General features: G+C 39.1%; 2 protein-coding genes and 2 long non-coding RNA genes across 20 annotated transcripts; 2 read left to right on the top strand and 2 right to left on the bottom strand.

The window, feature by feature from the left end:
* The first annotated feature begins 11,355 nt into the window (after positions 1-11,355).
* Positions 11,356-15,871, top strand: LOC130717585 (uncharacterized). Of its 17 annotated transcripts, none has more exons than XR_009012364.1 (9): positions 11,357-11,639; positions 11,767-11,801; positions 11,895-11,921; positions 12,289-12,369; positions 12,506-13,821; positions 13,908-13,994; positions 14,490-14,687; positions 14,959-15,105; positions 15,204-15,871. It is a non-coding gene; the product is annotated as an uncharacterized LOC130717585 (long non-coding RNA). The 17 variants fall into 17 exon arrangements; XR_009012367.1 differs by having other exon boundaries at positions 12,506-13,537; XR_009012357.1 differs by having other exon boundaries at positions 11,358-11,639; positions 12,506-13,994; positions 15,204-15,461; positions 15,554-15,871.
* Positions 15,872-20,269: 4,398 nt separating this feature from the next.
* Positions 20,270-21,813, bottom strand: LOC130721526 (uncharacterized). The gene is made up of 2 exons (XR_009013492.1): positions 21,704-21,813; positions 20,270-20,470 (listed from the first exon to the last, which is right to left on the bottom strand). It is a non-coding gene; the product is annotated as an uncharacterized LOC130721526 (long non-coding RNA).
* Positions 21,814-32,454: 10,641 nt separating this feature from the next.
* On the top strand, positions 32,455-33,608 carry LOC130718987 (RNA-binding protein 1-like). The gene is made up of 2 exons (XM_057569640.1): positions 32,455-32,508; positions 33,129-33,608. The coding sequence occupies exons 1-2, from the start codon at positions 32,455-32,457 to the stop codon at positions 33,606-33,608; spliced, it is 534 nt and encodes a 177-aa protein (XP_057425623.1).
* Positions 33,609-38,083: 4,475 nt separating this feature from the next.
* Positions 38,084-44,058, bottom strand: LOC130720659 (homeobox protein knotted-1-like 2). Its single transcript, XM_057571338.1, has 5 exons — positions 43,223-44,058; positions 42,750-42,872; positions 42,515-42,647; positions 39,221-39,474; positions 38,084-38,826 (listed from the first exon to the last, which is right to left on the bottom strand). Exons 1-5 carry the CDS (start codon positions 43,616-43,618, stop codon positions 38,620-38,622), a joined length of 1,113 nt encoding a protein of 370 aa, XP_057427321.1. The 5' UTR covers positions 43,619-44,058; the 3' UTR covers positions 38,084-38,619.
* Positions 44,059-72,089: the final 28,031 nt, after the last annotated feature.

Raw genomic sequence — 72,089 nt, forward strand, 5'->3', positions numbered from 1 at the left:
GCCCGGGCCTTCAAGGAAATCCATCCTTTGTTTTTGATGGACTTGGGGTCGACGTCGTAGAGGTAGAAGAAGCTGGTGGGGGATGGGGCGATGCCAACAGCGGCGCTTAAGATTTCAAAGCACCGAATGAAGGCCCAGGCGTTGGGGTAGAGTTGGCAGGGAGCCGCGTTGATGTCGCGGAGGACGGTTTGAACAAAGGGCGAGAAAGGAAGCCTGATTCCAAGCTCGCTAAACATGTATTCATACGCAAAGAAAAAGTGGGATCTCTTTACGTCGCCGTCTGGCTTATGAAGCCAGGGGCGATCCCCAGGACTGCAGATCCAGATCCTGAGTTTGGCGTTAAACTCATCGTCATTGGACAGACCACCTAGGGAGTTCACGAATTGCACAATAAGATCACTATCCTGGAAAATGGAGGGTTGGTCTATAGCCTCGTGAGTGGGGGCTTTTTGGACTGGAAGGGGCAGGGTGGCGTAGGTTTTTAGTCGGTAAGGAGAGATCTCCGGGACCTCTAAACGGAGGCCGCCGCCGGCGGTAGCGTCAGGGTCGCTTCCGGAGGAGGAAGAGGAATGATTAGGGGAGGTAGGGTTTGAAGCCATTTTTAGAAGACAGCGAAGTGAAAGAAAGGAAAAGATGAGTATGTGTATGATGCAAAGATAAGGACAGTAGGACTCACCGGAGTAGGATGTGAAGAGTGGGTAGCGGAAAGGGTGGTAAGCAACGGCTCCGGAGCGGAAGTGGGCAGAGGGGGTTTGGTAAGCGATTAGGGAAGTAAAGAGAGGTCTCGGAAAGGGGTGATTGTGGGGAAGAAGGGTTTTTATAGGAAAAGGGGGGAAGCTGGAAGGGTGACGCGTGTTGGACGCGTGTGGAAGGTCGGAAGTCATGATGGTTTTGGGAAAGTGGGTCGCGTGTAATGGGGAGTTACTGCGCACGATGGGACGGTTATGAAAAGTGAAGTGACGGTTCCGGAGAAAGAGGGAAATTGATGTAACTGACACATCACGTGGGGCAGTCACGTGGGGCAGTTAGGGATTTGAAAGGGTTTTGAAATAAGGGAAAGCGCGAAAGGCCTCGCCACTGAAGAAACCAAACGCCATCGCCTGACAGGTGATACCAGCAACAAAGTTTAGTTGCTCGACCGGGAATACTGTCGGTCCATGGTTGGATGATCAGCACGTGACCAATGCCTGTCACCCTTCTCGCCGGCGAACGATCATGTACCTGCTCCAGTTAATCGCCAGAACAGAGCGATCGCTCTCGCCGCTCGTGGACTCGTGGACTTGTGGACTTGTGGACTTGCCGGCTCGGGTTGCTCGCCAAGTCAGTGGGTTAGGTGGCTAAAGATGCTAGTTCCCTTTTGCTCACGCCATGTTGGCGACGTAGTTTGCTTTTCTTTTCTTAAGCCATGTTGGCAGCTCAAATCCCAGTGTATTATAGCACATGTAAAGGCATTTAAAAGACACACTTAGCTCTCATACTTCGAGCTCGGTGTCTTGTGGACTAGTAGACTGGGCGAGCCCCTAGAGGGGCAACGCCCAGCATGTAGCCCGCCCCGAGGCGGGGCCCTGGCCTTAAATTGGGCCTTGATCTCGGAGGCCCAATTGGCCCAATAGGTAGTACCCAAGCTCTATAAATAGGAGGTAGTTATCAGTTGTAAGGGACTTTTGGCTCATTTGATGAAATAACACTGGAAATTCAGCACTCTCTCTTTCATTCTTATTCTCTCTTAGCACAATCCTTTTACCTCTAGGTACTATACCTCTCTTCAATGTTCATTCCTAGAACATTAACTCTTTTTATTTGGGATTTATCTTGTCTATTGTTTAGGTGGTTTGCCCTTTTGTTGTGGGTCTTTTGCTGTATTTTATTTCCACCTTTCTTTGGTGTAGTTTTTCCCTTTTTGTTTGAGTTTTATTTCCACCTTTTTTTGGTGAACTTTTTTATGTCATGAGACATTATTTTCTAACCATTATTTTTGTATAGTGGATTACTTTCTGGCTCGTGTCCGTGGTTTTTATTCTCTCAATTTAAGGGAAATTTTCCACGTTAAAATTTTCTGTTTCTTTATTTTATTTATTGTCATTTATTTGTCATCACCGTTGGAGTTGAATTTGCTCATAAGTTATTTTGTTCAGGTTTTCACAAATGAATGGAAGCTTTTGTGCTTCTAATTTTTCTGTTGTGCCACTCAATTCCCAACACGTGGCTACTAGAACAATTTACTGTTGTTATTGCTAGAAGGAAAATGTTCTTTAACTCGATCATGAGTCATAAATGAGCTCAAAATGAAAGGGCTAGCTTTCTTCTTATGAACACGCGAGCACATGCAAATTTACTATAGCCATCAGTAACTAAACAAACTCTTAATTATTTATGCTCGTTAAATATGATAGCTGCACGTATTGAAGCCCGGCCGCCACAGAGCTATAAACAAAAATCCTCCAAGCTTAAACCATATAATATATATAATATATAATAAGAAGAATAAAGTTTGTTAAATTATAAAATTTTATGTACTTCTGAGTTAGGAATAGATTCACTCTGTAAAGTAACAGGGAATATCCAAAGCCAGAACAAACGGAAGAGAACAATCCTACAACATAGCACCAAGGCTTTAATACTAGACTAGTCTTGCACTGTCCAAATATAATGATACAACAAAGTTTATAGAATTTTGGAGTGAATTTCTTTGTTCTTGTCTGATGCTATGTCACTAACTAGCATGTAAATTCTTCAAACTTTAGTCGGCCTTTAGAACCGACAAATGTGATTCATTGGCTAATTGCATTTTTTAATTGAACAATTCTACAGAACCACCATGCTGAAAATCGTTACTATGCTTTCCTTACTAATAATTAATACATATTATTTACAAATTTTAAGTGCTAAAATTAATTTGAAGAAAAACGTTTTTAATTTATGAACAAATTCATAAAGGTTTCTTAGGGTTTATTTGGTTTGAAAAAATATTTTCTTTTTTTCATTTTTCATTTTTTTTTGAGCAATAATGGGATGGGTAACCTCTTGAAAGTTTTCTCAGGGAGTGCGAGAGTGAAATACTCATGTTGTTACCAGTGGCGGATCCAGGACCCCGAGGTCAGGGGGTTCAAAATTTTCAAAAGAACACATCAATTAAAATACTGAACTGCTGAAGAACTGGACAGAGAAATACACGAAATGCACAAATCCTATGTTGGGAAAGCTTAAAAAATGAAAAGAATTCAGTTGAATGAAAATGATTTACAAATCCATTAAAAGTAACAAATTATGAGATATTACAATTTACAAACACGATGATTGGTAAATGAATTAAAGTCTTAAACCATGACAATTTAAAACCAGATTCATACGAGAATTCATTCCAATTCCATGATGATTTTAAGGATTCCAAACACAGCGAAAGGGAAAAGACTTTCATATACCTTTGTAACCTGAACTAAACAGATAACCGAAATAAACTGTACCCCAAGGTTTCAATATGCGTTAAACACCAAAGCTTCTGATAACTCTCTCCAAAAAGCCCTACCTTGGCAATGGAAGTTCCCACATTAATCACCTACAATTTTGTAAACAAGAAATTTATTGATTTTGCATGCCAAAAAAACAGCAGTTCAAAATACAAAAGACACAAAGAAACCTTCTATTTTTTAAAATGTGAAGCTTGAGCTCTGCATAAATAAGCATCCTAGCAACAGATAGGATCAGTAATATCAATTTCACCATTAATTTGCATAGCTACGGAAGTAAAATAAAAAGTAAATAAAAGAAACAAAAAAGAGAAGAAACTCAAAGAGACCATTTTGAAACTTTCTTCATGAAAACAATACATACATAAATACAAAGAACATTTTTATTTAAACAAAGAAGGAAAAAATACCGCTAAAGAAGATATGAAATCCATTCAAAATGAAGAGCATGATACATCAAGTGAAATTGAATTAAAAATGTAGCAACTAGCAAGACTGCTGAATCCCTAAATACCCAATAGCATATAACCAGAGAGACCAAGAACACAATTTTTCATATGATTGCTTAGCTCTTTGATATCTTTGGTCATTTAAGAAGGTTGCAAGGTGCAAGAATTACACACAGATTGCAATTCAATTTGAAGTCCTGGACTTACTGACTCTAGATGATCATCATCATTGATATCTCCCGTGGTATCAAATGTGCAGATCAAACCATCTTCTGAAGCAGAAATAAGCTAGCCTCGTTCATCAGGGACAAAATGAACCTAGCACCAATCACACACTTTCAACATATCAGACATGAATACACACCTCCCATTAAATAAATAAATAATTAAAGCCATTTTATTCATCAATTCTCATATACCCACATCAAATTTTACCCAATAAAGCAACTTTCAAGCAAATCAATTTTATACTACATAGCTGCAAATTGAATCAAGAAACAATGTCAAATACAAATTGAAGATTACCTTTGCATACTGTTGCGCAGGACCATTCTCTTGCTGATTCTGGGCTTGCCTTCTAAGAAGGAACATGTTGACTCCAAAACCTATGCAAGAAATCTTCAAATAAAATTAGTGTTCCTCTTCAAACCTAATTTACAATATCACAGAAATCCCAGAAGGCGAAACAAAAGTAGAAAATAATCAAAAAATCAGAAATATCTAATATTCCAGCCAACAATTGACAAATTGATTTCAGCAAATTCAACAATTAACAACATACGCTACTTTCAAACTCAGAAAAGGGAAAGCAAATCAAAATAATAGCAGTTAGGGTTTTCAATTTGGGGTTTAGGTTTTCAATTTGGGGTTTTTCAATTTGGGGGTTTTCAATTCCAACCAACCTTCAAGCTTCAACAGAGAGAGAGAGAGTGGGTGGTGGCGTTGTGCAGTGTGCGCCGGCCGCCGGTGGTGGTGGACTGGTGGCGTGGCCGCGTGGTGTCACTGGTGTGTGTTGTGCTTGAGAGTCGAGAAGTAGAAGTGTAGAACCAGAGTCGTGAGAGAGAGAGAAGGTAGTGAGCAGAGAAGGATTGTGGTGGGCTGGTGGCCGGTGGCGGTGGTGCGTCGGCTGGTGGTGGTGGACTGGATCGGTGGTGGTCAAGAGAAGGAGAAGAGGTGTGACCGTGTGAATGACAGAATCGTGATTCGTGAGTGTGGTGAGAGAGAGACTGAGAGTGAGAATGAGTGCGTGAGAGAGAGTGAGGCTGTCTGGGACCTGGGTGCAATTTTTTAATTTCAGGGGGTTCAAAAAAAATTTACTATAGGGGGGTATGTAGGAATTTTTTTTTTCCAGGGGGTTCAACTGAACCCCCTGAACTGAACGTGGGTCCGCCCCTGGTTGTTACTGTGAGACCAGTCGTCAGATCGAAATGTTATATTCACAACGTACTCAATTGGAGCCAAATCTTCAAGTCAAGAGCCAATACTCTGCCCCCAACGAAACAATTAGAACTCGCTTAAGAATTAAAATTGGAATTTGATATATTCTTTCAATGAAATTCTCTATTGATTCAAAAATAAATAATTGTGTCGTTAGATAAGTAGGATTCAACCGGACATTTTTTGAAGAACTTATAATATTATCATTTAATCTCAATATAGTTGCTTAATGATCTCAATCACATTGATAGCTTGATCTCAGAAGTGGGTTGTGTTGGGGTCTCTCACATTTTTAGAGAAGGGAACTCTATAGCAGATCATCTTGCTAAATCGGGGTGCAAGAGAGAAACCATTTTGTAAGAGTGGCGTACATGCTTAATCCTGTCTCATATCTCGCCTTGTTAATTCTGGTATGTGATAGTTTCTGTTGCCTATGCCTTATATATTATTACCACCACGAAATTTTGTCTGATTTGGCCTGTGCTGGGTTGCAACGCTGCGGGGGTCTTGATGGTGGGAAATGGGCCCTGCTTCTCTTGATGTTGGTTCCTTTCTGGCCTTTCTCATACGGTGCTTGTTATTCTACCGCTTGCTGTTATGTTTCTGTTCTGCTTTTCTTTTCCTTTTGCCTTTGTTTCTGCTCTTTGTTGCTGTTTTAGTTGTTGTTTCCTGTTTTGCTGTGTTGCTTTTGTCGTTGTTTCCTTTCGATATTTTTATCTAATAACTACATATGATCTTTCTTTTTCAAAAAAAAAGTATTGGATATTTACTCATCTAAAGTTCCTAGAAATCTAGAAAAAGATGTTATAAATGTCCATGTTACTTTGCTGACAAATGAGTGTAGCGATGACAGTCTAGATCTATCAGTCATCGCCAACTTCATCGGCGAAGGGGTTAGCCAATGTTGTAGAAAGAGGAAATATTAATTGTAGTGGACTTTTTTGTTTGTGTCTCAAAACCTTTTGAATTCTTAGATAAGTGAGTTGAAAATAAATTAATAAATAAAATATAGAAATTTTAACTCACTTATCTTCAATGTGATTGGATGATGGGTTATTAAACCCAAACTTTCTCATGGGTCATTTGGACAACCCCTTATAATTTTGGTTAGGATAACTCTAGAGGAAGATATAATGTTTCTTAATATTGGTTCCGCAGACTCTATGCAATCGAAGTTAATGATTATGTTTTAATGATAACAAAATTTGAAATTATTAATTTTTTTTATAAGATTTGATAAAATTATTAAATTTAGTCAATGGTATAATGGTTATTGTGAATAATAATTTTAAAAAAATTATTTTGCAAATTGAGAAATGATATTTCAAATCAAATATTATATAATATTTGAGTTCAAAAAAATTATTGTATAATATTTATATTTAATTATAATTTCTAATATCATTTTCTAGTCAAATTAGTTATAAACTTAACTTGCATTTATGACATTAATAATTATTTATTGACTCTTAAATATAGTAAGATTCTAACTAGTAATTAACAATAAACTAGTTTTAGAAATTTATAGTCAAAGATTTTTAATTTATTAAATAATATATTTTATTAATAAATATGATTGTCAAATACAATATTTTTTTGAAAAGGTCAAATACAATATTGATGTTTATGTTAAAAGTATAAAGTTTTAAAATAGGTAGGTAAGATTATTCTATTATAATATATACCATATAAAAATAATATAATACAATCAAAATACTTAAATAACATGTCAATTTAGTTTCTATGAATACTCCCTTTTATATTATTGGATATTATTATGCTACAATAATTTAATATGATATACTAATATTTTATTTATTTAAAATTCCAAATTTGACCCTCTCAAAAAGAAGTCATCATATATATGATCCACTATATATAATCAGCAAGACGTATTAGTCTCCACATCTTGACACAAAAGAAATAGTAGTTTAATTCCTTCAAAATGGTTATGTACACTTTTTCATCACATCACTTGGTTTTATGTCTTGCTTTGATTTTGGTTTCAGGTAAAAGACTTATTTGATTTCATCTTTCATTGTATTGAAAATTTTACCAACAAAACCCTAACCCAAAAACCCCAAACCCAAATTTCTGGTTCATCTTCAATCTGAGAGAGGAAAAGGAATGGCTTCGGAGGTCCCTGATGTTGGTGTGAGGCCGAAGAAACCATGGAAGAAGAAACTCAGATCCAAACCCTCTTCTCCTTCTCCAAACTCAGATCCAAACCATGGAAGAAGAAACACAGATCCAAACCCTCTTCTCCCTCGCGAATCTCGTTCTCTATTCCTCTCTCACCCTCTTGTCATTCTCTCTTCTCCTTGGGTTGTTTCTTTATTTCTTCTCCCATTTCTGGTCTTGGATTGAGGTTGGGGTTGAGGTTGGTGGTGGGGTTGAGGTTAAGGGTGAGGAGTGGGAGATTTGGGTTTCGGTTGGGGTGAGGATTGGAGGTTCGGTTGAGGGTGGGTTTGTATGGTGGGAGAGGGAGGAAGATGAGAAGATGGAGAGAGTATCTTTTCTGAAAAGAATTGATGAAGATGGTAAAAGATGATGAATTGATGATGAAGATCCTAGAGAAAGTTTATTTTTCTGAAAGGGTTTTTAGTGATTTTTATTTTTTTAATTAATAAGTTTAATTTTAATTAATTAATTTGGGGTAATTTGTGTTTTTAATTTAATTTTCTGACATGTAATTTTTATTTTTATTTTTTAAATCCACATAAGCCCCATTAATACAATCAGCAAGCCACATCATCACTCGTCGGAGCTTCGGACTCCGGCGAGGACTTGCTCTAGACGTTTTATAAAATAGAGGACTTATTCGACAAATTTTTCCGGTCAGGGACCTAGTTCAGACGGCGAGACAAAGACAGGGACTAATTTGAAGATTAGGCCTATATCTTATTAAGTACTAAAAGTTAGAAACGTATGATATTACTTTGGAAAAATATATCTAGTAATCTTGTTGTAAGCTTTAAACTCCCTAAACTCTTTACAGGATTTTGGAAAAATATAGGGTTAACTAAGTTTTTGGTCCTTGAATTATGAGCGAGTTCTGGGATTGGTCCATCGTCAGAGTAAAGTTCGGGAATAGTCCATTTGGTTAGGCTAAGAGCCGGGAGTGGTTCTCGCCTAGGAGGCGGCTCCGGTGAGGTTTCTTATTTGTCATCGTTCTATTTTTTCTTTAAATTTGAATCCTTCCACATCATAATTAATAATTACAAACACTAATAAAAAATAAAAATTACATTAATATGATTATAAAATCAACTAAACCTAATTAATTAACAGAAACTTTACTCATCTTTTTGTTTTTTTAGATCATTTTGTAAATCCATCATCTTCCTCCACCTAGGGATGGCAAAACGGGCTAGCTCACCCCGTCCCGCCCCGCCAATAACCCGCCACAAACGGGACGGGTTAGGCTAGCCCGCCAAAAAAAGTGGGCTCAAAATCCTAGCCCACCCCGCCAAAGGGCGGGCTAGCGGGCTAGCCCATGGGCCAATATATCAAGGAAACAAAAAACAATCATTTTAGTAGAAAAACTTAGAATAATTCTTGTATTATATTTTTTTCTAAATAATAAGAGATAATGCAAATAATAAAAGTGTAACAAAGAATAAAAACAATATTTTTAACAATTGACATAGATACATCTATAAATATATAACAAAGAATGCAAATAATAAAAAATTAAGAATTATGAAGCTGCATATCTTATTTTATGGACACAATATATGGGTGTACTATACAATACATAGTTACATACCAAAAAGAAAAAAACGTGAAGTAGGAAGAGAGGATAAAGTTTTGAATTTGAGAGTGAAAGAAACAACTCATATCAAATTGATAAATTATCAAACTCAAGAAATAAAAATTTAAAACTTTTTTTTTAGAATCAAACCATATATATATAAGAAAAGTAGCAGGTTGAAAAACTCATACAATAGAAATATTATATAAAAAAAAAAGAAATAATGAAAGAAGAAAGAAACGGGGGAAGCAAACAGTACAGGGACATAAAAGAAGGAAGAAAAGAAAAATGCAAAACAGTACAAGAGCCAAGAACACTTAGCAAGAGACACGCTGCAGCATAGGAATTATTGCAGATAAAAGGAAAATACAACTGAAAAGATGAAACAAAGTGCAAATAACACTTTGTTGTGGGCTATGGGCATAGAAGAATTTTTATAAGAAAGAGGAAAAAAAATTTAGCCCAACAACGGCAGTCATACCCTTCACCACACCAGCAAAAAAAAAAACAAAGGAAGCCCGCGGGACAGCCCGCCCCAGCCCGCCTTCAACCCGTTAAATTACGGGCCAAAACGGGGCAGCTAACATTTTTTTGGGCTACATTTTTCAGCCCAACCCGCCCCATAACAGTGGCGGGGCGGGTTGAGCCCATATTGCCATCCCTAAACATCCATCTACAACCCACAGTCCCAGATTTCAAGAAGATGAATCTTTAATCCAAAAAATCCCAAACCCCTCTCCTTTTCCTTCTTCCTTTTCTTCCTCTTTACTCTCCTTCTCGTGTGTCCAAAACCTCCATCCCCCAACATCTCTGAGAGAAAGCGCAAAGAAAAATTCCAACTTGAATGCTTTCTTCTTCCACGTCCTCTCTGATCTTAAAACAATAAAACTCAAAGATGAACAAAACCCATCTGCATTGTACTTTCATCTTGGCTCTTCTCTTCTTCAACATCAAAGCTCTGACCTCTCTGCTTTTTCTGGGTTTTTTTTCTCAATGATAGGGATGCATGGCAAGATCTGGGTGGTGCTAGGGTTAGGGGCGGCTCGATCTGGATGGGGTGGGGCTGGGGATGGTGGCTTGGGATCATACCAAACTAAGGACTAAAAGTATTCTTCAATCTTGAACAGCCCCCAAAAACAATGATTATGAAAGAAACCTCAACATAAAATGATTTCCAAAAAACACTAACATAAGATCTGGATGTGATTGAGGTCACGGGACATGGGTTCAAGCTCTTGAAACAAATAATAAATGAAGATGTTTTTTTTTTCAATATGAATGAAAATGTTATAGATGACGATGAAGGGGTTTAATGGTGCTTGATGTGGTACCTTAATCCAGATCAAGGCGTGGTACCTAAAATGATATAGAGAAATAGAAAACATATAATTCAAATTTCGAGGAAGAGATCGATGGAGGAAGATTTGGAGGTTTAATATGGGTGAAGCATGAAGGAAGAAGAACCTGACATGAAAGAAATTTAGATGATCTCTCATAATTGCAAGTTAAACTAAATCTGTAATTTTCATATTGTGCATTATATAACATAAACAAACTTAAAAAGTCTATGTTATTAATTCATTAAGTCGATTATTAAACTTTTTAAAATTGCAATAATAAATCATTTTGCCTTTTTTCAACAAAATTATAACTTAAAATATCTCGTGGAGTACCACACCCAAAAGAAATTATGGGTACCACATAATTCACCAAGGAGCTTGCTGTGGTACCTTAAGCCAGATTAAGGCGTGGTACCTGAAATGAGTTGATTCGATAATAAAGACTCATGTACCAGTTAAAATTTTAATTTTGTTCTATCATAGTAATGTAGCGTTCCATTCTTAGGGACGTGAGATTTGTGAGTTTTGTTTTCTGAGCTTTATTCATCCGTCAACCATAGTCATTTTACGCACATCTTCATCATCATCATTCGTTTCCACCACTCTTTCATTTTTCATTAAAAAATAAATTTCATGAGATGAAGTTAATTGATAAGTAAAGTAAAATCTAAATATGTAGTATTTACTTTGAATAATCTATCTATCTATCTATCTATCTATCTATCTATCTATCTATAAACTATATAAAGGGAGAGTTTGTGCAACCTTGGGGGCAATTTAGTCATTCAACAATTCATTACACATCAAATTGATTTTTAACATGGGTATTTTTGTAAAGATGTACATTATTATCTAGGGATTAAATCTTGGCCGTTCATTATTTTGTTGCAATGCCTCAGATTTTCTTCCACCGTTTTGTCTCCTGGCTTTCTCATTTTGCAACGCTTCAACCTTGAATGCTTGATGCTTTTCTTTCTTCCACCGTTTGGCTCTTTTCCGTTTCTTATTTTCCAAAGTATAGCAAAGCTTAAAAATCAAATGGATCCCCGTGCAAGAGAAATTTCATTGCCTCTTCCTTCCCCCTTAACCTAGCAGCGCCGCTGCTCACATGAGAGAGATAATTGAACTCGATGGTGTCTCTGCGGTTCCGGGCGGTGAACACGGAGGCTGTGGAGCTCTGATCTTCAATCCGGTAAGAACAACCTTCTCCTTACTTTTTTCCCACCTTCTCCTTTCAACCCCTTTTCATCTGCTCTTCCCCTTCACAAACCCCTCATTTCGATCACTGATGTGATTATTTTTTGTTTAATCTGAAACAGTTTAACCACTATATCTCTCCATCTGCGACTACAAGGTAAGTTCTTTAACCCTCTTCCACTCTCCATTCACTGATTCTTCAACTTAAATCCTTACTGATTTTTATAGATTTCTTTTCGATATGAATCAGTTCCAGAGCAAAGTTGCTCATCAGAAGGTAAAAGCTTTCACCTCCTTCGACTTTCATTTCCTTTTTCAAGATGAGGATCAATCTGTTGGGTTGTTGGTGCTACAATGTGGTTTTGCACAGTGAGGACAATAATCAATTTAGATGCGTTCTTTTTTGTTTTTCTTTGACCAATTATGTTATCTGGATTTTTAGAAATGTGAATTTGAGATTATTAAATGGGTTTAGGTTTTCTTCATATGTGTGTGTATGTTTGTGGAATTTGGACAATCCTATCAAATATATGAACGGTTACTTCGTTTATTTTTGTCTTTCACAATTTTGCTTGAACTCTTTAAATGATACTGTTTCTGCAGCAATACTTTTATCTCACTTTTTTTTTTTTGTTTTCACCCAGGGAATTTGCTTTAGCAAAGCTAAGAGGCTTGGCTTGGAGGGTGTATCTGTTGTCATCTCTTACTCAGCTTCTCGCAAACAGGTTCAGTCTTCAATTTCAATGTGATTTCTGTATGTTTCTTTTATTCAATCTTTTGATTCTAGGTTTCTTTTATTGAACTTACTTCACTTCTTATTATGGTTTCCACTTTTGCATTTCTCTTTTGATTTTGGACTAGAAGGTGGAAGATTGAAAGAGAAGGAAAGGGAATAGAATGTTTGTTGAGAGGTTTCCATCGCAGTCTCAATCTTCAACAGTGGTATAAACTCCTTTTACTTTGCTTCTTAATGACTTTTCCTGATCATTTTCTGTTTGTGTGCAAACTTCAGTGAGAGAATAGCTAATTAGAGTTGATATTAGTGTGTGAATTCTCTTAATTCGGTTAGGCTATTAGATTTATATGAGTACTCTTATTGTTATGATTGATTCAATAAGTTTTTTACTAATTCTGCATACGAAAATGAATATTACCACTATCTCCCATTTATATATGCATGTGAAGTGATGCAGTGAATGGCTGATTCTGGGTGTTTCTTTATGCAAACTGTGCTGGAATTTTCTGATTCATGTTTGTTTTAATGTTGGGTATCTATGGAGTGTTTGGAGAAAGAGAGAAATGCCATATTAAGTGCTTGGTGGAAGAGGGAAATGCCAAAACCTTTTTGGGCCCTTCAGTGAGAGCTGCCGAGAGGGCATCCTGCATTATATTTTGCTTTTCAATAATGCGTATTCTTACATTAAAATGGCTTAAGATTTAAACCCAAAAAAAGTTCATAGCTTAAGGAGTTACAGCTTTTAAATAAGAAAAAGTATCTGCAGTTGTGCATGTTTCACCTTGCAACAATGAACTGGCGCATAAGTTTAAGTATAGTTGTTGTAAGTAAATATTGTCCACTTCAATCACTCGGTTGTTGGTTACTTTCTACTTTCTGATACATCTATATCATATGCCAAAAGGAAAAAAATGATTGCTTTTGATGAACATAATTGCACATTTGTACAAGCTTAGTAAATTACTAATACTATTAGCTGCCTCATATTTTTACCTTTTGTGTATTGAATTTGGGGAAACCAAGCTCCATGCTTTGCATTTTTACATGGCACTGTATTCTTCAAGTTTGAACTGCCTCTGTGAAAGCCTATGAATTGTAGTGAATTTACTTAGATGATCCTTTGAATGCTATCTTTGCGCGCCCAGGTTCCTACTGAGGTCAGTTACTCATTTTAAATTTATCTTTTGGGAAATTTTGCAATTTAGTTTTTGAAATTGTGAATTTGTGCACATGCATTGGTAGTTTGGTTTATAGGTGGAGTTGAAAATTTTCTACTTTAAATGCATGAATGACATGGCAGGTTGCATGATAGTGGACACAAGCTAATACAAATGTCCAATTGCTAGAGAGACTGAAATTTTATCTGTTTCAGAATCTTAAACTACCAAATAAATGTGAGGCAGCAACCAGAAAGTTGCAGGGAGAGTTCAGCACATATAAAGTGCAATATCTATAGCCTTTGTATAATTTTGTTTGAATTGATAACAAGGAGAGTTCCTTATGCAGTGGGAAATGGCTTTCTTGCAGCTTGGGCAGCAGAATATATTAGGTGGTTGATATAAGCTTGAAGGAATTGGTTATAAAGTTTCCAGTTTTGGGGCTTTGGTTTGTATTGTGAGTATTTTTAACTCAACTTGGGTACAAGGGATTGAAATGATACAATTTTGGAAAGAATGTTTTACCAACACTTCACTTTTGGATAGAGTTTTGAGGTTAAATAAACTAAAAATTGAAGTGATAAAAATTAGTTTTCGTTTGAATTTTCAAAACATTGACAGGTTATTTGAATTTAAACTGGCTTGCGGTACCATGAAGAAGCAGTTCTCATCTCAATAAGTTTGGCTTAGATACAAAGCACTTCTCACTTTTCACACTCCTAATTGTGCATAAGAGCTGCATAAGAGAGAGTGAGAGATAGACACTTTGAGAAGGGCAGTAGATGCAGTGATAAAGTGGTTTCTATTTAGTCCATAATTTGAACTAGGATAAACATTGGTTTTCTACCATTGTCGTGGCTACTGCTTTTGACAAGTTGCTAACTATAAACCCTTTTTTTCATAATTTCATCTTCTCTTCTTTGATATCTTAATTAGTTCTATTTTTGTACAGGTCCTCTGTAATGCGGCTGAAGGGGGAGAGGGCTAGAAGGAACAATGATGATGGCGGGTTTCTTGGTATGCAGTTGTGTGTTTGTGTTTTTAACATTACTAATCCAATCTTCCATTTTCATGGAGAAAAATTCAGATTTCACATTGAGATAGTAATCCTTTCATCGAACTATGGAGGCCTCGAATACCATAGGTTTGGGTAAGTTATCTACTAGACTTGATTTGGTTTATTAATGAAGCAATTCCTTATTATTCACTCTTCCAAAGGAAAAGTTTTCTTCAGAATTATAAGGAATTCATCACTTGCATATTGTGATTGTCATTTTATTCGATTAAATTCTTCCCCTTTCCCAATTCATTATTCTTCCAGCTTCTTCTTTAAGAATTTCAGTGATTGGGTTTCCTAATGGTGTTCATGATGAATTTAATTATTTGAAATTCTAATGGCTGCCATTTGATTAATCTTATAGGTATGTCAACTTTACGTACAAGGTGAGGAAATTCTTCCATTATAAGTAAGGACATTCAGTTGGTTGTAGCACAGATTCTGGAGGTTTAATTTATATTCTTTACAATTGTCCTCCATACCAATGCTAAATCTTGGGAAAATGAGGAAGGTAGATATAGTTTTGATTTCATTTTATTTCAAAATTTGAATGAGTTTTATTGGGTTTTTCTCTTTTTGAGTCTAATGTTAGAATTATGTGTTATATAGGTTTGTGTTTGAGAATGAGAAACACAATGGGATTGCCAAGTTGGAGATTTTGGGAGTGAAAGTGTAAAAAATGCTATCTTTATACATTTTATACACGGGGACAGACGGGAATGGTACTGTGCGGTGCTGCTTCGTCCATCTTTAAAAAATGCTACCACATACATTTGTAGGGGATATACATAGACAGGAAATTGCACGTCCATGTCCATAAATCAGGGTTTAACTGTCACTTGATTGCACATAGTGCTATTTTTCAATGTACACTAATTTCGGACAAATTGCACATGCCTTATATATGTTTACAATGATATGTATAAATGATATAATTTTTTGGGGTTCCATGATTACAGGGTTTTCTCAACTATATTCAGAGATATGCCAAGGCATGGTGTTTGTCAGCCAAATGAGTTTATATTTGGCAGTGTTTTCAGCAGACTCAGTGCATGCTGCAGCCTTCTCGAACCAGAATATGAAGGCATATACATGGAATATGTGCTCAATTTCATTTAGGGAGGAACGCTTTCGCCGAATACTCTCTGTTACATGTATATGAAATTTGGATTCCTACCTTCAGCAAAGATGACATTTCTTCTTGTGTCATGTTGCATATTATTTGAATTGTCATGTTTTCTTTTGTTACATAAATGAAATCAATGCTCTATTGCTAAGTCTTGGATGGTGATATAGATTTTCCTTTATTTTCATATTTGAGCATGGCCTAAATTCCTCTCTTTCATTGCATGATTTTATATACTGATTTTCCATTCTTTTCTAGACAATGTCCTGATTTTGTTTTTCCGTGCACTGAAACTATTTGTGGAAAATCCTCATGAACTTTGTGTGTGTGGCATCACTTTCTTTTCTTTTCTTCATTTTTAACTCATTTATGTTAACATGCTCAAGGTTTACTCGCGAAAGTTTTAAAACTAAATTTTGATCATTCAAATATTACTCTGTGATTTCTAGCCCTATACTATAGTTGCAATGGGTGCCATGCTCCAAAATAACAGGGCTTTGTTGTTAGGGATGTCAATAGGGGTGCCCACAACTTTAAAATTGATCCACCGGTGCACCCAGGGTTAGTTTTGGTAATTCGCATTAAAAATTTATAAAAAAATATGTCAAGGGTCGAGATTTGAAGACGATGGCGTTCTATCCAACCCAAACCCTCCTTCTTCTTCCTCACAGAACCATTCTATCCAACCCAAACCCTCCTTCCAATTCTTCAGAAGAGTTGCTAAAATCATCTCTTGAAATTATAGACAAGGGTCGAGATTTCAAACCCTCCATCGAAAGAAACATGCAGACCTTAGATGCTTTAACTCCTCTGGTGGAAGAAATCAAGTGATTCAATAACGAATTGGATTGCCCCAACTAGAAATGAGATCGGTTCAAAAGACAAAATCAAAATGGATCGATTTATATATTTTAAAATTTATGCAATATTTTAAAACCACCCATTATATTTATATATTTTTCCCTGAAATATAACTTCAAGGTGAAAAATAATTTTTTTAAAAAGGTTGCTAATAAGATATAGTGAGGTCAAATTGAAAGGATGTGTTTAGAAACTCCAACTTCAAACAAATTCTCTCATTGGATAACATTAGAGAAGTCCATTCGTTTACTTAATAAATATATCCTAGATCTTAAATGGAAGGTGGAATAGAATTTGTTTTAGATGATCAGATAACATGGTGCTTTATTTTGTTTGTAAATTATAAATCATAAAATTCAAAAATAATTTAATTTAAAAATAACAATCTAATTTTTTTTAGAGAAATGAATGATTTTATTCGATAAAGGGGAAAGAACATTTAATATAAAAACAAACACTTTTATCACAAAAAAAAATTTCAAAACTTTCAAATTAATGTTCATATATCTAAATTAATTTTGATCTTTTAATTCATAAATTATCTTTTAATAAACATAACAAAAATAATACAGATTTTAAAATATTTCACACGATAAAAAAATATGAATATCCCCGTGCATCGCACGGGTCAAAGGACTAGTGTGATAATAAAATATTAAATTACTTAATACGGGTACCACACCCAAAAAAATTCAGGGTACCACAGAATTTACCTAATGTTTTTTTCTAGTACAATTTTGGATTAAGGTTTGGATTTATTTTAATTTTAAATTTTATCCACATGTAATTTAAATATTAATTTAAAATTACACGTAAGCGTGCCATGTCAGCGCCGCCGCACACCTTGGCAAGTTGGTCGGAGCCGCCTCTCAGGCGAAGACCTCTTCCGGCTATTATCCTAACCAGAGGGACTATTTCCAGACTTTACTACGGTGAGGGACCAATCCCAGAACTTGCTCATAGTTCAGGGACTAAAAGCTTGGTTAACCCAAAAATATATCACGGATCTGATTGATAAATATAAAATGACCTCAAAAATATTTTTGGATGATTATATACATACAGGATTGAATTATTACTCTCATGATTATTTATTAGCAAAGTTCCTGGAAATCTAGAACATGATGATATAGATGTCTCAGTCAATGTTATTGAACTTGGCTCAGACCGACAGGCCGAACCGATCTGACTGTGTCGAGAATGAGATCGATCATGCATTTGAACTATATTGAACCAGAGTGACTCGGCTGGTTTAGATGAAAAATCGAAGACTCGGCCGGTTTTGGATTGAACCGGTGAGTCACTAATTTTTCTTACTCATATTTTTTGTTAAGTGATAAATTTAATTTTACAAGAAAACTATTCTATATGGGATTCGAACTCTGCTCCTTGACAATATAGGAAAGCTACATGACCACTGAACCGATTTTACTTGGATGGGGCTAACATGGTGGGGGTGAGAGGCGGTGGAAGTGAGGTATGGGTTATCAGGCGAAAGGCGGGGATCTCGTCTTTGTTATTGTTCCGCTATAACAATTTAATGCGATATAATAATATAATATATTATTTTAAACATATTTAAATTATTTAAAAATTTAATTTTTACCTTCTCAATAAAAAACCATCTTATATATAATCCCCTATATTTAGTGAGCAAAACATATTAGCCTCCCTAACTTGCAACAAAAATCATAGAAATTGAAATCCTTCAAAATGGCTAAGCGCATCTATTCACATCATCTCTTGATTTTATGTCTTGCTTTGATTTTGGTTTCAGGTAAAAGATTTATTTGATTTCATGTTTCATTCTAATTAAAAATTTACGAAATAAAAGTTGAATATGATATATTCTTTTATTAAATTGTCTATTGATTAAATAATAAAAATTGTGTTGTTAGATAAGTAGGATACAATAAAAAATTGGAAGAAATTTTAATGTTTATAAATTTTAGTTGTGGAAGTCACCTTACAATTCATAGGATAAATGAAAACTTATAATTTAATGAACTCATACTCGAGAGAGTGTCAAATTTTTTAATTAAATTTATTCTTGGTTCAAGACTAGCGATGAGTTATAAGATTGATGGAGATCCTCAAAAACTTTGCACAGGGTTTTGGTCTGGACAATGTAGCGAGTACTGCTTCATCAAAGGCTTCCCAAAAGGGGGATTTCCATACTCCTCTGCTAGTGTTGTTGTTGTTGTTGTTGTATTAAGTCATGAGATCTTACTTGTGTACTTTAGGAGGGTGTCCTGTTTCGTGAATTTCAATAAAATTTCTCTCTTTGAAAAAATAATGAAATCTTAAGTATCTATTGAGTTAAATATATAAAAGGCTTAAATACTCTTTTGGTCCCTAAAATTGTAAAGGGAATCAAATCTGGTCCTTGTAAAATTTTCACTAATTTTTTTTTTTAGTCTAATTGAGTTCAAACTTCAAAGTGTGTTTGAGTCTGATGTGACTTGTTTTTAATCTAGACAGCTTTTCAACGTGGCTTTTTTAATATAATTATTTTTTTTATTTTAATTCCAACTCATATCATAAAAAAAACCAAATCTAATCTAAAAAAACCTAACCTAATCTGGAAAAAATACTTAATCTAAGAAGATATTAAACAATCACTCTCCCATTTCAAAAAAAGATATTAAACAATTACTCCGAACTATTTTCCACCCAAAACTCATACTGTGATTCACCTAAACATAGACAACATGGATGAACAATTTAACTGCTGAAAAACAAAGAATGAATAGGCTCAATTGCATAGACCAGTACAAGGACAAACCAATGTAGTTCTAACACTAACTCAAAATCAACATGCAAATGGGTTTGCCCAAAAACGCACAAAAAGAAAGAAAAAATCATATTGGGGTGTGAGAATGCATGACATACTAGAAGTAGCCAGGAGTTAGGAGATTAGATGCCCCACTTATAGAGCTGAAAACTCTCATGTTGAGAGAGAAGCTCGGTGTTAGTTAATTGTCGTTTCTTTTGTTAACTTTTCGATGAAGCAAAAAAAAATAAGTAGGGGTAGATATAGGTCAAGCAGCTCGTCAGGGGCCTACGACTTAGCCTACCCAAGGCCGAGCCTAGGCCAAACTAATTTGCTAAAAGATCAAGTTTAGGCTTTTTAAAAAGCTTGATTAGCTAAAAAGGCTGGGTCTAGGCTTAAAAATAGCATATTAGGCCTCATAGGCCTAATATTTTTTTATAATTTAATTAATATATTATACTAATATATTGATAAAATTAATTGTAACAAAGAAATTTTAATAAATTTAATATCATGTCGAATAAGTACAAAAATACATAAAAACTAAAGAAGAAGAAATACTAAGATGAAAACCTAAATTAAAAACATTATTTCCTAAGAAGAAATCATTTAAGTATTGTTGAGGATGAAGTTTTTAACTGAATTCTCCAATATTTAAAATAGAAATTCAATGATAGTTGTGAAGGCTTATAAGTCTGCTGACCTATTACCTCGCGACCTATTAGACCCAAGGTCTATTAGTGTAACACCCTCTAAACCCCCGTGTAAATATTATAACATAAATCAGAGTAAAATGCATAACTAAGAGGGTATCACATTTAATCTCCAAAACCATAAATCAAAACATCTATCATGCTCATAATAAATATATAAATTTCCAAACTTAGTGTCATAACGTCATATGCATAGCACAACGGATTTATTTTTCAATCCCAAACTAAAACATAATTCCAAAAATAAATAAAGAGAGTTCACAAAATAACTCCTAACATCAAGGTTCAAACTAAGCGTTTCCCCGGTGTTACATAATAGAGCATGACTCCCATCACTAAAAGCATATCTAAAAGACTAGCTCCTCTGACTAACCCTCGCGAGAAGCTCCACTGTCCTCCGTACCTGAGCGATGTCGCATAGAACATCATTCCAACAGAAGGGTGAGAACTCATATCATATGGATAAGCATAATAATAAGTAATGCGAAAGCTTATAAAAATTATCCATAAATTTCTCATACATAATAAAGAAAATATATCATAAAATTTAATATAATCAATTAATTTTCAAAGTATGCCAATACTCCATAATCATAGCTCAGACAAAGCAAATATAAATATTGTCAATTACCACAACAACAAAATTCTCCAAAGATATTGCAGTTAACTTTAATTAACATCAATAACTCCCTACAGTAACTTATATGACTCAAGTGTGACTCTGTGCAAATGTCTTTGGTACCAAAGTTGTTATCCTTAGCGGTATCACCGCGTCCACTCCAGACAGATAACCACCAATAAAGCCCTCGCTCTAGGCTTCAAAACCACTACAGTTTTGGGACAAGTCACTAGCCTCCACGAGAACTAGCAAACATTGCCTCTTGACAACTATGCAGTGTATTGTGCTCAACTCAACCAACATATGCATATTCAGACCATCTCCAAGTCTTAATTATTTTAGCATATTCATCACCAGTTCAACAATACGAAATCATCACCAATTTTGCAAAACATAACAACTGAACACATAACATCAATTCTTTTTTTAATAAAAAGAGCACCGAAATAGGCCAAGAATTGGCAAAAGAATTAATTCTAGTAATGCAGAACACTGCAACTCACCCAAGAACCAATACAAACCCAACTAAATAACCCAAGAATCAAAGAAACTAAAATTCAAGAATCCAAGAAACCCAAAAGCGGACAGAAACAATGGGGCCAACGCACCAAAAACACCCACGCACAAGACAATAGTAGCAGCTCTCCATATCAGCAATAGAAACCCACCAAGAACACCCCTTTCAAACATATATTTGAATGAAACATATAGTACTCTGATTACCAAACAATCGAACCATGTGAATTCAATGGAGACAATTTACTTTATAATATTCAATGTGGAAACATATGATTATACAGATTCTCGCTTAGCAATTCGAAAAAGAAGAAACAATCCAACTATATAATTAATATATAAAAGAACCATGTTCATATTCATTCTAGCAACGGTTTTCATCAATTTTCATTCGCGAACCAATAACGATTCACAAATTGTGAAACACGTATGGCTAACAAAATGAATCAAATTAATCTCACTACTATACCAATCCAAAAAGAGATTAGTTCAAACCCTTACCTCTTGAAGATCAAAGTCTAGGTTTTCTTCTCTTTTCTCCTCTCCTTCTTGCTTTCACGCTCTCTCCCTTTTCTGTTCTGCTCTTTTAATTCTGATTTCTCTATCTTTCTTTTCTCTTTCTATTTAACTCCTAATTACTCACTCTAAACCCTAAAACCCCTTTTAATTAAATCTTTTACTATATCACATAAGATTTAAATAATAATCATATATATCACTCATATCCAATTTAAATAATTTATTCACTACATATATCACTTTATCACCTTATTATATGATAAAATCACATATTTATTCAAGCTACTATATAACCCAATAATAATTAAAATAAATTAACAAATATTATACTAATCGGAAAACGGGGTGTTACAATTAGCTTCTTTAAGAGGTTGTTTTTAGGTAAGTAGACTTTCGAACAGGCTCGTAGGCCAGGTCAGACCTCCTAGAAGGCCAGACTGAGCCTTAAAATTTGGCCTATGAAAGGCTACAGGTCAAGGCTTAGGCCGCGAGTTCTGAATGTAGGCCAGACCTAGGCCTCGCAAAGCCTGCCCAGCCCAGCCCATTTCCACCCCTAACTAGAAGGTTCAAAGATGCCCATTTTTTTCCTGAACTGGGTGCGGAATGGAATTGATTTCCAACAGTTTTCATTTCAACAATATACACGATTTCTGCTTGCCGCTCCAGGACAAATTCGATGAGGTTCTTCACCCCTATCGCAATTGCAGGACAGATTCGATGAGGTTTGTTTCATGCAATGGATCATTTGGACAGATTTGATAGGGTTTGTTTGTAATTGCAGGAGAAGCCTCGCCGTCGAGGTCGAGGTCCATTTGAGCATTTCCGATGATACGTCCCGGGGAGCGACGTCACGTGCGTGACTTTAATTTGATTAAATATTTTTTTAATGTTTGAAATATCTGGACCGTTAGATGAATCCAACGACCATAAATGTTGCCGGTGAGAGATTGAGACACTAGCTGTAGCAGAGAATCTGAATCCCCCTTTGTTGTTATCTCTAGTTTGTGGGTGCCATTTTTATTTGTAATTGAGTTTATTTTTTTGGGTTACATGGAGGGCCAAGCCCATGAACGAAAAACTACAAGTTAGTTGCGGGCGGGAAAGAAACACCCATTACATCACAAACAAGTTGGTTCAAACACCTCGAGGGGGGACCTCCCAAACATGGGTACCCAAGCCTAGATCATGAGCAAGGTTTGCTAAGCAGTTGGCAACCTGATTAGCCTCACGCCAAGTGTGGATGCACCTTATCTCCCAACTTTTTGACATCCAATTTCGAATTTGATTGACAATGGAAGCATAAGGGTGGAAGGGTCCACAACCATTATTAATTAGCAAAACAACAACTCTCGAGTCACTTTTCACCATGACCCTTGAAAAGCCTTTATCCCAAGCCAGCGTGAGCATAATAAGAATTGCCCACAACTCTGTCCATAGCACACTTGACGTGCCTAAGTTTATGCTAAAACCAAGTAGCCAGCAGCCTGAGGAACCACGACAAACCCCTCCACAGCCCACTACATTATCAGTTTCCTCACGGGTTACCCGTCGGTATTGCACTTCAACCATGAATCAGGTGGGGGACGCCAACGCACCTCCATCGTCTGATATGCATTGGCTGCGACAGAGAAGCATCCTAGAGAGTCCTGCGACAGTGCCCATAATCCATCTGCAATCCCAACGCTGCATTCAAAATGTGCTGCAGGTCAAAATGTACTCCTTGGAAAATCAAGTTGGCCCTCGATCTATAATTGGGTTTCAAGCTTAGATGTGCTTGCTTAATATATTTGGCTGTTAAAAAAATAGGTGAATTATGTGGTACCCAAAAATTATTTTAGGTATGATACCCGTAATAAGTGACCTAGTAGATTATTGTCACATGCGACATGGTTTTAGCCATCGAGACTTATTGATGACAGAGAAGGCGATAATTGGAGATCGTGACCGGCGAACAATGAAAATGACAGTGCTCGACTTCTCTTCTTTGAAACAAAATTTTAGTGATGAAGATGAGAAGAAGAATTGAGAACTGTGTGAGTGATTACTTTGCATATAATGATAATAATATTAACATTTAAAGTTCAGAGCATGTATATTTATTGGGTTACATCATTTAGAACATGTATCACTCAATTAGAGCATGTATCACTTATCTAGAGCATGTATATTTATTGGTGCAGATCATTTTAGGTACCATACCTTGATTTAGCTTAAGGTACCACAGCAAACCACAAAAATATAATGTTAAATTTAACTGACATTAAAAAAATCTTCAACGAACATGTTATTTAGAAAAAAAAAACAAAAAAATATATTTCACACCATTAATTCTATCAAAACAAAATAGAAATTAATAGAAAGTAACTTTAACAGGTATATATAAATGTGATTTTAAGTGAGAATTATATGACAATAATTCACCGCCAATAGATTTAATCATTAATGGTTCAAATTAAAATAAAAAGATATTTGACTTTTTTAAGTTACCACATGAATATTAATTTATTTTAATTTGTATCATTCAAGATTATATCTAACAGTAGTGATTTTTATTCTCACTTTCTTACATAAAATCACATTTCTCATGAGATACATCCCCTATAAACCGACAAAATGATTTATCACCATAAAGTCTATTTATATTTAGAACTTGAATGCAATTAATTCTTCAATCCCTCACACTTGCAAACAACTACCATAAGCTCTAAGCCCATAAATACCGGTATTATTATTAATTTATTGCAAAAGAAAAGATCTCATATATATATATAAAGAGGCACTTTCTGTGGTACAGGAATTTTTTTTTGGGTCTAGTACAGGACTGACGTGTACCCATAGGAATAATAACATGTGGAAATAGATTTAAATAATATTTTTGATTTCTTGAAACTCTATATTAACCCATTAGAATTATTCTTATTATGAACCAACCCCATAGGTTATATTTGTTTTGAATTTGGTCCTCAAATCAAGTGAAAAGATATCAGAGATCATCGACGTGAAACCCATCATCTTCTCAGCCGCCTCACCCTTCCATTGTGTCGTCGACCCCTCATCTTCTCCGCCGCCACGCAGAGCTGCAGACGTAAACCTACCGCCGTGAAGTGTTCATTTCGCCGCCTCACGTGGCGCATCAAGTTCGACCCTAAAGTCTTTGTTTGCATCTGGTTCCTAGCATAGGTGAACCCAACAATGGTCGTGAAGGGTAGGGACTCTGCTAGGGTTTCGACTGCTTGGAGGGATGGTGGTAGATGGCAAGGTGGAGTCACTTTATTTGTTGATGGTTTGAGTGCCAGATCAAATTACAGACATGTGCGAAGTATGTTTGAGAATTTTGGAAAGGTGGAGAGGCTCTTCATCTCGAGAAGCACCAGACGAAGAAGGAGGCTCAGATTCGGCTTCGTAGACTTTCAGACTAAGCAGGAAGGGCAGAGAGCAATATCAGGTCTGCATCAAAGACGTTACAACGGTGTCTATTTAACAGTGAAGTTCGCCAATTTTCCTGTGCAAAGTGGTCGTGAGAACTGGGGAAATTATAAGCATGGGAAAGATAATATTCTAGGCCAGAATCACAGAGGGAGGACACTAAGATGGGTTCCTAGGGAGAAACTAATTCCAGAGGAAAGCAGAAATAAGAAAATTCGAAAGGAATGGAGGAAGAAGGAAACACAGATTAATAATTCAAACTCTATGTTATCTAAATTGGCTGTCGCTGTGCTGAAAGATTTGGAGAGGAGCTCAATTATTCAGCGCCAACTTGAAGGGAAGGGTTTTAGAGGAGTGCAAGTGAGGCCTTTTGGTGCGAAAGAAAAAATTTCAAGCTTTCAAAATGAGGAGGATTGCAAATTGCTTCTTCAGCAAATAGCAGGAGAACTGGGTGATATGTTTGAATCACTGGAACCCATGGACCCCCTCAAAGTGCCTACTGGTTATCTAGTATGGATAAAATTATGGAAGGTTCCAATTGGCTTTTGGAATTCAGATTTCTTTACGAAGGTAACTAGTAACATAGGATCCTATGTTTGCATGGATGATCCTACTTGCAAGGAGGAACGATTCGATTATGCGAGGATCCTTCTGCTCTCATCTGAACCGCTGCTGGAAAATGTTAAGGTTCCGATTAGTGTAGAGAGGGAGGAGATGGAAATTCTGATTGAAGTTGACAAATTGTGTAGGGAATACCCTGAGGATGATGAACAAGAGGTGGGTGCCTCTGCATTTCATGAAAATTTCTCTCCGGAAAAATCTTGGGTAGAAGACTCAATTTCCGGTCGCTCGCCGGCGCCGGTTGGGAGTTCAAACGACGAGGAGGAGGACTCTCTGGAAGACAGAGGGATTGTGACCGTTGGCGGTGCCTTGGGGTGTGTCCCTGTTAATGATTATCCATGTATGGGAATTAATGAAATGGGAAGCACGAGGAATTTAAGACTGAATGACAATTGGCCATATCAGGTTATGTGGAGAAGAGTGGGTGCTGAGGTAGAGACTTTAAATATCAGCCTAGTTGGAGCGAAGCAAAACACGAGTGAGACTCTATGGAAAGTCGCTATACCTTCTGAAGGTTGGAATTTATTTTGGTATGGTTGTAATTTCCCTATTATGCCTCTCCTTTTTAATGTGTCTCAAGTCCCTTCCACCTTTAACGGGGCACGACATCTGCTAATCCTGATGGACCTGGTTTCTCTGCTGAAAGCCCAATAGCTGTTGAATATGAAAATTTTATCTCATCAGCAGTAAATCAAGAAGAGTTTAATGAGGATTCAGAAACTTATGAGGAGCTAGATGATCCTTTTCTGAACAATCATATCCAAAACGCTGCCAAGGGTGTGAATAGAAGCCGCAAGCTTCAAGCTTTGGCGGAATCAGATCTGTCAAGGGGAAGGAAGGGAGCAGAAAAGAAGAGACGGGGGAGGAAGCCGAGATCGGAAGTTGGGCCGTCAATTCTGAGGGAGATATCTGGGTATTCTAGAGGAGTCGACCCAACTATAGCCTCAATTCAAGCTGCAGTTGAAAGCTCTGGGTCCGGAGGTTACATCACTAGGGCCACGAAGGCTTGGTTCTTGTGCAAGCCGCTGGGTCTCTCATTTCCAGGAAGTGACGAGGACGCAATTAGGGGACTTGCTGAAGAATTGGAAGAAGACAATCCAAGGAATCGGCCTGGCCATTAATGTGCTGGACTCGCAGGTCTCTCTTGGAGTGTGAGCGGGCTCGGGAGCTCTAAAAAAAAGAAGATCAGTAAGGGATGCAATTAATAGGGCAAAGCTTGAATTATGCTTCATCCAGGAAACAAAGCTTGGTGAGAATAAAAGGAGAATTGGGGAAAGATTGGCTAGTTTATTAATTTGCACTTTGAATATGTTCCTTTTATTGGAAGCGCAGGAGGGTTTATCTCTTGTTGGGATCCATCAAGCATCGTTGCTGAAGAGGTGTTAAAAGATTATCTTTTCATCATTCTATTTGCAAGAGTCCTAATTCATCATTCTATTTGCAAAAATCCCTTTGATTACAGGTCAGATAGCTATTGACAATTTATACTGTCCTAATGGCGCCACTGATAGAAGAGAATTTTTGGATAATCTGGTCAGGGTACTGTCCTCAAGAGCAGTAGAAGTTGTTTTAATGTGGTGTCCAAATTCATGAAAGTGGGGCGGTGTAACTGTTCTTTGTCGTGGCTTCTTCTGGGTTATTATGGAAGTCTTAAAGAGGTTCTGTTTGTGTAATGATTTTTACATGCTAAATGTCTTTTCTGTCAGAGGTGGGCTTGCTTCCAAGTGATAGTGGCTTTGGAATCATGCTTAATGCTTATTTCTTGTTTTTGCTAATTGCCTCTGTCATAATCTATGTTTTGTGTGTTCATTGGGGTTGTCAAGTTTGTGCTATTGTCTAATGGTGGTGGATTTTGCCGTCTGATTGAGTACTCTTTTTCCTCCTTAGAGTTTTTCCTACTAGGTTTTTTTTCCTTTGGAGGTTTTAATGAGGCTCTCTCTTACGGCGACTTCAAAATAGTACAAGTGCACTGAAATGTTTTTTATTTTTGGGTTGGATTGTAATAATCTACATGAGAGGATTGTTCTCATGATATTTCTTATTTATCAATAAATCTTTTCTGTTCTCGAAAAAAAACAATGGTCGTGAAGACTTCAGATCTGTGCCCCACCATCTTCTCCATCTTTGTTCAAATCCCCTCTTCTTTGTGTTGTCTAAAGCTTGAACCTTTAAGGGTTCTACAGGTCCCTTAGAAATGGGTTCCTCCTCAATTTGTTCTAGACTGTTCGGATGGGTCGATTGAGGAAGAAGGGATTCTATGCGGTGGCTGATTTTTCAGAGACAACACAGCTTCATTGAGAAAGAAGAGAAATTCATGTTTGAGGTTGAAAGTTTTGACTCTCCAGAGAGACATTCAGGAAGCAAGGGGAGGGATTATATGTGTTGTGTTCTGTTTTGGGGTGAGAGTTTTTCAATTTGGACAATTTTTAATTGAAGGGATTTCTGGATTTGGAGGGTTTATGGTTCTGTTTTGGGCTGGATTGAGAAAGAAGAAGAAGATTGAAATGGAAGTGAGGTGAGATTGATTGTGTTGGGTTTTAGTAATGAATGTTTGAAGAAGATGCAAAATATGAAGAACATGAAAATTGATTTCGGTAATTGATGATATGTTCCAGTGGCGCTCTTGGCATTAGCAGTTAGAGAGTTCAGATCATCTATATTCGAATGGATTTCCAATCCTAGACTTTGCTTGGCCAGTGTTTGAATTTACAGACTGTTGATAGGAGGGGATAGTGGTGGGGGGCTAACCCCCAATTTGCTGTCACATGTATCCCAGAACATTAAAAGAGATACATTGCAAGTGGTCGAAATGGTAGTAAAATAATGCAGCAATGGGACAAGGTGGAATTGCTGATATATTGCAGTAAGTGGTGAGGCTTGGCAACGAATGTCGTTATTTTTTGGGCATGATGGAATTGCTGATATATTGCAGGAAGATGAACAACATGAAGAACACAAATCAAAGTGGAGTACTCATTACTGAATTAACTAAATAAAATTGGGTCATTAAGCAATTATTGAATAAATAAGTATAAATTAGAAAATTGAATGAAGTCATTACTTACTTATCCATGTCATATTAAGTGTACTATTATTATTGGTCCATGTCACTCCTGTACCATACACTCCATATGAATTTATGGGCATCAGAACAAGCACCAAAAGGAAAAGGGAAAAAAAAACATAAGACATGCATGATGGAGGACATAAAGAAATACAGCAGACAGCATAGTAGCATGGTCTAAATTCTGCAGAAAACAGCTTCCGTGACAACATTTCCGAGCATAAGGGACAGCGGGAGTTTTCTCCACCAGGGCTTGGCACCAAAAGACCGGAGACTTCACTAGAATGAGACGCATATGATTCCATCATATATGTCAGCAACTAGAGACTAGCTGATGTTCAAAACAAAACCATGAGACACCTGCATAAAGTACTTTCACAATGCACATGGACAAAGTTTCACCACACCAAGAGATAGCAGGAATATAGTGAGCTCAAGAATAAATTTCCCAAAGCAGAATTGCACGATTATATCCTTCTTTTGCGAGTCCATCCGCTTCTGAATTTGCCTCCCTGAATATGTGTGATACTCCAAGACATCCCACATCTTCCATAAGAATGTCACTATGATTTAGTTAGTTATATAACACATTATTCTTCTTATAATTACACACTTTAATTCTAACTAGGTCTCTGGAATTCTTTCCTAGCACTTGTGCTGATTTGATGTCGGAATGTCTCCTATATATACCCTTAAGTATGAATTTGAACACCTAATTTTGTGTTACCTTAATAATAATAATAATAATAATAATAATAATAATAATAATAATAATAATAATAATAATAAATAGATAAATAGCTAATATGTCCAAAACACTCAAAAATTATAATAAATAAAATTTAAAGATTTTAATTCAAATAAATAAATTCGAAAATTTGACAAATTTTAATGAATAAACTTATTTTTACATCGGAAAATAAAAATAAATAAATAAACCTAAAGATGATAAAAGATTTGAAAACGAAATTAATTAGATGATTCTAGATATTCTTTTTTTGAAAGGTAAAACCAAAATTGTGCTTCTTATCATATCAAAATCACATCAACATGGTACATTTACCGTTTACCCCCACAACATTGAAGGCAACAAAATAAAATCACGGGAAGGAACAATATCACGATAGTGAATACAAGAAAGGAGTTATCCCTATTACAATAATGTGATGAAAAATTTACAGTAATCAGGTGAACTACAATGTAAGGCAGACTCCAGTATACAGATGAGTGTTGGTCCATGCTGCTCAGAAGTCAGCTAGCATCCTAAAAGATACCATCTCAAAGAACAGTGAAAGATTAAGTGCCACACAAATGAAAAACGTAAGACAAACAGCAAATTAATGTTGACGGATTTTAGCCACTGCAGAACCGTGAATGATATGCAGGCACATACGTGTAGAACTTTGTAAATCAAACTCCCACTCCCACATTATCAGCTCTAAGAATGTACAAATTGAGGAAGAATCATTCATGTTGATGTCAGCCTGTGTCTTCGTTACCCTATCTCGCTGAAGGCAATGATAAGAAGAATATGAGAGAGATAATTTGAGAACAATTAAAAGATTCAAAAATTAATTAGAAGATTCTCTTAATCATACATTACTTTAGAAAAAAATTAAAAGATTTAAAAAGTAATTAGACGATCTTCTAACAGAATAACTAGAGAATACTAAGACATAATTGGAATATATATTGTAGAAAATAATCGGTTCAGAATTTGAAATTAATTGGTTCAGAAAATATAGAAAACAAAGCTTGGTCAGCTTTTATTATAAAAAAATTCAGAAATTAAATTAAAATTTGGAAATGGCCAATTTTAAGGGAGTCCATCAAGAGTAAATAAAAGTCATATCAAGCTAGAATCACCAAATCTAAGAAGATCACTATAAAAGAGTGAGTTCGGGTTATATAGAGGCACATTCAGTCATTCAGAGTGCGAGACAAAGATAATAGTGTAAGTGGGATTTAAAGGAGGCAAGGATTGGAGTAGCTTTCTCATCCTTTATATCCTTCAGCCATAATATCGTGTTTCACGGACACCAGGTAAGCTTTCTCATCCTTTATATTATTCTCTCATGATTTGGCCATGCATGTGTTAATTTTATATCATAATATTGGTTTCCATCATCAAGTGAATACAAATTTTATATCATTGGTTTGCATCAAGTGAATAATATGGTCTTTATGCATGCAATGTGATGAACTTAGTTATAACTATCATGTTTCAACTTAGACATACTATATTAAGAACCAGAACATATAATCATGAAAAGAAGAAATATTGTCTCATATTTCCCGTCCCACTCTTTCTCTTTGATCTGCCCCCCCGCCCCCCCCCCCCCCTCTCACTCTTTCTCTAAGGATTCAGAGTTCGAACCTAATAAAAGACTAATTTACTAACAACTAATATTTGTTTATAAAAAAAATTAAATGATAATAAAACAAAAGAAGAAGGTAAATTAAAGATGCAGCAGCAGGTTCAGTAGATTATTAGGCTTTCTAACTTTCCTTTAATTTCCTTTAGTTAAAGTAATACTAGGTTAGTCAATTAAAATTCTAATAAAAATCTGTATGGTATTATTACCTAAGATTAAATTCATTGATTTCAAGTTCTATAAGATCCACCGTGGCGGCTAAGGAAAATTTCACTATAATTCTTAGGACCTAACAAGAATAGATGTGGTATCCAGTACACTTGAGTTTTGCTCTTTAACTCAATCGATGATTCCGTAGTTTTAATCATCTCATTTGATCCAACAATAACTAGGAATCTAGGATAATGCCCCTTTTGCGCCTCCCATATGGAACAGTTTGGCAAATCCACTGCTTTGCCTCGAAATCAGTTTTTTATATATTCTTGAGACACACAAAATAAGTGTTTAAAGCCATAATATATGATAATTATCATAATTATATTATTGATGCACGGTAAAAATAAAATTTGCAGGGCTTAACTCTGTGTCCTAATAAGTAAGAAAGATGGAAACTGTAATCTACAAAAATTGATGAAATTTCGATTGAGATTTGAATAAGAATAATATATCAAACCATCAAACTATTTAAAACATAAATCACTCATCATAAATATTTATCATGAGAAATATTGGTTATTTAATTTAATAATATAGAGCAAACCATATGTGATTATAAATTGACCAAAGCTCTGGAGCAAATGACAATTGTAAACCAACAAGAGTACAGATTTGAGATGAAAAAAGGGTGAGAAATCTTCTCTAATTGATGCACTATTTTATTTATCTTAATTTCATCTATCACGTGTTGTTTGCATCTCTTATAAAGATTAAATAAGGCTCCATCAAGTGTTAAAAAGGCAGAGGAGGACTCTGGAGGAGAAATAGGCACGAAAGATAGATTCTTATCTTTATTTTTTACACATAGAAATAAAAGTTAATTTACCTCCATTTTTTTTGTATGCACTTGCATGTCAAAATATGTTGAGTTATTTATATCTACAATTTTTATTTTTGTTCTCATAATAGTTTATTAGGCTCGCTTTGTATGGATAATGGAATGCTATATTGTAATTAACTATTTAGATTATCCTTCTATTTAAGGATTGTGTGCCTGACACCTCTTTGGACGCCACAATTGCATTTTTGAAATGGATTGTGCAGAGAAATCCCTTAAGGATGATCAAGTTACATGTGAAAGAATGGTAAGTCTCTTTTTCTTCCAATCAATTATTACTTCACATTTAATAATGCTATTATTTCCCCTGTTTATTTGTTCCCTGCTTTTGTTTTCTGTTAAATCTGGTTTCCCCTGTTTTGTATACTAAGGTTTATTAGCAACCTTTAATGCTAATATTCTATTATAATTCATTTTAGCTGTTCAAAAAAAATGCTATTATAATCTAACTACAATTTATGACATATTAATTCATGATTTTTTTTTTGAATGATGACTCTTATTAGGATGAAAATCTATTGCAGAGGATCCAAATTCAGTGTTCATCTTTCTTCTTTATTTCTCTTATCACACATTCCAATTCTTATATAACACAATGAATAAAAATAATGGAAAATCTCCATTGCTATACATGAGTATGTACTCCTCCTTTTAAATACAAACGCATGACCATGTATGATTATTATTTTCAGTTATTTTTTCAAATAAAAAAGACAAAATTAGTTCAAATAATTATCCTGCTAATGAGTATTGAGTTTTCGATAATACTGGAGAGCTGGAAAAATTTCTCCCCAAACCAACATTATTTGAGTATATGGTTTCTGTCGTTATATTTAATTCAAGACTTATTTTAATTTTCTTGTATAGGAAGAAATAAAGAAAGAAAGTCCCGAAGGTGAAGTGATGACTAACAATCCTAACAACATTAGGAGAAGGAAGATTTTTGTTGGAGGCTTACCTTCAAGTACATCTGAGGAAGAATTCAGGAAGTATTTTGAGAAGTTTGGCACAATAACAGATTTGGTGGTGATGCAAAACACCGTAACACGCCGACCTAGAGGATTTGGGTTCATCACTTTCGATTCAGAAAAATCTGTTGAACAAGTTCTGGAGAAAAGCTTTCATGAACTGAATGGTAAACAAGTGGAGGTTAAGAGGGTTGTGCCAAAAGAGGAGAACAATAAGAGTGGAAAAGGAGTATTTTCAAAAAGTTTTCCTTATTATGAACCCAAGTACATTATTGCCAACTATGGATATGCCCTTTCATATGATCATTATGGGAACATTTGGTATGTACCCATGATCCTAATGTCTAAGGTTCCTTCTACTTACATTTTACCAAGTTAATTGGTTTTGGTAGTATCTTGGGAGGTGAATGTTATACTTTTAAGAATTGCTAGATTTTGCCATTTTTCTTCTTCTAAAGATACAATTGTTATTAATATCAGTGGGAAACGTGACCAGGAGTGTTAGACAATGTTTTTTTTTTTTTGAAATTGCATGTGTTAGACAATGTTGCTGCAGCGTTTCTTTTGTGTTATTAATATTTACATTGGCTTTCCTCATCTATTTTCTTTTGCTGCTACTCTGTTTTTTTTTTTTGTGGTCATTTTGCTACTCTGTCATTTGTGTATATTTTTATGTTGGAAGCTGGATGGAGATCGGAGAGGATCCAAATCCTTTTATGTTTCATTGGCCGTGGGCCTGCTCCTTTCATGTAACATTTCTTTGAGCATTGCCTTTATTATATATATTTGGACTTTCCAAAAAAAAAATACAGTTGTCATGTCTCATCATTTTACTTTAGCTAATATGCAAATGCAATAATTTTGGCATCTAAATTTGCTATGGTGAGAGAACATATGAATATTTTGCTCATGTATTACAGTATTACACTATTACACAATTGAAAGCTTCTACGAAAATAATCTTCTCAATTAAACCAATTTTGAACATGGTAACAAATACTGGTGTATGGCTTTCTAAAACAAAAATGATAGCGTAACGTGGTAGTCAATGAAAGAAGGACGCTATTTTTTTGTCAATAAAGAAGGACACTTAAATATAGCCCAATTAGATCTGGGCCAAACCAAATGATAGATCTAAACAAGATTAGCACACCAAGGTCCACGGTACTCAACTCTTTCTAAGGTAACTTATTTCACAGAATAACACTCGTATATATTGAGCTCGTAATGGTACCTCGCAATTCAAAAGTCTCTCTACGGCTGAAGAATGAGCGTGTTCTTGGGCCATCGTAGAAACACAGATAGGGTCGACAAAGGAACGAAGAACTCACCCTAGATACAACTTTTTCGAGTTTTTTTTTTATTCTTCGGAAAACTTACAACAAAAAACAAGGTCATGGCAAGACAAAAGGTCTTTCAACAACGTCTTGAGCTCCACATCGGGTCTATCCATAATCCTAACGGCAGTGGGGGGCTAAGAACCACTAAACAAAACCGGTATTTAGCGACAGACATTTAAAATTGAGGCGCTTTTTCAGGCGGTTAAGCCAGCCGTCGCGGTTTTCGTACAATTTGCGGCGGTTTTTGTCAATTATAGGCGATTTTTCAGACATTTGCGGCGGTTCAACCAGGCTCCGCGGAATGATTAAATCAGGAAACCTAAATTAAACCCACCTCACTTCAACCTCATTTCAAATCGCGTTTTTCACCTCTCCTCTACCTCATTTCAAATCGTGATTCCCACCTCACCTCACTTCGCGTTGAACTTCTCCCCGATCTCGATTTTCCTTCACTGCTTCTCAGCCTTTCTCAGCATCGCGATTTGATGTATTGAAACCTCTCTCAGCGATGGCGAACTCCATTCTCAAAAGCAAAGCTCACGCAAATCGCGTTCCTCCCCGATCTCGATTTTCCTTCACTGCTTCTCAGCCTTTCTCAGCATCGCGATTTGATGTATTGAAACCTCTCTCAGCGATGGCGAACTCCATTCTCAGAAGCAAAGCTCACGCAAATCGCATTCCAGATTGAAGCTCAGTCATGGATTGAAGGTAAGCACTTCGTCTCATCTCACGATTTGATCAGGAATTAGGGATTTTAGATTTCTGGTTTCTGATTTGGATCTGTTTGTTTTGGTTAGGAATTAAGGCTTTCAAATTTCATATTCACATTCTCATCTCTCTCTCAGAACCGCCGCAAATTGCTGTTTTTTTTCATAGTGAACCCCCTTATTCGTAAGCCACTCACCCGCACAATTACCATTCCGAGAAATTCAACTCATGCTCACCCTCCAGCTTCATGACAACAGCTCCAAGATTTTCCTCAACACATGGACTTCAATATGCAGATTCACACCCTTAGTATCTTCAAGGACATCAACCAAGTCCCTGCAGTTGCTCTCACACAGAAGTTGGTGATAACCTCAGTTCCAAGCCAGGTCATGCCTTATGCAAGCATAATTTTATGTTCTTTGACTTAAGAAAATTATGAAGTTCATTATAATTATTTTATTCTTTTTCTGTAGATTTGAATGTTTAAAAATAGCAGAAACAAAACAAGCAAAACAACAAGGGAGCCACCTAGCCATTATCTAGCTGGTGCAGAACCTTCGTGAGAGAAAAACCCAAGTTCTCAAATCACTCCTATTATACCTTAAACCTATATTGCTGAAGTATTAGCTCCCTTGAGATATGGTGAAAAACAACTTCTTGTTGTACTAGAGAACACGCTTGAACCAGAAAAGCCACACATAAATGCAGATTTAAAGAGCCCATATGTGAAAGACTATGAACCACATCTAAACAATTTGAGTCACATAATACTAGCTAGTTTCTGAGCACGATAATGCCACACAAAAGTAAGGCTGCGAATGACAGCTAGCGCAATTCTGCTAAGTGAGCTTCTCCAGTACCTTCAAAACTAGAGAAGCCAAATATCCAAGTGCCATTGTAACCTCGCATTAGACCTCCACAACCCATGATCGAGGAACCTCTTCTATGACTACCTTCAAGGTTCAATTTCATCAAACCAATCAGGGGTATTGTCCAATTACCAAGAAGATGATTAACAAAAAAATCACCACCAAGGGGGAAAGAGGTTGAAACATCATATATGATGCTTCTTTGCCCAAACCGCAATGATCAGACATCACTACTCATCATCATGTTATTCCTCCATCTCCAAATCCAGCATAAATTATGCAAAAACCTTTCAGAATCAGAATTCTCAATAATAACAGTCAACCAATCCCAAGAATTAAGCGAAAAGATCGTATGAAATAAAACACAACCAGACCTTATCGAAACCTCTATGGAGTGCAGACATCTCCTTAAGCAATGGAGAATGTCTTTGGAAGGATGGGAGCAGCGCGTACAAGCCGAGTTATCCGCAATCTTATTTAAAAACGATGCACATTCGAAGGTAAAGCTCGATGCAACCGATAATTCAGCTAAGCATTAGCCAATGTTGTTGAGCAGTGCTCATCTGCAGCCAAAGTGTCATCTCCAAGCATCCCGGTAATCCTAACAGTCCAGCCCGAGACATCAGCACTCAATGCTTGGGTCTCTTTGAGGGACAACAATCCAAATATTTTACCAATTCCACTCATTCTCCCACACATCCTTCACAGGAAGCCAACAATGATATATACACACCTCATTTTTTAAACACTTCATTTCCACCTATTTTTGTTTTTATCTCTCTACTTTTATTATCTATCACATCTCATACTTTCTCTCTTATTTTTTTTCTTTTCTTTCATTCTATCTCTCTCCTCATTCCACATCTTTTTGAGGTGTGTAAGTAACATTTTCCACCGGAAGCTCATAATCACTAATATGGACAAACGATGCAAAATATTACATAGGACTCCGAAGCCAGCCCAATTATGATACAAAGAGTTGAATTTCCTTCTGTAACATGAAGGAAAAACCAACACGAAGTGGTCTCTAACTCAGATAATACTACGCTAAGTGTAAGACACATTAACTTTGATGTTGGTCTCTATTATTGCATTCATACTTGAGAAGTTCGGGGCCGGTAATACTCAGAACTAGCTTTAATAATGTTCAAATTGCAAATTAATTCCTTAATAACGAGATAAATTTGGAATTTCTTGCATCAATCAACAACTAACTAAGTGCTTTGTAATTCTTTTTATCTAGTGAAAGTGTTCGGATTCCGAGTCCTTATAATGAAACATCTAAGGGTCCGGATTCGTATAACCATAAAACAATATTATACATCCACAAACAACACATTTTTCTCTCTATCTCTTTTCTTGTCTCATGACATCATATATCACATTATTACTTATTTCTCCTCTCTTTCTTTTATGATTCTAGACCAAAATGATGCACAACAAACATTATATTGAATATCTATGTGTACGAAAGCCTAATCAGCATGCGCAAGAGAGACCAACAAGCAGTGACGGATTTAGGTAGAACAGCATGAGGGCATGTGCCCTCACTTAAATTTAAAAAAAAAATAATTAGAAAAAAATTGTACAGTAAAAGTATGTGGTTTTTTGTGACTCTTTTGATAAAAAAATGCTTTCACTTGTGTTCTACATTGCTAAATGCTCTCACTTGTATTCCATATTGTTAAATGTCCTCACTTGAGTGATAAAAGTATGTGGTTTTTTATGACTTCTTTAGTAAAAAATGTATTTACTTCTCTTATTTGGTAAAAAATGCACTCACTTCTAGTAATATAATTAAATTTTTTTATACAAATTTATATGTATATATTGCCCTCACAACAATAAATTTCTGGATCCGTCACTGCCAACAACAAGGAAGCATAACATTGAACTTTTCAACCATGCATCAAATTCACAAGTTTCATGAAGAATGATTTTGTCATCATATACAGTCCATTAAAAGCTTGATACCCAGTAACTCCTTACAAACTCTTGATGGTACAGAAGCTCCAAATCACAAACAACTTTTGCGTACACCAATCATACCACAAAGTTATACACTTCAATTAAGAAGGTTGAAGTAATAATAATCAAAGTTCCAACAAACATCTCAATAGATTATCTGTTCCTGGGTACTACTTGTACTGAAAATATAAGCAACAGTAATTAATAAAGATATCGATCACATACTCTAGTGCTCACACTACACAAGCAAAACTAATGTTCACGTTATGCTTGATATATTACAAGCTTAAAGCGTTGGCTTTTTATCCTTTTTTTTTTTTTGGAATGTCAAATTATATTATTAATAGAGAAAAGAAAGGGGGTACTAGAGGTAACCCAACCCATAGAGATTCTACTAATTTCTTGATAAGAAGCTCGTATCAAGTGAGAGAACTTTTTATTATGAGAGGTTGGAGCCTTAAATTAAACATTTCTCTCACCTGATACACTTATACATAAGAGATGGTCATGGCCCAAGGCGGTAGTGACCATCAGCCGCCATGTAATGACCATCCATATAAAGTGTTGCATTTTGAGGATGGAGGCCATCCATCACCATAAACTGCATGTCTTCAGATGGTTTCCAATGCCTCTTCCTTTGATTAATGAACCAGTTGTTTATCTGCTTCTGATCCAAACCAGTTGATTCAGCTAATGCCACCTTCTCTGATTCCTAGTAATTATCAAACAAGAACATCAATTTTGAAGGCAAAAAACATGAGTGAACTTACCCCCAAAAATAAAATATCTGGATCAATAGTTTTAAGTTTTAACATAAATGAGTCGTGAATTACACCTAGATTTTACTTGATTATTTATAACTATTATTATTGGTCCACTTATTAATTTACAAACACTATTATATTTGCCTATACAAAAAAACATGTATAGTCATTCTCTTTAAATCTAAGTCGTCTGATCTTAATCAAACAGTTTGCTGATCAAAAAAAATGGAGCAATGACTATGGTGAATTTTGGAAAATTCTACCACAACAAATCCAAATTGGAAAAATTGTGAATTTATTACTGTTTGAGTGTTCAAAGATGAAGATTGTAAATTTACATACCGAAGGATATGGCCATTTGTAATGTAATTCCCACCAGTTAAGCAGCTTTTGTCTAGCATCTTTGGGCAGTTTTCCTTTCTTTTTTTTCTTGGAAAGTTCTTGCTTAAGGCTACTCAAGTAACCACTGTATTTCTTGAGCAAGTGAGTTTTGAGTTCACGGTCTTCTGCCCGGGGATCAATCTCGGGCAGTTCTGTTTCTCCACCACTGTTGTCTTGATCCTCTTCTGATGAACCTACGCCTTCACATTTATCATCTGCTCAACAATGGCATGCAACATTGTTTAAATATGGCACATAACTAACTGAGTAATAATATATGTACATTTTGTTACAACAAATACAAAGTATATACTACTCATAAAGAAAAATCTACTCCCTCTTTTTTTTGAAACACGTTGTTGTTTTTTGGTTACACGTGGAACCAAAAACTGTTACTGTTTAAGGTAACACATAATTTAAGACTTGCATAAATTGATATATAATTAGATTAAAACACTCTAATTTAATGTTGAATTATATTGAAGGGCTAGCACAAGGGGTGCTAGAAACTAAATACCTGAGATAGTAACTGACATCGGTACAACTAAAGAAAGTAGCACAGAAACCCCTAAATGAAAATTGGTTAAGTAATTGATGAGACTTGAGATAGGTGAAGATTAGATGTTGTAGGTGACAAATATAACATTCAATCAGGGTATATATAGAAGAAAATGTGATTAATAGTCTTGAATTTCTAAAACAACAAGAGTTTTGAAAAATTGGTGAAAAGCTAAAATAACAATTGTTTCAAATGGAGAAAGTAGTTTCATAATGTAAATACACAGTTATCGAATGATGACGTAGATAAGAAAGGACATAGAGAGTAGACTCACTGAAATACTCATCAACCATCGAAAACTTTAATAAGGTCATTAGAATTTTCAAAATCTAACTCAACTCAAAAGTTAGCTCAAGAGTTACTCTAGTTAATGTGAGGCTTCTCAACTGTAAGCTCACTGAATAGAATTCACAGGTGTATTTTTTTGTTCCTTTTACACAGTTCTGTTCCTCAGCTTGTGGTTAATCTGTTATTGACCGTAACTGAGTTCTATGTACATTTTATGGTTTGAGTACCCATTCGTACTCTTATTTATTCAATTTGGTTTATCTAAAAAAAAAATTGTAATGAGCAAATTATATCTTAAAAATGCTATTTACTTAAATATCACACATAATTGTAAGATTGGCTACCAAAACTCTTGACACATTAGACATGGGAAATAATAGTTGTTGGCATACCATGGAATGTATAGACCCAAAATCAATTGAGATAAAAATACAAGAGAAAAAATGGGGAATAATGATTCCACCCTTCTTTTTCTCTTTTATTTCAATTCCGCTCAACTTTTTTTTTCTATCTCTTTGCAATTCTTATCACATCATATATCATTTCACTCATATGTTTCTCTTTTTTCTCTTCTTATCTCACACTTGGTAAAGAGAAGTGTGAATGATTCATTATCAAAAATATGATATGTTGGAAACATAAAAGGTTAGAGATAAATAAGGTGAATTGAGATAAAGGCAACATTACATCGGTGAAATTTAGACATATAGATAGTGTATATACCGGAAACCACATTTTGCATTTTATTTCTCTCTTTTCTTACATTCATCATATATAACATTCATTATTTCTCCATTTTCTTTCTCTATCTCTCTATTTGTGTGCACTATCTGCATTATGCAGATGTCTACGAATCATTTTCATATCGGTTGCTAGGCATGCATGTTTTATATATAAAACTAATCAAGTATAAAAAAATCATTTTTACGCACCTTAGTTTCACCTAGTAAGATATAGGAATAGGAGAGACTCTTTGGGTGTGAATAAATTAAAGTTAAAAAAAGTAAAATTCACCCGATGTGTGTATTGAAACAAGAGAAATTAAGATAAGAGAAGAGAGAAAAATAATTTATATGAATATATGATATATGATGTGATGCAAAAATGATACTTGAACACCTAAATAATAACAAACACCCAAAGACACCCCACCCCTCATTTGATGCAATCAAAGCAGTTATATATATATGATGTCAACAAACAATCTCTCCGACATTGATCTTTGCACATGTGTCGGGTGTCCAAAGGTGTTTGCAATTATAAGTGGACTCGATGTGATGTGATACGTAGAGAAATGAAGAGAAAATGTGAAAGTTACTTTATATATAATCAAACTATTTTATTTCTTTGAAAAAATTAAGTTTTTTTTTCATTAAAATGTGAGCTATGTCTTAAAACTTAAAAGTGTATCCTAACAAACACACAACCCACAAAATCATACACAGAAAATGGGATTACACATCAAAAATAGTACAACATCCAATGTGTTTCTTGCTAAATAAGATATATATAGATAAAAAAAAACGAGACGATGTGTGTGACTCAGACGCAGAAGGAGAAAAAACCCAAGAAAGAGAAGGAAAAAGTAAAAAAAACAAGACCAATACAATGATGAGAGGATGTCTGTGATTAACTGATTATCTCATGCTACACTGTTCAACCAATACGAGAAGTACATGGTAATGATAAGTTTTAGTTTTTTTTTTAGATAAGCATGATAATGATAACTTTTAGTTAGTTTAGCAAAATATAAAAACGGATTAACTCAGAAACCCTAGAAGAATAATTTTGTCAGACCTCAGAGCAAGCTTGGGAAAACGGATTAGCCAGGCTAGTAAAGACGCCAACGTGTGTATTTGGGTTTTAGCAAAAAAAAAAAATTAAAATATTAAACAAATACATAAAGAAGCATCTGGAATCGTGAAGAATAGACAATACAATACTTTTTAAAATATTTTATAAAAGTAATGTAGAAAAATATCTGAAAAGAGTTAATAGTTAATACACATTCTTCCCTATTAAAAAATCATAAAAGGAAGCTAGTAATTAGGGTTCTGTGCTTGATGAAAGAAATATCATTCATTGGGTCCCCTCCTCTCCCATCACACGATTTGAAGGCATATGAAATTTTTGGTCAAAGTTTTCAGGCTTCAGGAGGGTACAGAAATACTCAAGTTTTCGAATTTCAAGAAATATTGCAGAACCCAGTACGAAATTTTGTGCTGATTAAATTGCATAATCCATAATTAATTACTCCGTTTTCAGTGAAAAAAAAACAAAACCAAAACTAATTATGCTAAAAAAAGATGGAGATTTGTATTGGTTAGAAAGGGAATGGATTGGAGAGGAATAAAAGTGAGAAGAGAATAAGGGTACTCTTGATGCATATAAAGAGAAAGATGAAGTACCATTGAAGATCCTCACGGGTCCATTGCAAAGCATGTTAAGCTGAGTTTCAATCCTCCGCATGAAATCCATAGCCTCTTGTATAGGCCTTGTTAATTCCTCTCTATACTTCACAAGCATGTCATAGTATGCTTCCTGTTCAACACACACCATTTCAAGTTCCAACACTACCTCACTTCCATAGAAATAAGCAAAAAAGAATTACTATAAATAATAAATAAATACTCCTCTATATACCATGAATTGATCAAGTTCTGGATCTTTGGAATTTTCCCTTGAGCTAACTGAAGATCTCCGCCGTGCCTCAAACTCTTGCCTCGCCGCCACCAGACGCGCCACCACTTCCGGTGGAGCACCTATCTACAACAAAAGTAAAGAGAGAGGAAGATTGAGTGCATGTTTGAAATCCTTCAAAATTGATTGTAAAGCCAAAATTAATTCGGGGTAAGTTTCTGCAAATAACTTATGAGCAACTAAATTGATTCTGAAGAAAAATAAGTATACATCCAAAATTGCTGAGCGGTAAAATTGATTTAAGAAAAAGAAGTATAGCCACAAAATTCATTATGGGAAAAATAGTTTGATCCAAACATGCTAGAGTGAGGATGATAATAATTAAGAGTTTAATATATAAATAAAATATTAAAAAATGGGGCATATGTTGTTTGAATTTGTTATGATGAGAAATGAATAATTAATTAAGTGCTGACCTTTTGGCAATCCATGTAAGCTTCTAAAAGACTAGAGTATTGAGGATGAGCAAGGATTTTGGCTTTTATGGCTTCAACTTCGCTAGAGCTCGGGCTCCCACTTCCTCCTTGCTGAGAATGATGCATAAGATTTCCTCTCATCAAAGGGTAGTGGAAAATCGGAGTGTGAAGAAGCTGCGAGGTGGTGGCTTCAGTTTTCACCGCCGCAGGGAGTGGTGGTTGTTGCGGTGGTGATTGATCGGGAAGAAAGTTGTGATGATCTGATCCACCTGATTGAAGATGAAAATTATTGATAGGAAACTGATGATGGTACAAGAAATTTGGCCTTGAACTTGGACTTGGACCTGAGTTTTCACTCAGGTGGTTGTGATTATGATTATTATTGTATTCCTCCATTAATTCAAACTATAAAGCAAAAGGCAAAAAGCTTTCTTCTCTCTCTTGAACCACAAGTGAAGAAGCAAGAAAAACCCTAATTTGTTATTTCTCTTTGTGAAATTCTTGGAAGGGTGAACAACAACTTAAACCCTAAAGAGAAAATAGGTGTGTTGAGATATTGATGGTAATGAATGTTGAGGACCACAGATTAATCAACCAGCAAAAGTATGATTTGGTAGCAAAAGTTAAGGTGCTATAGGTCAAGTGATTAAAGATAATTGCACTCGATGATTTTGGGTCATTGATAGAGAGGATATGAGAAGGTAGAAAGAAACCAGGGATAATACTAGTCTCACATGATGTGATGTACGGATGAAGATGAAACTAGAAGAGAGAGAGAGAGGTGGCGCAGTCGAAACCGGCAATGCCTCCTTGTTGGGGTGGTTGACAAGACTTTCTTTCATTGAGAGATGAAAAAGAAATATATAAAAAACACAAAGGAAAATGATGTGCAACAACTTCCCTACATACACACATCTAACACACACTCAAAATGAGAAAGAAAAGAATAAAACAAAAGTAGTTGATATTAATATATCATACTCTCACCGTTTTATAATAACTGTCTATTACTCTATTTAGAGATAAAAAAAATTATTTGACAATAACTAGCCACTTAGAATTTCAATGGAGCACTAATTGATGTTTTTACATATAATGTCCCTATGAGAATAATAAATGAGGAGAGATAAAAGTACATCATAGAGGGTAAGATAGGAAAACAAATGACATGTTTTAAAAAATTAACAAAATTGATTGCATTTTTTAATATATGTGCATCTTCTCTAAGTAAACACTTATATTGAAACGGAGGGAGTATAACCCAAAATAGATATAGAGAAAATGAAGAGTTTGTTGATATTTTCATCATTTGTATATCAGAATATCATTATTAAAAGGTTATGATATTTGTACCACTAATGATAAATACACATTTCAAACACTTCATTTTTTTCTATTTTTCTTATCACATAACATTATAATGTGATAGTATAAAAAACATTATATTATCACTTTTTTTTTACTAATTGTGAGGCCCAAAGCCCATATACTATCACATTTTTACTTCTTTTTACTCTTCCTACCTTTATGTCTTTAGTTGTCTAAACTAATGATGGAGATCCCAACTCCCAAGAATTTTTTTTTGTCACCAGTCTCCACGGGAAAAATGGGTCTCACGTGACTAATATGGTTCGGGATACGGTAGTGATGTCCCTGGCCACAAAGGTTCCACAAAGGTATTATTTTTTACCTCATAGGGGATCGAACCCGAGTCAGAAGCCTAGGCGAAATCCCTTAAGGAAATGCACATTCACCACTTGTGCCACCCCTTGTGGTTTAACTCCCAAGTATCTAAATAGCCATTTTATTTTTACCCAATAAAATTATAACATGTAAATTAAATAAATACATAAATATAATATTTATAATCTTACCCTCAATAGTAGGTTTTTTTCACATAAAATTAGTGGCAATATATGAGATACTATTTGGATCAACACATAATATCTTGTTTTTAACCTCGTGTATCCACATTTGATAGGAGCGATTAATTTATTTGTCACGAATATTTATACTAAATGGTAACTAAATAACTTTCCACAATATATGTATTACATTTTCATAAGCAATGATCGAACTTCTAATCTTTATAATCAAAATAATTGTTGTGAATAGATAACTACATGGGCCAATGGGCCAAGCCCATATGTTTTTGTCTCCCTAATGCTATAAATAAGAGGATAATGCACCAAGCATCACACACCTCATTCCACATAATCACTTGTCTCACTCTTGCATTCTCTCTTCTCCCCTCTCCCTTTTACTATTTTCTTAACACGTTATCAGCACGAATTGCTCTCTCTTTTCAAGCTAGTAAGAGCTCTAGTTTTCTATCAACATTTATCTACTGTTCTATTTTTTTATTTTCTTTTTTCTTTTCTCTTGTTGAAACACTATGATATAGTAAATCATAGTGCAATATATCATACTATGAATCTCGAAGATTCATAGTCTAATACATATATGGTTCCAGAAGAATCATAATATGATACATTTTATGTATGAACCCAGAAGATTCAAACACAAATAAACATGGACATGATCCACAAAAGAAACTGTGAAAGTTTTCTATGTATTATCCACAATAAAATTGAACACAGAGTTCCCTATATTAGGGGGAGAGAATAAGCAGTTGGGAAAGGAAATTAGCTGGAATGAATTATCACTATCTCATTTTGATCCTCGAACGAAACAATGTGAACTAGAAGTTCAAAAGATAATTCATTTGTAAAATTTGGCTAACCAATTGCCAGACGCATTTGGTGATCCAAAAAGAGCGACTAAGTCATATGTACCAGCAGCTAATGCTCCATTAAAGATTGATGTCCCTGTTGGACAATCTAGTGTTGCAAATAAATCTGTCGCACGCCTGAAGCGTGGCAGACCTGCAGGTTCCAAAGATAAAAATTCACGAAAAAGAAAATGAGATAAGAACCAAGATGACATAAACGAGGATATGATAGCTCCGGAAGAGCAGCAAGACATAATTAAAAGTACAGTTTCAGAAGAAACTCAAGTACCTGAAATTATTGAAAATGATGAGATTTCAATCAATTATGTCGTGAATAAAGTAAGATGGGACCGAAGCAAAGTCAACATTGATGACATTTTTGCACATAGCACAGCATTAGATGTGTTAAACGATAATGAGGATCATGAGCCAAAATCTGTTAATGAATGCAAACAAAGAAATGATTGGCAAAAATGGAAAGACGTAATCGAGGCTGAGTTAAAATCGCTTGAGAAGCGTAAAGTTTTTGGGCCTGTAGCCCGTACACCTGAGGGTGTAAACCCAGTTGGATATAAATGGGTTTTTGTACGGAAAAGAAATGAAAATGGTGATATTGTCCGATATAAGGCCAGGCTTGTTGCCCAAGGTTTCTCACAAAGGCCTGGGATTGATTTTGAAGAAACATACTCTCCTGTGATGGATGCAACTACTTTTCGATACTTAATTAGTTTGGCAGTACGTTAAAAGCTTGATTTGCGCTTAATGGATGTTGTTACAGCTTATTTGTACGGATCACTTGATACTGACATCTATATGAAACTCCCTGAAGGTTTTAAGTTGCCTGAAGCACACATTTCTAACACTCGGGGTGATTATTCGATTAAATTGAATAAATCAATCTATGGTCTAAAGCAATCTGGGCGTATGTGGTATAATCGCCTTAGTGAGTATTTGCTGAAAGAAGGGTATAAAAATGATCCAATTTGCCCTTGCATATTCATGAAAAGGTTTGGGCATGAGTTCGCCATAATAGCTGTTTATGTCGATGACTTAAACATTATTGGAACTCCGAAAGAGCTTCCAAAAGCTGTAGATTGCCTAAAGAAAGAATTTGAGATGAAAGACTTGGGAAGAACTAAATTTTGTCTAGGCCTACAAATTGAGTATCTAAATGATGGAGTATTTATGTACCAAGAGACTTATGTCGCAAAGGTACTCAAAAGATTCAACATTGACAAATCACATCCATTGTGTACTCCAATGGTTGTAAGGTCATTAGATGTGAATAAAGATCCTTTCAGGCCTCGAGAAAATGATGAAGAATAACTTGGTCCTGAAGTACCATACATGAGTGCGATCGGAGAATTAATATATCTTGCTAGTCATACTCGACCTGATATATCATTTTCCGTTAACTTATTATCAAGATATAGTTCTTCACTACCCGAAGACATTGGAATGGAATAAAACAAGTTTTTCGTTATCTTAAAGGCACAATGGATATGGATTTATTTTTTCCTTATATGTCCAAACTTGATCTGATTGGTTATGCAGATACTGGATATTTGTCAGACCCACATAATGAGAGATCTCAAACAGGTTATTTGTTTACTTGTGGCGGAACAGCTATTTCATGGAGATCTACAAAACAAACTATAACCGCCACCTCAGCTAACCATGCAGAAATATTAGCATTACACGAGGCAAGTCGAGAATGCGTTTGGCTGAGATATGTGATTCAATGCATACTTGATACTTGTGGTTTGTCCTCTGGAAAAAGGCAGCCAACAACCATATATGAAGATAACACTGCATGCATTGCTCAAACAAAGGAAGGATACATCAAGGGAGATAGAACAAAACACATATCACCGAAGCTCTTCTTCACTCATGATCTACAAAAGAATGGTGACATAGACATCCAACAAATTCGTTCAAGCGATAATTTGGCAGACTTATTCACGAAGGCTCTTCCAACAACGACATTTGAAAAGCTTGTGCGAAATATCGGAGTTCGTCGGCTGAAGGATCTCAATTAATATGCATTGTACTCTTTTTTCCTTAACCATGTTTTTTTTTCCCATTTTGGGTTTTTCCTGGTAGGGCTTTTAATGTGGCAATGTATCAAGACGAACTATAGAATGTTGTACTCTTTTTCCTTCACTAGGTTTTTATCCCACAGGGTTTTTCCTAGTAAGATTTTAAGGAGGCACATTCTTAAGGGATGGTCATCTAGGGGGAGTGTTGTGAATAGATGGCCACATGGGCCAATGGGCCAAGCCCATATGTTTTTGTCTCCCTAATGCTATAAATAAGAGGATAATGCACCAAGCATCACACACCTCATTCCACAGAATCACTTGTCTCACTCTTGCATTATCTCTTCTCCCCTCTCCCTTTTACTATTTTCTTAACAATAATTAACTTTTGGTCACATAATTAATATCATCAGTTTTCATTATGGTATTAATTTTTTTTATCAAATTGTTTTCACAATTTCGACTTAGGTGTGGTAGTGTCTCTTAAGGCAGTTTGGTTTTTTATATAATTTTAAGTTTGATGGTATAAAGTAAGAAGTATTAAGTTTGATAAAAATTTAATATTATCCAGTGTTTGGTATCGTATCTTTTAAAAAATATCAAATAATTGACTTTTTAAAATACTTAATAATTTTTTTAAGAAAGATAAAAGATATATATATATATATATATATATATATATATATATATATATATATATAGAGAGAGAGAGAGAGGGATGGAGTTAGTTAGTTAGTTACACTCTCAAGCGGAGAAAAACCGCTAAATGTTGTAAGGCGAAAAAAAAAACCCAACAACTAAGAACCCGACTAGAACCCCAAAAGAGAAAACCTTTCACCAAAAAACCACTAAAAAGCCAACACATCCATCATAGAAACAACCAATTACACCAAAAACAAAACCCAACAGACTCAAAAACGCCTCGCTAGGAACCTCCGCAAAGCCTCGGATGGTTAGCAACGAGGTGATCAACAAGACTAAGGATGACTTCCTCATTAGAACCTTCTGGGACGACTCCAAGTAGTTTGACAATAAAGTAATCCCTGCGAGCTCTCGTCAAAGCATCCTCGTAACCACAGGCCTTAGGGAGAATTAGAGGCCGGAGAGCTCTGAACCAGCGAATCTACAGCCCTCGAATTCTCTGCGACCTCCTCGATCAGAGCTCGTGCTTGAGGCTGCAACCCTGCAGTAGGGATCTTCCTTAGTTTCCCTCTTCGTCGTCGTTCCGTCAGCACACCCACCTTAGACGCCATTGAACCAAATACTTAATAATTTTATCAAATATTTAGCTTTATTAAATAATGGCGACAGTGATGGTGGTGGAAGAAGCAGTGGTGATTGTAGCAATGACGGGAGTGGTGGTGATTGGTGGTTGCAGTAAGATGGTGGTGGTTGTGGTGATGACAATGGTGGAGGGTGATGGACTTCCTATACTCTATGCTTAGCTTCTAAATTCATGCTACAACTTTAATATATCATTTTACAAAAGTTTTTACGAGAATCTTTCAAGTTTTTCATAGAGAGCAAAATCTGTCAAATTTTCAAAAATCAGAAAACTGTATGTCTTATGTGCTATTGTGCTTGAATTGACAAGGATTCTATCTTCTAGATTGGGTGTAGATTCCTCAGCCATCGTAAAGTTCTTCTTCTTCTCATGAATTGGTGTGATTCTTGTTCCACCATATGGTTTGGTGAAGATCATCATAGTGGCGGTGATAGTGAAAACGTGCTTTGAATCAAGGTGATTCAGGGTATACCATAGGCTTTAATGAGTGCTTTGTAATGAAGAAGTCATGTGTGCTTTATTGGGGGTATTCTTGAGAGTCTTGTGAGGCTTGTACTAAACACCAACTACATAATGGAAAATCCCCGAATCAGAAATGGGGACTGGACGTAGCCTTCGGTTGGTGAGGGTCAATCAGTATACATGCATCGTTGTGTGAAATTTCTTCTACCCTTACCTCTTTAATTTTCAGCATTTTAATTTGTTGTATACTTGATTGCATTCTAGTTTTCGATTTACGTTTCTGTTGTTGGGGGAGATAGGGGAGCCCATGGGCCGAGAAGCAAGATACCAAGAGATATTGGCGCCACATCTTAACCCAAAACCTTAAGGCATTAGGTTTATGGGTTACATCTCTTATAAAGTCTTATCTTCACTCATACTTAACCAATGTGGGAGTCCAATTCCGCACTTGAATTCTCAACAATCTCCTCTCAAGTGCAAGTCACCTCCACATTATCATGGCCCCCACCGCGGAAGCTATCCACCTTTGTACCATCGTTCGCTGCCAACAGAATCGGGGCCTAGCCACACTACTAGGAAGACTTTCGACACAAGGAGCTGTTACCCTTGTCCCACGAACCATCGGCTCTGATACTACTTGTTGGGGGAGACAGGGGAGCCCATGGCCTGGGAGCAAGACCCAAGAGATATCGACGCCACATCTTAACCCAAAACCTTAAGACATTAGGTTTATGAGTCACATCTCTTATAAAGTCTTCTCTTCACTCATACTTAACCAATGTGAGACTCCAACTTCGCGCTTAAATTCTCAACAGCTGTAGCATTTGAATTATGAGTTAGCAAATTTTAATTTGGCAGTATTGTTGCAAACATAATTCACTCCATGTCTTAGTTTGCTATCTAGTATTTTCAATGGCTATGGTCATCGTTAATTATCGATAGTTTTATCGCCCATAGTTTCAGACAGTAAAAACTATCGGGAAATTACCGACGACTACTTGTACGACTTTACAACAAATACTTATAGTTCATGGCATTTGGTAATGTGGCGGTCAGTTATGCCACACAAAAAAAGTTCGCATCAGTTTACCGACAATAAAATCCGTAGGTAATTATCATGTTCAGATCCCCTCCAAATTAACGGCGGTTTACAACAATTACTTTATCTCTTTTGCATGTTTTTCACGAAATGACATTACGAACGGCTAGGTTGTTGGTAAAGATTAACCACAGCTTAATAGTCCTTGGTAAAAAGTTGTCGATGAAATGATGTTTTTATTAGAGTAAATGATATTTCTTCAATTTGGTTTTCTTTCTTTGGTAGTAACAAAAGGGATAGTTCTTTTCCATGAAGCTTTATAATTCATTCTAGTATAACTTCAAGAGCTCATGAGGAGAAACTCTCACATTATATTTAAGGAATGAGTTGGATAATGCACTTCACTAGCTCGTTTTATAACACGTCCTGAGGGTTGTCCCATTAAAAAAATAAAAAAATAAAAAATATATATGAATTATGTGGGTTATCACACTCTAAATGGGGCAGGCTAGTAGATTGACCTCCATAACTTAAAATTAGAAAAATTATTTAAAAAGTAACAAAATAAAAATAGTAACTAATTTTTTTTTATCACATCACTTATGATATACATTTCATTTTTTTTCATTTTTTTTTTCATGACTATCACTATAATATAAGTAATGGCAGAATTAACCAAGGGGGGCTAGGCCATGCCATAGCTAGTCACCCAAAATTATACTTTTCTTTAAAAAATTATACTTTTCTTTATTAGTATCAAAATTGTACATGTATAACATCCTATTTTTTAGACTTAATATGCTTAAGTTTCGAGTGAAAAGCTTAGAAAACCTCTTCAAATGTTTGACTCCGCCACTGAATGTAAGTGTGATTAAAATGCTATTAATAAATACTCATAGTATTTCATCTTAATACAATTTTGCTTATAAAAAAAATTTATTAGTCTACTATTAATTGCACCCATTTGGCATATTCAGATTTCAGAGTGACACGATCTGAGAGTTGTAAGACCCCACCGCACAGAGCTTTCCTACAACTCTCAATTCTCAAAGAAAAACCCCCCGAGAGTCCCGCGCTCCTAGCAGTGGGGTGGGGCCATACCTCCATGTTCAACTACATGTATTTTAATTCCTCTACTTTAATTTCTCTCCTCATTTACACGCTCCAGTTCACTTCAGTTCATTTGTCATACAACTTCACTATTCTTTGCTACTTCCCCATGCACTTTTATCCTTTCTTTTCTCCTACATAGCATGACAGTATATTACTTGGAAGAACGCATAAAATTTATTGCGGTGAAATCATATTTTTCTAGTACTTTGATATTTTTCATTTTTTCTTCAAATAAGTAGAACTATATTATTTCATTTTTTTCTTCTTTATCATGGTATGTAATATATTTGTGCTTAGTTTTGATATTACTTCCTCCGTTCTAAAATGGTTATTGTTTAAGGTAATTGATCAGGGAATGATCAAGCTACCCGTTGACGAGGGGTATGAGAGGGAGGATCTGGACGCGCGGAAGGGCTCCTGAGCTGGTTAAGTCCCGGAAGGGGCTCCTGCAAGGCACTCCGATGCTAAAGTCAGTAAGGGAAGTAGTGAGTATGGAGAGAATACGTTACCTTTCAACAGAAGAGGTGCTCCCCTTATATAGGGGAGGTGGAATTAGGGTTGGAGCCATGCAACGTCATGCATGGCTCGTACGCAGGGCACAACCCGCCGTTGGATTACCTGCGGTACATGCAGAGGAACAGTGATCCAACGGTTTGGGGGCCCCTACGGATCTGTGCCAGCCAACCTACCCCCTAGGGTGGTTGGCCTAGGTCAACCCCTATTCGGGGGGCCCTAGATCTTGTCCTTACCCTAGGTGGTAGGGCACATAAGCAGGGTGTTCCCAGGCTCCCTAAACCATCCCTCGACAGGGACGTTCTGTGGGGTCCGTGGCCGTCCCGGGTGCCCTGTCCGTCCTTGGCCAGGGTTCCCGGAACAGTAGCCCCCTAGCCCTGGTCCACTGTTCTAGCGGGGCAAGGGTTAACATGTCCTATGCTCGTGGCGTTACGGAGGTTCTCAGAATAGTAACTTAAGGATCAAAGATTTAAGCCTTTATTCATTAAGTGTGGGGGGCCGTTAGGCCGTTACATTTAGTATTCTTAGAAGGGGGGTTACTCGCATGGCGTTGTAGCGGAGGTGAACGACTCCTAGATCTCTGTCGAGATCCCTTCTCGCGGCTAGGAGGGGGCCAGCTCGGCTTTGATTTCCTCAGCCGCTCCCTTTTCTTCCCCCTCGCGTTCCGCGGCGGATACTTCCAGTCCCCAAATTAGCATGCTAATCTCTGAGCGGCGCCGGTGTAACTCCCACATTTCTTCCGCCAGCTCCAAGAAGATTAACAGTCCCGCCTTCAGTTGGGGATCGGGCCTCTCTGCTAGAAGTCTGCTGACTAGGGATCTAATCCTATCGGAGGTGGTGGCCTGCGTCTGGTAAGAGTAGTACAGGTTGCAGTCTAAAGCCTCAGCCTTGAGTGTCTTCAGGCAAGCTTCTGTGGGGGTCATTTTAGTTTGAGGGGAGTGTGTAGTATGCAAAGGGGGAACTGCTGTTATTTATATCCGAAACGTTCCTGGAAGGTAACGCCCATTAGTCTTTTCCCAGGAGTTTCTTTAGGGAAACGAATAGGGTATTAAATGCGGTGGCCGGTGGTCAACGCTCGCCTTCCCGTGGTTGTATCTACAGCAACTACCGACCAGAGGCGATCCCGACCGTGGTGGCCCGGTGTTCGGGCGACCGGGTTTCTTGCCGATCAGGTCGCTCCGGGAGGTAACGATTCCGCGGTTTGAATTTGAATAGCTGAAAAGACGTGGGGATAAGGAACGATGTGAGAATCTAGGGCCTAGTGCATTTAATGCACCTGGCGCTTGAGGGGGTACGTGTCGCTTCCGGGCGAGTCGCGTCGCTTCGTGACCTTTCTCCCACGTGCTTTTGGAAGCGTGCGTCGTTTCGTCGTCGCTGCCTCCCTTCTGACGTGGCAGGGGCTGATTGGATGATTCCCCTGGGTTTCCCCAAGCGTCATGATTAGGAAAACCAGGGTTTCCCCCTAGTTTTCTATAAAAGAGGGGGGAAGGACTCATTTGCACCTTCGCGTCCCTGAATCCTCAGAAAACTCTCCCCCTTTCTTCCGCCAGTTGCCGGCGTTTCACGGTGGTCATCCTTTTTCACGCGGTGGTCGTCCGATAGCTCTTTCTGTCTTTCCTCGTAAGTTCTTATCTCTCTTGCTTTTCCTTTTAAGTTTTTTATTTTTTCTTTTCAAGTAAAACGGGTGGCTTGCCCTGGGAGAGTTTCCCCTCCCCTTGTGGCCCCCCTTTGCGGCGGGGAAGAGTCTTTCAGAGGGTCTTCGCCGCCGCACGGTTGCGCTATCCTGCCTAGGGCAAAGATGGGCCCCGGGTGGGTCCTTCTTTGAGCCGATTCAAACAAGCTAGGTGTTGATACGGCATTCTCCCTTGTGCAGGTGTCCTCATGGTGAGGCCCACTAAGAAGAAGAAGGGCAAGGCTGTGGGTGAGGCCCCGAGGGAGGCTTTTGCCTCTAGGCCCCAGGCAGAGGCGCCCAAGAGCAAGAAGATCGATAGGGATAAATTCCCTCATCTGGAGGGGGATGCTGTCGCGTATGATAAATGGTGCCGCACTATCCTTGGTCTCCAGTCGGAGTACGCCAACGAAGACGAGGGTTACTTCTGGAGTCAGAGCTTTATGTCGCAGACTCAGGTCGGCCCTGGCCACATGGCGTACTCGCCGAGCAAGTTGGAGCGGTTGCCCCAAACTCCGCCGTTCGGGGTGTATATGCACATTTATACCATGAAGAAAGTGAAAGTGAGGATGCCGTTCACGGATTTTCAGTGTGATGTCCTTCGTCATATGGCGGTCGCGCCATCGCAGCTTCACCCTGGCGCTTGGGGCTTCGTGCGCGCTTACGAGGTCGCCTGCGTCCTGTTTGGTCAGAAACCGTCGATCCCCCTATTCTTTCATCTGTTCAAGGTGGCCCATACTCAAGGACATGGTGGGTATGGGATTGTAACTCTGAGGTCGGGAAAAGATCTCCAGATTTTCCACCCGTTCGCTGAGTCTTACCGGGATTTCAAAGATCAATTCTTTCGGGTGGCGCTTACCACTCAGCCTCCTTACTGGTGGTTTGAGAGAGCCCCGAGCGGGGCTAGCCGTTCCTGGTTCCCACTGACTTGGAATGCTAAGCACTATGACGTGAAGCTTAGTGCCTTTGGTTTTGCGGCCGGGGCCTTGTCGAAGGGAGACTTGGCAGTCAAGAATCTCCTGGTGGCCGCAATACGGAAGGAAGTGAGGGGAAATCCACCCAAAGAGTTTTGTATCCGGCCGTTGCGTTGTTACGAGCTTTGCACTTTTAGTGTTCGGGAGAACGCGTGCCTATTGCGCGCGAGAGGTAAAGTGTTATTATTATTATGTCCAAGGTAAGGTGTGTCCATCCCGTGATCTTTGCTTGACTAACCGTTCTTCTTGTCACTCTTATGCAGGTGCTAAGATGGAGCTTAACGTCGCTTTGATCGCCGCACTACAAGTGCTAGTTGACGAGAATGAGACCGACAGTGAGGGGGAACATGAGAGCGGGGTTCCTCGAGGTGAGGAAGAAGAACTCGACGATCAGGGCAACAGGTAACCGGGACCAACTCCGTTGGGGGCGGTCAGAATGCTCCGGCCCATGAAGAAGAAACGGCTGACAAGGGGTTGGGGCCCCAGGGTGGCCGGGTGAGCCCCAACCGTCAGCAGGAGGGTTCCCCCGAGAGGGATGAGGGCTGCTCAGAGCGCCAGAGTAAGAAAAGGTGTCACTCATCGGGCGGAGAGAGTCGCTCCCCTGAACGAGCGACTCCAATCGCTCAAGTTCCCTCGCCGAGGTCGATTTCTATGTGGAGCCGCGAGGCAGTGGACACTCCAGAGCATAACGACCAGGTCGATGCGTTGGTGTACAACGAGCTAGACCAGTCGTTCTTGCGCCAGAAGGAACCTTTCAACCTCATGAACTATGCCCTGAAAGCAGTGCTTCAGACTGCCTCTGTCATTCGTCATGTGCAGCAGGGGGTAGTGCTCGACGTGGAAGAGGCCAAGGAGCGGCGAGTGAAGCCGAGAGTAAGACCGCTAAGGTGGAGAAGGAGTTGGCCGGTTCCAAGAAGGAGGTTCAAGAGCTGACTGTTGCCAAGGTGAAACTGCAAGGGGAAGTGCATGATGTGACGGCCAAGGCCAGGCAGTTTGTGGAAAAGCTGGAGCTGAGCGAGAAGGACAATGACTGGCTGCGCGCCCGGGTAGAGAAAGCTGAGCAGGAACTGAAAAACGAGAAGGCTGCTCGTGAGGGAGAACTCAAGGAGATGGAGACCCTTTAAGCGAGGAATGCTGAGCTCGAGAAGAAGGTTGCTAATCTGGGGGCTGAGAGAAAAAAGTTGAGGTCGAATCTTAAAGAGATCCACAAAGCCTCCTTCGACAATGCTTTGGCCCAGCTTGAGGTGGTCCATCCGGGACTGGACGTGGGTCCTCTTCATTATAGAAAGGTTGTACTAGGAGGAAAGATTGGCACGCTGGACGATCAGAAGAGGTTTACCCCAACCTTCCCGGACGAGCAAGCCCCCTGAGATTCTGCTTTTAATTATAGTTTGAACTTGTTTAGCTATTGTCCTGTGCTTGTATAAACTTGTCGTTTTTAATTATCGCTTCGTATTTGTAAGTACTTGTTGTTCTTATTTCTCGTCGCGTGCTTGTAAGAACTTGTTATTTTTAATGTAGTGTCGCGTTCTTATTTCTTTACTCGGTTTACCCGAAAGGAGGGACCTTTAATTATTCCGTGCCCGTGGGTCTTGGTGCCCTATGGGTCTTTAATTATTTCGTGCCCGGCGTGTCTTGGTGCCCTATGGGTCTTAATGCCTGGAGGGTCTTTAATTATTTTGTGTCCGGCGGGTCTTGGTGCCCTATGGGTCTTACTGCCCGGAGGGTCTTTAATTATTTCATGCCCGGCGGGTCTTGGTGCCCTATGGGTCTTAATTCTTTAGTCGTTTGTCGATACGACCGCGTGTCTTGTCGATCCAAATAACTTGAGTTCAAAATAACAAACTACTTCATTTCTGCGCTTAGAGTTCGCGGTTCTAGCCGTGTACAAACTTGGATAAGATGGGTGTGTACCCTTGATTAAAAAAGACTGAATTAAAGGAAAACATAAAGACAGATAGTGGGTGCAGGGTCGGTGATGCCCTATCTGTAGTATCTCCTCAGATTGGTTGCATTCCAGGTGCGGGGGATCTCTTTTCCTGCTAGAGTTTCCAGCTTGTATGCTCCTGTGCCGGTTGCTTCGGTCACCCTATACGGACCTTCCCAGTTGGCTGCTAGCTTTCCGCTCTCGGTCGAACGTGCTCCGATGCTGGCATTCCGGAGGACCAAATCCCCCTGTGGCAAAGGAGCGAGGAACTACTTTCTTGTTGTAGTGAACAGCCGCATGTTGTTTTGCGATCAACTCTCTACAGTTGGCGACAGCTCTTGTTTCTATGAGGGCTTAAAAGTATTTCATGCCCCTGATGTATTAAGTTTGTGCAAAAGTCGCCCCTACTCTTTTTTCGTCTACGTTTGTACCCTCCATGTTTGTAAAAAGTGCAATGAACGCCCCTTGTCTACTCTTGTGTTTCTTTTTTGTGTGGCTAAATATACTTATGAAGTGGTTAATGCTTAAAACAATAAGGGATGGAGAATGAGATGAAGTACACTAGTTTAATTTGGGGATGGGATGAAGGAGATGATGGTTTCAGGGAATTAGTGATTCTGATTTTCCTTTTTTGGGATGTGATATTTGGATGAAGATAGTGAGAATTATCTGGGTTTATGTTTATTGCATTTTGATAAATAAGCATGATACAAATTAAACTATGGGGCGACATCAATAACGGCCACGTCGTCCATTTTTTAACGTCAAAGTGACGGAGTGGCGTTCATTGCACTTTTTAGAAACATGAAGGGTACAAACGTTGACGAAAAAAGAGTAGGGACGACTTTTGCACAAAGTTGATACATCAGGGGCATGAAATGCTTTTAAGCCTTCTATGAGTTGGTCGTTTTGGTCGGGGTCGAATCCAGCCGTTCTCGCGCTCGGTTCGCCTATCTCGGTCGGTATCACTGCTTCTGTGCCAAAGGTGAGGCGGTACGGGCTCTCTCCCGTAGTCGAGTGCGGAGTAGTGCGGTATGCCCACAAGACGTGATCGAGTTGCTCGGCCCAGTCGCCTTTGGCCTTCCCCAACCTTTTCCGGAGGCCTCGGAGGATGACCCTATTGGCTGACTCTGCCTGCCCGTTTGTCTGGGGGTGCTCGACGGAGGTAAATCGCTGCTTGATGTGTAGCCCGTCCAAGAGATCCCTAAACCCTTTAGAGGTAAACTGGGTCCCATTGTCTGTGACTAGGACCCCGGGGACTCCGAACCTACTGACGACGTTCTTGTAGAAGAAGCGTTGTACTCGAGCTGAGGTAATTGTCGCTGGCGGCTCGGCCTCGATCCACTTGGTGTAGTAATCCAGTCTACAACCAAGTGCTTGAGCTGACCGGGGGCTATGTCGAACGGACCTAATAGATCCATGCCCCACTGGTGAAAAGGCCAAGGACTGACCAGAGATGAAAGACGTGCGGGGGGAGCGTTGTGCAGGTCAGCGTGCCTCTGGCATGGGTCACACTGCTTAACATGATCCGCAGCATCTTTCTCCAGGGTGGGCCAGTAATAACCAGCTCGGAGTACTTTTCGGGCAAGGGAGCGTCCACCCGGATGGTGGCCGCAGCTGCCCTCGTGGATTTCCGCTAAGACATAGGCCGCTCTGTCCTTGGGCAAGCACTTGAGAAGGGGGGTGGAGAATCCCCGCTTGAAGAGGTCGTCCTTAATTATAGTGTACCAGGAGGCGCACCTTACCAACTTCTTGGCCTCGGCCTTGTCTTCTGGCAACCATCCAGTTCTGAGGTACTTGAGGATTTGGGACCTCCAGTCTTCATCCATACTGACCGGCATCGTCAGTTGTCCCAATGGGCGACTGGGGTCGGCAACATAAGGGAGGGCTAGGGTTCCTTGAATGACTGTTCCATTCAGGCCGGGTTTCCCGGTGCTGGCCAGTTTGGCCAAAGTGTCAGCGCGATCATTCTGGGCTCTGGGGACGTGGTGGAATTCTACTTTGGTGAAGGACGAAGCCAGTCGTTTCAAATGGGCCAAGTACTTCTCCAGGATGGGATCCTTAGCTTGAGCTTCTCCATTTGCTTGCGAGACGACCAGAAGCGAGTCGCAGCAGACAAGGATCTCCTTTGCTCCCAGGTCTCGGGCTGTGACCAGTCCCGCGATGCAGGCCTCATACTCGGCCTGGTTATTTGTGGTTGGGAAGTTAAAACGGAGGGACTGCTCGACCACCATCCCGGTGTTACTTTGCAAGACGATCCCAGCCCCGCCACCTTCCTTGTTACTCGAGCCATCTATGTTGACCACCTAGGTAATCTCGGCAGGGGGTTCTTCTTCATCTGTAAGCTCGACTAAGAAATCGGCAAGGACCTGTGCTTTAATGGCTCTCCTGGGTTCGTAGCGGATATCATGCTCGGAGAGCTCGATGGACCAGCTAACCATTCGACCGGCCAGGTCGGGTTTATGGAGGACCTGTCGAACCGGCTGATCGGTGCGTACGACGATGCGATGAGCCTGAAAGTACCTCCGCAGCCGCCGAGCCGTGGGCAGCAAGGTCAGCGCTACTTTCTCCAACATCTGATACCGCAGCTTCGCACCCTTCAATGAACGACTGACAAAATAGACAGGTAGTTGGACTCCCTCCTCTTCTCTGACCAGAACGGAACTTACTGCCTTTTCTCGCACTGCCAAGTACAGGTACAGCGTCTCCCCTGGTCGGGGGCTGGTCAGAATAGGGGGGATGCAAGGATCTCCTTCAGCTGGGTGAATGCTGCGTTGGCCTCCTCCGACCATTCAAAAGTTGCTCCCTTCTTTAGAAGTGTGTAAAGAGGTAGTGCCCGGAGAGCGGCCTTTGGCAAAAAGCGGCCGATTGCGGCCATGCGACCAGCTAGCTGTTGGACTTCTTTGACGGTGCGTGGGCTCTTCATATTCATGATCGCTTGACATTTGTCGGGGTTCAACTTGATTCCACGGTTGGTCAGCATATATCCAAGAAATTTCCTGCTTTGAACGCCAAAAGTACACTTGTCGGGGTTGAGGCGCATGTTGTGCTTCTTTAACTGCTCGAAGACGACCGCAAGGTCGGCTGCGTGATCTCCTCCCTTCGGGGTCTTGACTATGATGTCATCTATATAAACCTCAACCGATTTTCCCATCAAGTCCCCGAATATCTGTGTCATCATCCTTTGGTAGGTTGCCACTGCATTCTTGAGGCCGAAAGGTAGCATAGTGTAGCAGTAAGTGCCCCGATCGGTGATGAAAGCAGTTTTCTCCTCGTCATCCCTATGCATAGGGATTTGGTTGTAGCCTGAATAAGCATCCATGAGAGAGAGGTATTCGTACCCGGAGGAATTGTCTACCAGTGCATCAATGCTCGGTAAGGGTAAAGGGTCCTTAGGGCATGCCTTGTTGAGGTCGGTGTAGTCGACGCACATGCGTCACTTCCCGTTTGCTTTCTTGACCAGGACCACGTTGGAGATCCAAGTAGTGTACTTGACCTCCCGAATGATCCCGGCCTGAAGCAACTCTGCGGTCTGTTGCTTGATAACTTGCTGTTTCTCGGCGCTCATTTGCCTTTTCTTCTGAGGGACTGGTTTAAACTTCCGGTCAACGGACAGCTTGTGGCTGCAGAATGCGGGGTCGATGCCGGGCATATCTGCCGATGACCAAGCAAACAGCTTCCCATTGGATAGCAGTAACTTTTCCATACGCTTGGAGAGATCCCGGGGGAGGCCACGAGCTATGTTGGTGGTATTTTCCGGAAGGGGACCGACCTGGATAGGGCGGGACTCCCCGTCGAGCTTGAGGCGCTGATCGTCCCTGGACTGGTCCACTCGAGGGTCGAGGTCGGTCATGAAATTGGTGTGCTGGACATGGAAGTTGTCGTGCTGGTCCTGGGCTTTGGACTTCTTTCTCTTTCTTTCTTCTCTGGCCAGTCTGCAGCTGGAGTTGTAGCAGCTCCTTGCCATCTCGAGATTGCCGCGTACTGGCACTGCCCTTCCTGCCCAGGGGTACTTAAGCATCAGATGGTGGGTGGATATGATCGCCCTGAAGATGTTGAGGCTTGGCCTGCCAAGAATGGCGTTGTACGCCGTTGGACATTCCACTACTAGAAACGAGCTTTTATTGTCCTGCAAATTCTATGATCTCCCAGGGAAAGGCAAGTATCAAAATATCCTAAGGGTAGGACTTTATCCCCTGTGAACCCGATCAAATCATGGTCGTAGGGGAGCAGGTCTTTCACCGATAATCCTAAGCTTTTATAAGCGTCATAAAACATAATGTCAGCGGAACTACCTGTATCAATGAGTGTCCTTCGAATCTTACCATTGCCGATCAGAGCCTCAATGACGATGGGGTCATCTTCCTCGCCGGTGTCCTCGTTGTAGTCATCTTCCGTGAAGGTGATGGCCACTTTCTGCCTTGGGGGGTGGAGGGAACCTGGGCGGGGCCTTCCGGCTGCTGACATGATGACACGGGTACTTCTTTTCCGGGCTGTTATTAGTTGGCCCGCCTGCGGCCCATCCTCCGGCTATTGAACCAACGCTGACTAGGTTGCTCCCATGGTGTCTTCGAACTTCATCCCGGCCGTGTCGGTCGGGGCTTCTTCTACGTTCGTGGCTTCTTCCACGGCGCTCGGGGCTCCGGCGACGCGGTGGCGTCCTGTCCTGACGATCGGTCGATCGACGCTTGGGAGGGGTTCGGGCACGGTGCCTTAGAGGGGTTGGTGTCCGTCTCGGGGGCGGCGAGCGCGGGCGCGGGAGGTCACCCGAAGACAGAGCTACTTACCTGACAACCTGCCTGCTCTGATCAGTTCCTCCACCTTGTCCTTGAGGTTCAGGCACTCGTCCGTGTTGTGGCCCGGGCTATCGTGGAATTCACAAAATCTCTTAGAATCCAGCTTGTCCCCACTCGTCAGAAGTGGGGGGGGGGGTCGGTCCCTGAGGTCGGTGGAGGCCTTCTCCCTTAGGATACGCGAGAGGGAGGAGTTCAGTGGAGTATAGTTATCATACTTCTTCCGCTTCGGCTTCCGTTCGTCCTGACCCTTCCGTCGGAACTCCTGGGTCGAAGGCTGATCTTTATGGTCTTTCATCTTCTGCGGTCCTTTGATCGCAAGTGTCTGACTTGCGGCTCTTAGGGTCGCGGCGTCTTCCATGTTAATGAATTTCTCTGCCTGGGCTAGAAATTCCTCTAGAGTGTTGGCCGGTTTGCCATCCAGTGAGGTCAGGAAAGGTCATGGAGCGAGAGCTGCGGTAGCCAGGACCAACCTGGTGTCGGGGAGGACACCGGTGATGTCACCAGCCTCTTTGTTGAACCGATTGAGAAACGCCTTCAGAGACTCCTTCTCTTTCTGCTTAACCAAAACCAAGGTTTGTGCGGCCTTGGGTATACTGCGGACCGAGGAGTACTGGGATAAAAAGCAGGACACGACCCCATTCCAGTCGTGCAGGGAGTTGCTCGGCAAGTTCTGAAACCAGATCATGGGTCCCTTTCCAAGGCTCATGGGGAAGCATCGGCAGTACAAGCGGTCACTGGCCCCGGAATACTGCATCGCACCTACGAAGAAGTTCACGTGTTCCTGCGGGTCGGTGTCTCCCTCGTAGAGTTTCACCTTGGGTCGTGCCCACCCCTGGGGGAAAGGGAAAGCCATAACTTCAGGGGATAACGGGCCTCCAATCGGCGCTGGAAAGGCGACAAGCGCGTTGTTGGACCTGGGTCGGTTGTGAGTCCTGTCCTGAGTCGGGGAAGGACTCCTTCGCCTGGAAGGGCTTCGTCGGGGAGAGTGGTGTCTCCGTGGTGTATGGCTAGCCACCTTCTCTGCCGCGGGTGCTCGGCGGCGCTCCTCCTGGTAGTAGGGGGTTCGGTTGGGGCCCCCGCTCGTCTCCCCCTCCTGTGAAAACGCGGGTTGAGGGCGCGAGCGAGTCTCCTGCTCTTCAAGCTGTCGTATACGTGCTCGGAGCATGCGAATCTCCTCCTGAGCATCTCGGATCCTGATGTTGTGGGTCTGTTCCCTTCCTGCCCCGTTGTCCTCTTCCATAGCCCAGATGCGTGCCTTCAAGCGGCAGAGAGCCTCGTGGGCCGCATGCGGGGTAATGGTCGCGGGCTCTGGTGAGTGACGGGGTTGAGGTTGAGGAGTTGGTGGCGGCGGGTTCTGGGGTTGAGGAGGAGGAGTTCTGCGATCCGTTGAATCGTTGATGGTCTCCACATGGCCTTCAGGAGTTGGAATAGGACAGCGCGAGGTCTGACGTGTTTCCACCATAATTTGCTAGCGGGTGACTTGAGGCGACGGCACGCAGTGTTGGGAAGAGTTTTACCAGATCCCCACAGACGGCGCCAATTGATCAGGGAGTGGTCAAGCTACCCGTTGACGAGGGGTATGAGAGGGAGGATCTGGACGCGCGGAAGGGCTCCTGAGCTGGTTAAGTCCCGGAAGGGGCTCCTGCAAGGCACTCCGATGCTAAAGTCAGTAAGGGAAGTAGTGAGTATGGTGAGTATGGAGAGAATACGTTACCTTTCAACAGAAGAGGTGCTCCCTTTATATAGGGGAGGTGGAATTAGGGTTGGAGCCATGCAACGTCATGCATGGCTCGTACGCAGGGCACAGCTCGCCGTTGGATTACCTGCGGTACCTGCAGAGGAACAGTGATCCAACGGTTTGGGGGCCCCTACGGATCTGTGCCAGCTAACCTACCCCCTAGGGTGGTTGGCCTAGGTCAACCCCTATTCGGTGGGCCCTAGGTCTTGTCCTTACCCTAGGTGGTAGGGCCCATAAGCAGGGTGTTCCCAGGCTCCCTAAACCGTCCCTCGACAGGGACGTTCTGTGGGGTCCGTGGCCGTCCCGGGTGCCCTGTCCGTCCTTGGCCAGGGTTCCCGGAACAGTAATGTATACAATTTAAGAATTTATTAATTGATGTAAAATTTGACTAAAATACCCCTATTTATAGTTGAGTTATATAAAGAGAGAGAATGACAATTATTGATTAAGTGATTTGTGAGAATTGTGAATGGTGAGAATCGAAGGTAATATGCAATATGAAATGATGGTATATATGGAACAATAAATGATAAATAGTCTTGAATGTCTAAAACAACAATTATTTCAGAAAATATATGAAAAACTAAAACCAACAACTATTTTGTAACGGAGTTGGTACTTAATATATTTTTTCATTTTTTTCTTTTTACTTAATATATATATATAACTATATTACTTTCATGTGACTTGTAAAATCATATTATATTTACTTAACATGATTTTTCTACTTAGTTCTAACATCGTGTTGTTTTCACAAGTCATAAGATTCTTAGAGCAAGCTTTAATTTATTGCAAAATATTATTGTGGTAAAATTCATTCTTCTTTGCTTTAAGCTTATCTTAGGCCTCAAAGTGAACATCTTCAGAAGTAAACTAGTAAGGGTCACACTTAAAGAGAGGACCACTCAGAGATTTGCATCACTTCTCCATTGCATGCAAAGTCATAAAAGTTCCTTTTGTTTATCTAGGAATGCAGGGGAAGAAAATGCGACCAAATCCTCATATGATAATTGACTTGAAAATGGGAGAATTCGTGACAGGTTTCAGAGGCTATATAATTTTGCAATTCAGAAGTCAATCTTGTGAACGAGGCATGTGCATGTGAGAGTAGATCGTGGCCTTGGAAACTATGTTGAAAAAGGGAATCGTTGGGGAGGGAGGAAAGGATGCTAAAGAAGGTGTCCAAGAAAGTTAGGTATGGTTGGTTGATCAAGAAGGCGGTAAAACTTTCCTATTGTTGAATATCCCTTATTAAGATTGTGTTTTGTTATTTCTCTTATCTTATAGAAATGAATATAAAGCAGATATAGTTTCTCTATTTTAGATGAGTAGATTAGTATCTAGTTTTTCTATTTTAGATTAGTATCTATTAATATAGAGATAGATTTAGTTAGGGTTAAATCGGAAAATCATTCCTTAACTTTGAGTGAGATTGAAATTTGTCCATCGCCGGAAAATTTTCTGAAAATGCCCTCAGACTACAAAAAATATGTAGAAACCGTTCTCGCCGCTAATTTGCCTTCGGCCGGTGTGCTTGTGTGGAGCCTTTGATCCTATGTGGCACCGCCATATCAATTAATGAATATAATTGGATTTATTTTTATTCTTCAATTAAATTATCATAATTAAATTATATAAATCCAAATTATTTTTCCTTTGTAATCACAATTAAACTAATTAACACTATATTTCAAAAAAAAATAACGCTTCATCTTCTATTTAAAAAAAAACACTTCATCTTCCTCAAATTTCCAGATTCCTAGATCTGATATGATCTCTAGTTTCGTTGTCCCCATTTTTCTTCACTCCACCACATTCTTCTTCACTTTTTCGGCAGATGTTGATGAGATGGTGATGAGAATGTTAAAGAAGATGATGAAGATGTTGTTTCTATGGGTTGGATGGTGGTTTGTGGTTGGTTTTCTTGGTGGGGGCTGTGTGGGTTGGGGTTGTTTCAGTGTTGGGGGCGCAGTTTCATGGTGTTGGAGGCGTGGCTTCTCGGTTAGGGGCAGTGGGAGTTTGGAGTTCTGGGTGTTGGAGCGCGGTTTCTAGGTGTTGGGGGCGGTGGAAGAGAGGAGGAGCTTCAGGTTGGGTCCGAACGTTGTGTTGGGTCAGTAGTGGGATCCATCGTTTGTGCAGTAAGATGCGATATACACGGGAGTTGGGTTTGGGGCCCCTCCTATGGGGCTCCGCGCCCCACTTAAAGTGGGGAAATTACTGCAATGCCCCCCTTTAATAGAATACGGAACTTTACCGTTCGTATTTAATACGGAAGACACATTTCAGTATTATATTAGTATGTAAAACGACAGGGGTTTTTTCAAACCCATTTCAGCGCTTTCAACACCCATTTCTCCCCCATTCTCCCCTCGCTCTTCAATCTTCGATCTCCGACGCTCCCCTTGCTTGAATCATCATCTGGAAAGGTTCCATCATCTCCATCAAAGCTATTCATCAAACCCATTCTCCCCATTCATTGCATTGAAACCTAGAGGTAAGTAAGTTTGGATTTTCACCATTTAACTTGAAATTATGTGAATCTTTCAACCCTAGGGTAGTCGATTGATGCTCACGTAGAGGTTATGTTGGCTGAAATGGCTTGAATGTGCTTTGGGGCGAGTTCCGATGGAGGTTCTGGTTTATGGAGGTTCTGGTTTAATACGGAACACCGTTTTCCGTATTAAATATGGAACCTGATGTTCCGTATTTAATATGGAACCTGGTTTTCCGTATTGAATACGGAAAACGGTGTTCCGTATTCAACTCAGAATCACATATACCCTTATAATTGATTCTGGGTTCAGAATCAATTATAGAAGGTTTCCAAAGCACTTTGTGAGTAGTTTCTAGATGCCATAATTGATTATTAGGAAAATAAAAGTTGATCCAAGCATGCATAATCCAAAAAAGATACAATTATCATCTATGTACTTAAAAAATTCAGTCAAATTCATTCTAGGAATTTTCCATTTGCTTGCATCATGTTTCTGTCTATGGCTGAAATGGTATATATAGTGAATGTTTGCTCTGAATATATAGTGAGAATGAAGAACAGAAAGAGGTCTCGAGCTAGTGAGGATGTGGGGGCTTCTGAGGATAGACACCGGCGCTTACATGCTTCTAGCCGGCGCGGCGATCATGCTGCAACCTCTCAGGCGGTGGAGGCTTCAGCTCCAGTTGATTCTCCGCCGTCTCCCATGGTTGAGTTGCCTCTTGTTGATTATCCGCCGTCTCCCATGGTTGAGTTACCCTCAGTTGATTCTCCGCCGTCTCCCACGGTTGAGTTACCTCGCCATGAGTCACCAGGCGAGGAGTCATCAGGCGAGGAGTCACCAGGCGAGGAGTCATCAGGCGAGGAGTCATCCGGCGAGGAGTCATCCGGCGAGGAGTCATCCGGCGAGGCCTCATCCGGCGAGGAGTCATCCGACGAGAATAGTATTCCTCCTCCCGATGTTGATGTTGATGTCCTGCCAGAGCAGGGGACACAGGGTGGCGAGGAGGACCTGATCCAGAGGTTGCCGCCGTTTCCGGGGGGGCTTGTTGAGCTGTCGCTCCTCACCCATTATGCTGATCACAAGGCTCCCTGGGCGTGGCATGCACTCCTACGCACAGACGAACGGTATGTGGACCGTCGACACTTGAAGGTGGCCACAGCTGGGGGGAAGGTTTGGAACCTTGCTTGTGATGGTGATTCAGACAGTCACAGGCGGGTTCGAGAGTTGATTGAGCAGACGGGTCTTCATCAGCTACCCTATTGCAGCTACCCGGTGACAGATGCAGGCCTTATTTTGGCCCTTGTGGAACGATGGCATGAGGAGACTAGTAGCTTCCACATGCCGTTCGGGGAGATGACTATCACCCTGGACGACGTGTCGGCTCTTCTCCATCTCCCCATAGGGTCGAGGTTCTATACGCCTGGGAGGGGGGAGGGACGAGTGTGCAGCGCTCTGCGCTGAGTTGATGGGAGGATCTGTTGCTCGTTATGAGGCTGAGTTTGATACGAACAGGTGCCAGACTATTCGCTTTGGGGTCTTGCAGACACTGTATGATGCTGCGTTGGAGGGTATGTCTTAATTATTACTTGATTAAATTGTATCTATTATTATTGTATTGTTATAAACTGTTAACTCAATTCATTTCATTGTAGAGCACCGATATGAGGACGCTGCGCGGATTTGGCTGGTGAACCAGCTAGGCGCGACGCTCTTTGCTAGCAAGAGCGGAGGCTACCACACGACCGTGTACTGGATAGGGATGTTGCAGGATCTTGGCCGAGTGTCCGAGAACGCGTGGGGCGCGATTGCGCTCGCTACGTTGTACGACCAGCTTAGTCGAGCGTCCGGGAGGGGGACGGCCCAGATGGGAGGTTTCAGCTCGCTCCTGCTAGGATGGGTCTATGAGTACCTTTCTGACCGCGTCATTATCCGGAGGGCGGATCCGGAGTACTCGCAGGACTAGCCTAGGGCGCGGTGGTGGGTTACGTCCCGGGTCGGGCATGCAGGCCTTGATGAGAGGCGAGTCATGCTCGATGAGCTGACGGTGGATGACATAATATGGACCCCATTTGAGGACCATCGGGCTCATCGACCACGGGATCCGAGGGCCATGTATTCTGGCTACATCCGGACGCCATTTGGCCGTGTTGTTCGACGCCATCTACCAGAGAGGGTTCTGCGCCAGTTTGGCTACATACAGGATGTCCCTCGACACCCCTCTGAGATCCAGACGACTGGGTCCCTTGCTGACACCGCAGATGCTGCCTATGCTGACTATGTGCCGCACCTGCGCCCTCAAGGGACCCGTGCTACTTATTCGGGAGAGGCTGTGGAGGATTACATGAGGTGGTATAGCGCTGTGTCCCATCGGTTCATCATCCCTGATGATAGGAGGGAGGAGTTCAGTGCTGTGGTAAGTTTGAATTTTATTTTCCATTCAATTGTGATTTTTTGTTCATGATATTTTATTTGTACCTAAAAATGTATGTACAAAACGAATATTAGCTTTAACTACTAGTTAAGGGAACCAATGAACCTTTTTATAGTAAGAATCCAAGGGATAATGTTTAACTTTTGATTCACAAAGTGATCCATAACTTGTGACTGAGATATGAAACACTATTATCCACATTCCTCGATCGCTAGGTTGGTGTATAATTAGCAATATTGTGAAATTATGTATAATAAATGCCTTCCAGCTGCAGAATAATTAATGGTAATTATGGCTGAAAAGAAAAGGCAAATTTAGTGTAAAAAAGAAATTGCTTACTTTATTTGGTAAAATTATTAGTCTGCTTTGCTGTCTAACAGTGAGCACTAAAGGCGAATTAAGCGTCCTAAGAGTATCTCCAATGCTAGTTCTTATTTCTTAGTTCTTAGCACTATTCATGTGGGCCCGTACTGCCACATGTGCTTAAGCAACTCTATGCAAATTTTGCTCCAACCATTAGTTCTTAGAGCATCTACATCCATCATACTCACTAAAATATCTGCACATCATTTTTTCAATTTCTCATAATGCCACATCATCTACCCCATTTTACTAACTTTTTACTCCAACCCAACAACTCTTAAAAGTTTATATAGTGGATCCCACCATCAACATCACATTTGTATATTTTATTATTTATCTCCATTTTAATTAATTGTAAGTGCTTGTAATAAATACAAGCTCACATTTCAAGTCTAGTGTAGAGTATCTATTCCCACATACTCATATTTGCCATGTTGGAATTGAATATGTACTCCAATGGTAATAGATACTCATATGAGTATGTATTTAACATTAGATACTACCATTGGAGATGCTCTTAGTTCTTAACACTATTCATTTGGTCCCACAATATCATTATAGTAGTAATATATTTTACTTTCATATAATTTAAATTTAAATTTAAATGCTAATTCAATACCTAAATTAAATCAATTGATGAATGAGAGAGAAAAAATTAACTTTTCATGCTAAGAACTCAAAAAGTAAAACATCTTATATAAAAACCTAGTTCTTATTTTTAAGAACTAAGAACTCCACGTCATCTCCTCCAATGGTTAAGAACTCAGTTCTTAGTTCTTAACTCAAAAATAAGAACTAAAAACCTTACCTTGGAGATGCTCTAAGCAATTTATTAGTCAATAAAATGTGTCATTTTTATATTAACTTAATGCGTGTATATAGTGACAAGCACTATCTGTTGACTAAAACGTGGAAAAGACTGAAAGTGTCAATTTAAGGAGATAAGTGATTGATTAATCGGAAAGAGACAGAAAATATTCTCGTATCAATTTGAGAAAAGAAAAGTTATAAAACAATGAGTAATAATTTGTTCATAATGTTCCCGGATGATATTTCAAGTGGTAGAAGTTTGGAGACATGTGAATTGGGTAGGAGGAGGTCCAGAGATCAATTTATGGCGGTGCAATTTATCTTTCCGAAGTACAAAAAAAATAATTTGTGTATGCTTTTTTTTATTATCTCTCACCATTTCCTATAATGTTATTTATTAAGTATATTACTAATTTATCTCTCTTGTCTCCCCGTATGATAACTCAAGTGGTAACAGCTGGGAGGCATATGGGTTGGGTAGGAGGAGGTCCACGGATCGATTCCTGGTGGGTGCAATTTATCTTTCCGATGTACTAAAAAAATTATCTCTCTTATCTTCCTATTTCGCTAAGTGTACGTTAGCATTTGCTTGAACCGACGCTAACTTGTTAAAAGCTTATGCTAATTACGTCAGTTCATCCACAACAAATTTTAAGTGTGGTTTTTAGTATCAATGAAGCTGATGTAAACGAGTCAAATTTAGCATTGGATTCGTGGCCGACGCTGAACTTTTAGGCTAAAACAACACAATCTTGTAGTGCAACAATAGTGAAGAAGGGGCTATCATCAATTTCAATGGAGACTTCAACTAATTTTTTGTCATTGAAGGAAGGGAAGGAAGACATGAGTGGTATATTTTTCTTGGGGAATTGTTATTCAGACTCCCCCACAACTATTCAGACCCAATGAAAAACCGAAAATACGAAAATGCCCCTTTCGAACGCACCCTTGTAGTGCGTGTCTATCGCACATACCCATGGAGCGACGTAGACACACATTGAACATGCGTTGCGAGCGCACGTTCAAGGTGCGATTAAGTAGTGCCAGAGTTGATGTCCCAGTTCTGACTATACATAGGAAAGATACATATACGCACTTAGTGAACTGCGTTAGTCGCGCCGTTACAAAGTGCGTAATATGCGTCGCTCTTTATAAAGGCGTTACCGTCGCGCACTGAAAGTGCGTTGGTCACGCAGTTTTAAAAGGCGAGATTTTGCAGAAACTTGACAGAAACATAAACTCCAACAGAAACAGAAAGTGCGTTGGTGATGGTGTTGGGTGAGGACGACGGCGGCGGTGGCGTGGGTGGTGGAGGCGGTGGCCGGCAACAATGTGGGTGTGGAAGTTGAGAGTGGGTATGGAAGTAGAGTGGGTTTGGAAGTTGAAGAAGAAAGAGAATATGGTGAGAGGGGGTGAGGGGGGTTGAACAAAGCATTAGTGTAACGCCCCAATTTCTCAACTGAGGAGTCACATTAGTCACCTAACAAAGTCTAAGGACTATTTCGTAATCCTAAGAAAACACGATAATTTTTTTCCTTTTCAAAACAACTAAACACAGTTTAATACATAACATAGTCTTAATTAAACAACCCGTTCCCGACATATAATAATAGTGTCTTACAATAGCATAAGCAAGTTTCCAAAATAAGTACGCACACTTAAACAGTGGCGAAAACAGGGTTTTAGTAGCAGAGTTTTCAGATAACGAAGAAGACTCAAAGCATAAACTACTAAGAGAAAACTATACAGCTTCTTCCATCCTTGCTCCGCCAGTTACTATCCCTCCTCCATCTCAGAAGGGCTAAGCATCGCCAGAAGGCTCTTCATCGCCTAATAGCGTTAAGCGCCCAAATAACAAGTAGCAAATAGAAAGGGTTAACTCCATGCAATTACCACGTATAAAAGAGAAAATCATGCTATTCAAATTTAATTACCTAGCATGGTAAATAAACTAGCAACTTAAGTTAATGCAGATATCAACAAAACCAGCAATATAACTAAACTCATATATCAACAACTTAACATAGATTAACTCAGATAATAATAACCTCAACAATGTAACATCTAATCAGATATCAATAAACCAATAACTAAAATTCAACAACATAGGGTCAGGTGTTAGTTCCCTATAATGCAACTATATGCTGCTACCAAAATGGATCGATCAATAACGTCTCGCAAGACGGGACAATCACGCGGGACCACACCCCACCTCATCGCCACTTTAGAATATCTCGCAAGATGGAACAATCACGCGGGACCACACCCCACCTCATCGCCACTGTATAACGTCTCGAAGGACGGGACAATCACGCGGGACCACACCCCACCTCATCGCCACTTAAAGACCAAGCCCTATATGCCAAGTCAATCAACAACAATGCCCAAACCAATGATTTATTCGGAGTAACCACATGTTATTCCTATTATCAACGAACATAACTCAATTCAATTGCATACCAACTCAGTTCAATGACAGAAA

This window comes from Lotus japonicus, chromosome 5, assembly GCF_012489685.1.
Source record: "Lotus japonicus ecotype B-129 chromosome 5, LjGifu_v1.2".
Taxonomy (NCBI): Eukaryota; Viridiplantae; Streptophyta; class Magnoliopsida; order Fabales; family Fabaceae; genus Lotus; species Lotus japonicus.

Coding starts and splice junctions, on each gene's coding strand:
- LOC130720659 (XM_057571338.1), bottom strand. CDS start 43,618: ATGGAGGAATACAATAATAATCATAATCACAACCACCTGAGTGAAAAC. Junction 42,648..42,749: donor CAGAACTTGATCAATTCATG/GTATATAGAGGA, acceptor TGTGTTGAACAG/GAAGCATACTATGACATGCT. Junction 39,475..42,514: donor ACCCGTGAGGATCTTCAATG/GTACTTCATCTT, acceptor ATTGTTGAGCAG/ATGATAAATGTGAAGGCGTA.
- LOC130718987 (XM_057569640.1), top strand. CDS start 32,455: ATGGATTGTGCAGAGAAATCCCTTAAGGATGATCAAGTTACATGTGAA. Junction 32,509..33,128: donor AAGTTACATGTGAAAGAATG/GTAAGTCTCTTT, acceptor TTTCTTGTATAG/GAAGAAATAAAGAAAGAAAG.